This window comes from Solanum verrucosum, unplaced genomic scaffold (genome assembly GCF_900185275.1).
Source record: "Solanum verrucosum unplaced genomic scaffold, falcon-dt-bn FXZP01000049.1, whole genome shotgun sequence".
Taxonomy (NCBI): domain Eukaryota; kingdom Viridiplantae; phylum Streptophyta; class Magnoliopsida; order Solanales; family Solanaceae; genus Solanum; species Solanum verrucosum.
The window spans coordinates 6,361,827-6,433,915 of record NW_026020221.1 but is presented as its reverse complement, the minus strand read 5'-3'; the positions used below and the strand labels follow the sequence as shown (position 1 = coordinate 6,433,915).

At 37.3% G+C, this 72,089-nt stretch overlaps 4 protein-coding genes and 3 pseudogenes across 4 annotated transcripts; 3 read left to right on the top strand and 4 right to left on the bottom strand.

The window, feature by feature from the left end:
• The first annotated feature begins 3,983 nt into the window (after nt 1-3,983).
• On the top strand, nt 3,984-5,536 carry LOC125831064 (uncharacterized). Its single transcript, XM_049510255.1, has 4 exons — nt 3,984-4,073; nt 4,148-4,255; nt 4,539-4,728; nt 5,487-5,536. The coding sequence occupies exons 1-4, from the start codon at nt 3,984-3,986 to the stop codon at nt 5,534-5,536; spliced, it is 438 nt and encodes a 145-aa protein (XP_049366212.1).
• Nucleotides 5,537-13,028: 7,492 nt separating this feature from the next.
• LOC125831441 (uncharacterized) lies at nt 13,029-14,596 on the bottom strand. The gene is made up of 3 exons (XM_049510637.1): nt 14,209-14,596; nt 13,414-14,163; nt 13,029-13,063 (listed from the first exon to the last, which is right to left on the bottom strand). Exons 1-3 carry the CDS (start codon nt 14,594-14,596, stop codon nt 13,029-13,031), a joined length of 1,173 nt encoding a protein of 390 aa, XP_049366594.1.
• A 2,283-nt stretch (nt 14,597-16,879) lies between these two features.
• LOC125831440 (F-box protein At5g07610-like) lies at nt 16,880-24,571 on the bottom strand (annotated as a pseudogene).
• Nucleotides 24,572-32,812: 8,241 nt separating this feature from the next.
• On the top strand, nt 32,813-41,363 carry LOC125831439 (U-box domain-containing protein 35-like; annotated as a pseudogene).
• Nucleotides 41,364-42,414: 1,051 nt separating this feature from the next.
• On the bottom strand, nt 42,415-43,524 carry LOC125831438 (F-box protein At5g07610-like). The gene has a single exon (XM_049510636.1). It carries the CDS (start codon nt 43,522-43,524, stop codon nt 42,415-42,417), a length of 1,110 nt encoding a protein of 369 aa, XP_049366593.1.
• A 606-nt stretch (nt 43,525-44,130) lies between these two features.
• On the top strand, nt 44,131-45,886 carry LOC125831437 (F-box protein At5g07610-like; annotated as a pseudogene).
• A 17,359-nt stretch (nt 45,887-63,245) lies between these two features.
• LOC125831436 (uncharacterized) lies at nt 63,246-65,040 on the bottom strand. Its single transcript, XM_049510635.1, has 4 exons — nt 64,887-65,040; nt 64,592-64,656; nt 64,191-64,496; nt 63,246-63,290 (listed from the first exon to the last, which is right to left on the bottom strand). Exons 1-4 carry the CDS (start codon nt 65,038-65,040, stop codon nt 63,246-63,248), a joined length of 570 nt encoding a protein of 189 aa, XP_049366592.1.
• Between the last annotated feature and the right edge of the window lie 7,049 nt (nt 65,041-72,089).

Here is a 72,089-nt window from a genome sequence, read left to right as displayed (position 1 = left end):
ATAACCACTGGTTGTTACTGTTTCTTTGTTCGATTTCTATCTTTCTTGTTCTGATTCAGAAATTGGGTTAGTGTCGCTTGTCTATATTTACAATTTTCCTAGTGTGACTTGCTAACTATGCGATATATCTATAGAAAACGCAGTCAAGTTCTCTGTATAGTCAGCAAAAATATCATTATTGATTGTAAGTAGAAGATTTCATTTAACTGATGTCCAATCTAAGTAAATCAATAGGTGAAAACTCAATTTTATTGTATTTTTGATGGTGAAATTTGTGGCTAGCTTTTATTTATTAAATTCTGAGTTCACCCTTGATACAGATGAGACATCAAATTGCCGGAATTTAAAAATAAGGCACCTAATACTTCTAAGTAAGAAATTATTGAATCTATTATTGACAATCTCTAGCCCTCTTAGAGCTTCTTATTATTACTATTCTTTCTTTTACTTTTTTCTATATTTATGTAAGGACTAAACTAGTAAATATATATTTATGTGCTGAAAATTTAGAGAGATTTTGCCTTGACTTTGTGAAAGAACTCTTTGTCATTGAAAAATGATTTAAGTTGTTAGCTTTCTTGGCCCATAAATGACCTTATTATAGCTCAAGCACAAATGATTCTTCAATAATACAACAAATTCATGTACTAACTTCACTGTTAAGTTTTCCAATTTTGTCAAATTAAAGGTAGATGGCAAAAACATAGTTGAAATGACGGTTCTTGTTGAGATACTCTAAATTATTTGTTTAACATTTTATATTTAGGGATCTTTTGAGAGTTTGATGCTAAACCTTTGAGTTTCAGATCTGTTTTTTTGTAAAGTGATTAGGAAATTCTAACTTTGTACTTGCAAGTCCTTGTGATGTATTAATTTTTATCTTATAGATTTTGATTTACCTTATCCACCTACAAGTGACTCATGTCATTTGGATGTCCATTAACATGAAAAATTTTGTTGTATAAAGATAGTAGACTGAGTTTTGTAGTTGATGTGGGATCAGTTTATGAAAGAGGAAACTAGAACGAGCTGTTGAAGTTGAGCATTAGGAAAGATTATGAACAATCATTGACAAATAAAGTTAGGTCTGGACAGTAGAAATAACCGTATTTGTTTTAATAAATCCAAAAAATATTGATTCCCCTGTTGCATTAAATTTTCAGCTTGTGACCAAGTATGAATTTGTTAGGAAATGACTGGTGAACTGCTCTAATTTTAAGAAAATCAATCAGCATTCTGATTTTTTCAACAAAATACTAAAAAACTTGAATCCATGAATCATTTAACTACAGTAAATATCTACAGCTTAAGTTCTCTGTAGAAAATCCTTTCAATTGGGGTTGTCTTTGTGTTGTGCTATTTAGATGTGATTGGTTTCATAATGAAGTTGATGAATATGGATTGGCTCGGGTATACTTCAACAGAAAATGTAGCACAAATGATCCTTTTGTACTAGCATCTCAAGTCCATCAAGGTTTTTACGTGGAGGACCCAATTGAGAAAAATGTTTATTATGCAAAAAATAAAGTTCCTATTGACTTGTATGATTTGGAGGAAGAGAATTGTCCTAATATTGAAGAAACATTTTGGAGGGAGACTAATCATGATGACATTGGTTCATCAGAAATATTACTCGATGTTGATGTTAGATGGTCAAGAGAAGATCTCCCTGTTATTATCATTGAAGTGTCTTCCCTTGCACAACATTCTGAAGATGTAGGTTGATGATAAAGTTGATGATACTGATTGGGGATTGGATGAAGGTTGATGATTCACAAAGGATCTTTTTAACTAGTTCAAATATATACTATTTTTTTGTAGTGAGTAATAAATTCCCTTTGAGTTACATCATATCAATTATGAATGTCGATTGTCTCTTCTTCTGTTTCTATTAATGTGCTTATTTTATAAGTTTGTCTCTGGATATATACTTCTTTTGAGATTAATACGTTTGTTAAGTCTTTTTTCTCTATTATTCATTTTTCAGTATTCCTGTTTCTACGTTCTCTGAGGAATCTTCAACTTCACAGTTGACCAATAAGAATTCAGGTTCTAATATCTATCTTTATTTCTCATATTCTGAAATTTTGCTGATTTACTGGTGTTAAGTACTAGATGCTTGTTTTTCTTTAAAGAAGTATTAGATGTAGCTGAAGTCTGGCATATCAACTTCTGCTAGTCCATCGCTTGCTGGAGTTAGGATGCTTGTTCAGAAAAAATGTTCCACCTCTATTTAGTGCCTCATGGTTGTTGTTGTTCCATCTGAAAGTTTGATTTATGAAGTTTTACTGATAAAAAATGTGATTTGTAAGATCTTTGTGATTATTTGTTCAGATTTGAATAGTCATGAGTCAACAAGAGCCTTCAAAAAAAAGAAAACAAAAAAGCAAAAAAGAACTTCACTAAATCTGGATCGTTATCATTCTTGGCAAATAAAAAAAGACAGTTATTTACAACAAAGCTATAGAGTTAGAGAAATGACCTCTTCTAAAATTAATTGAAGAACAACAACCAGTAGCACCACAATCTGAAGCAAATAGACAATATGTAGATGAGCAACCTCCAGAGGAGCAGCCTCTAAAGGAGCAAGTGCAAATGATTTCTACCATTCCTCCAACAAATGAACAATCTGAAGAATAAGGTAACATATATGCTTAGAAACTTATTGCATTCATCCATGATTTCTAATTTCTTGTATTTTCTTATTGTTGAAGGCCTTGCCACTCAAAATACAAGAGGCAGAACACAAATGCATAATGTACATAGCCGACACGAGCATAAATTGATCACACTAAATAGGTTAAATCAACTTGTTGGTCCTACTGATGAAGTTGTAACAGAGTTAAGTAGCTTCCTAGGCACATTGGCAAGAACTGCGACACTTTGCCCATTTGATATATTTGATTGGAGGAGCATGGACACCAAAAAGGATTTATGGGATTACACCAAGGTCTGAAATTTTCAATATTTAAATATTTGTAAAAGTGTTTTATATCTGTTTGTTAACTGAATGACATGAAAGTGTAGGAGAAATACATTATTCCTGAAGCTGTGAAAGGTTGGACTTTGGTAACAATTCGAGAAGCTTGGAGAAGGCACATAACTGATTTGAAGATCAATTATTACGACCCGTACAACAATGATGAAATTCAAATGGCCAAAAAGCCTGGTCATATTCTAGAATGTCAGTTTAGAGAGCTCCTCAAATATTGAAAGTCTGAGAAATTCAAGGTAAAATGTATTTCAGAGTCTCAAGTTGACAATTTTTTTATTTTTCTATTCTCTTCTGTGTAGTGTAGTTTCTTTTGCCAGGGTGGTGATTGGTCTGATTTTTTTTGTTTTAAATTGCTAGTTGATATCTTAAAAGTTTCTTCAAACAACTTGTTCTTCAGGCCATACTCAGGGTTGAAACATACTTTGATAACTCAATCACTTTATCTTTTATTGAAGCCATAAGCGATTCACATATAAGTAGAGAGATGACATGTATGGATCAGTATGTATCCTCCACTCTCAGATGATGTTCCATTGAGTGGTAGTGATGATATGTCTAGCTCATTGTTAAGTGAAAAAGAATAACCAGATGTATCACCTAAGTAAATTTCTTGTTCATTATCAATTACTAAGAATGAGAGACTGAATTTTTAGTCTTCCAATAAGATACATTCTATAAACAAGAAGCAACTTGAATGGAGGACCACCAGAAATGCATTTGTGCAGACTTTTAGTTAGAGTCTAAACATGTAGCTTTAAATTAAGTTACAATGACTTGTTTGGACGTAGGAACATTCTAATACAAGTGTGAGTAATTGGCCAGTATGGAGGCATGAACTATATATTTTTACTACTGTTTGTTACATTGGGATAAATCTAAATTTTACCTTTTGATATTAGTTAGAAAATAAGGAGCATTGACCTTTTATAGTACATTATGTAGCACCATTGCTTTTGATTTACATTATTCATTTATTTATTTGCAGAAAATGTCTGAAACAAATACTAAGAATCGAAAAAAGCTGACGAATCCACACACTGCAGGCAAAAAGAGTTTTTTTTTAATCTGTAACAAATTGGTGCATTCTATTATTTATTAATGATTCTTAACCGTTATTTAAGAAATTTTTTATATTTATTTTTGTTTGACTAGGAAAATGAAACGGAAACTGTATCAACTAAGGAGATCTTCGTGGTCACAAGAACAAGGAAACCTGGGCGTTTATACAAGACCTCAAATGAAAACACAAATAGTAAAATTGTATGACTGTTGTCTATTTGCAAGTTCTTATTGAGATCAAATATGTGTTCTAAATTTTAATTTACATGACTACTTATTGGATATGCTTTGTTAGGCTGAAATGGAGGAAATTGAAACACAAATGGACACAAACGATCAGTCTGTTGATGCATTTTCAGCCGTCATTGGTCCTGAACATCCAGGATGTCTAAGACTATATGGAGTGGGGGTTACAAAGGCGACATTGAAAAGAAAAGCTGGAAATTCTGAACAATCTTTAAATGACACAAATGATGTAGTGCAGCAAATGCAAGAAAGAATTCAAAAGATAGAGAAACAAATGGAGGAACAAAAGAAAACTGTGCGACAAGAAGTTATTACGGATGTAATTTCACAACTTCAACATGCAGGTTTAATTGATCGTAATATACTAGCAGCATTGTCCATTCCTTCTCCAAGAGAAACTTGTACTTCTGCACAAGCGGCTGATCAAGGTTAGTGTCGCTAATTTTCTTTTTCAATTTCTTCCTCTTCTTCTTCTTCTTCTTCTTATTCTTGTTTGTCGTTATCGTTCATTAAAAGTGAGCTTAAGTACTCTATTTTCTTTCAGATTTACAATGTTGAGTTACAAGAAAATGATGTGAAATTTATTACTATTTAGTAGGATATAAGGAAATAATGAACTGATTCTATGAATTTGATCTTTGTGAAACTTGATGGAAGAAAATTGAGATTTATGCAATAATGATTTGAGTGTATTATTCAATTTTTTTTTATGTATTTGTGGTATTGATCATACGTTTGACAACCCTAAATATAGGCTCTTGTTGGTTAAGTATTTTATGATTTTAGTGGTTCTTTATTGCTTTTTCACCTAGGAGTGCTCTCCGCGGATGGTAGAATGTCTTCTGGCAGTTACCTATTGTAAGTTTTGCACCTTGTAGAAACTATTTGTCATGCTATTTCCTTCAAGAAATAGTTTAATTGGTTGAGAACAATTCTGCTAGTATGGTTGAGTACAATTCTACTAGTATGGTTGAGCTTAATTGGTTGTGCTTTATTTAGTGTGTGGCTGAAACATTGTTGATCAATTTGACTAAATTATGTGTCTTGTTTGTTAAGTAAGTCTTGGTTGTTCAAATGACAATCAACAAAGGCACAACCATTGTGAATGCATGACTTTTAACTTTCACATCTTTCACTATCATAACTTAATGTAAACATTGCTAAATTATTTTGTATTTTATTGTAGGTGATGAAATTGAAGAAGGAGATGAAAGCAGTATTAAAGACTTGACATAGGAGCTGACTGGATTGATGTTAATTAACTTTAATCATCTACGTTCTACAAATCTTTTTATTTTGATGAAGATTGAAAATTGTGGTGTGTTTCACCATTTTTGAATAGTCAAATAATATTTGTATTTTGCTATTATATGTTGATATTACTATCTTGGATTGAAATCTTGGTAATGAAGAGTTCATTTTTGTGATCAAATAGTGTATTTTATGTTTTATGGTAATATTGTTGTAGTAGCTTTGTAATATTAGTGGCAGTAGATCAATAGTTACTGTTGTAAAAGCCTAATAATAAATGTAGCAAAAGCCTAATAGTAACTATTGCAATAAGAAAAGAATTGGTGCATTACCCTATAATAACTGTAGCAATAGCCATGGAGTAATAGTCATAGCAGCTTAGAACTGTTGCATTCTCAAATAAAAACCGTGGTAATTGACTGAAATGGTTGTTGATTAAAAAGAGAAAATTGTAGCCATAGCATTTAAATAATCGTTGCATAAATGTCTAATGCGATGGTTAATAACTGTCCCAATAGAGAACTAATCATGGTGTAATACTTAAGGTGTAAACCGACGCAATAAGGGTTCCTATTGCCACAGTTATATAAACCGTCGGACAAAACCGTGGCTATAGAGCTAATGCTACACGATCTGTTGTAGCGTTTGCCTAAACCGTAGCATTAGAGCTAATGCAATGGTATAGTAGCCTATTGCAATGGTAACTCAACTGTTGCTGTATATCAAATTTCTAGTAGTGGGAAGCTTACAATTGCAAATAATATGATTGATAAATTAGATGACAAAAACTTATACTAAAAATTAATATTATATATTATATGAAAACTAATATAAAGAAAAATAATATTAAAACTGTTGAGAGATTAAATCTCCCCATAAACAAGACTCTTAAACAACTACATTGTGGATGTTATTGTGTTTTGCTATGATAATAGGGATCTTCAATTTATAGATCGATCTCCAAATTATTCCTCTAAGGAAAGAATAAACCAAATATGGAAGAAAATTATATTTTTCTTTCAGAAAAAGTTCAAGTATTTATGATAATACTTGATTTTTCTTTAAGGAAATAAATAAACTTCAAATAAGGAAAGAAAATTAGGGAAAAACCCTAACAAATCTACCATTTTGGCTGGATTTTCTTGACAAAACTTGATCCATCTTCTTCACTTGCATGATATCTTCGTTCTTCACATAATCTTCATCACTTTTGCTTGCCATAGTTAAAAATAAAGTTTAAAATATATGGGTTAAAAATGGTTTTAAAATATTTTATTTTTATTTTCAAAGATGCAGCAACAGGAATGTTGAAAATATGGTTTTAATCTATTCTCCAGATGTAGCTGGACAAAAATCTTCTTTATCATCAAATTAGTTACAAATTGATTTGAAACCACTTGAGCTTGTCTTCGACCTCATTCAAGCATTAGATCAATGAATCATGTGCTCTTGTTGGGTTATGAAGTTGAATAGGGCATCATGCGGAAGCTTACAATTGCAAATAATATGATTGATAAATTAGATGACAAAAACTTATACTAAAAACTAATATTATATATTATATGAAAACTAATATAAAGAAAAAAAATATTAAAACTATTGAGAGATTAAATCTCCCATAGACAAGACTCTTAAACGACTATATTGTGGATATTATTGTGTTTTGTTATGAGAATAGAGATCTTCAATTTATAGATCTCCAAATTATTCCTCTAAGGAAAGAATAAACCAAATATGAAAGAAAATTATATTTTCCTTTCAGAAAAAATTCAAGTATTTATGGTAATACTTGACTTTTCTTTTAAGAAAATAAATAAACTTCAAATAAAGAAAGAAAATCAGGGCAAAACCCTAACACTGCTTTCCTCTTGGAAAATTAAGTATCACAGCTGATAGTGATATTTATGAGTAGACTATTTGTTGGTAGTGTTGCAATCTTCATATTCCCAACACAATAAACATTAATGGCCAAAGTTGGAAAATAAAATAAAGAGAGCAATATGGACTCTTCGTTTTCTGTAATTTTGACAAGTAGGATAAAAAAATATACTGAAGTTACCTTTTGGATATCCTTGTTATTACATTCATTTTAAAACAAAATCTAGGGCTTCTATTAGATTCTTTAATTTTATAATCAAAGATGATACCTTTGATGATATTGTAAGTTTGAATTGCTGTGGTGGTTTAATTCCTTGTCGTAAGAGGCTATTTGATGAGTACATTGTGTGTAATCCAACTAAAAAGGAATTCCATACTCTTTCAAGTCCAAATGTGGAGTCAGTAAACATGAGTTTGGCTTTTGATCATTCGATATCGCCTCATTACAGAGTTATAAATGTTGGGTTCCATTTCTTGATTCAAAAAATAAATAAATTGGCATTGTTTCCCTATTGAAATATACTCTTCAGATACCAACTCATGGAGGCGATCACGAGTCCAGTTTCCAAAAGCATTTTTGAGCTATTTGGGACTGTAAGGGAGTTTTCTTCAATGGAGCTATCTTTTGGATCTTTAAAGGGGTAAACAGTATTACTGTGGATGCGTTCGTGGGAATTTACATCTGGTTGGCTCTTCAGTCAGTAATCCACATTATATTAATGTCTGTGTATTGGAAAATGACTACTCCTCTTGGAGCCTAAAGTATTTCATTGATTGACGTGAACCAACTTCATGTGCAATTCGAGAAATGATTTACACTTCACCGGGACTTAGTTCTCTTGAGTTTACATTTAGTGTGCTTTCTCTTATGACAAGTGAAGGGAATAACAAGCTACCATATTTGATTCTTTACATGCCTTGTAAAGCTAAGTTAACGGTAAAAGGTAGGACTTGTGAGAAGTTGCCATTACCGTCAGTTGATCATTTGTTTGACAATCCACTCTGGATAGGTTGTAAAATTTGAGTAACATAGGCCAGTAAATAACTAGATATACAGGGAATGTGTCTATCACTTCAGTCGCTCAATCTTAGTGGTAATCAATCAAAATGTGGCACTTCAGGCATAAAAATCTTTGTTTTGGAGTCTGTTTTTCACTCTTCCTCTACCAAATATTAGCTTTAACTCAAATTAATTTCCATTAGTTGGCTGTTGCCTTTTTTTTATCTTCTTGAGGATAAGTTGGTCAGGATTATTTACTTTGAATCATTCTGGGGGTCCTGCCTACTTTCCTAGCTACTTTATCTAGATAATTTTCTGGTTTGTTATTTTTGTTAATGACTATAGTTGATGATAGTTGATACCTGATGAACGATATGTTTGCTATGTATCACTGTTTCTGCTTATTTCATTGATAAGATTCTATTTTCTGCAAAAAGTGATATTTATCAGAACGGATACTAGTGCACTCTTCGTTGATAAGGTGTTGCAGTCTTAGTCCTAGTGCTGTATTCTGCACTTTTACAACTCAAAATTGGTGTGTCCAAAAGGAAAAATCTTCATATTCTCGAACAATGCACCTCGCTAGTAGTATACTTTGGAATTTCTGTAGAGAAAACTTTGGCTTGTCAATATCCCATCCCCCTTAAGTTTGGCTCCTTAGCTGCTACGTGGTTTCTCACTAAGAGTAACACTTTGATTGTACAAGTCATTTTATACCTATTGCATAGCTCGAGTTGCTTGTTAACTTAAATGAATTGTGTTTTGTGCACATTAATGATTCTGCTGGAAACACAACATGGACTCTTCATTTTCTGTAATCCATTAAATGTTGTGATGAGAATATTGAAAGTCTCTTGTTGGAGACTGAACTCATCCTTCCCATTTCATTATATATATGTAAGTGTTTGAATAGATATGTTCTTCATACAAACATATCAACATGTCTTATAGTGCTGAAAAAATTTAAGGTAGTGATGATCTTTTAACCAAGATTTTACTACTCCTTCCTTCAAGGCCTCTTTTCAGGTTCAAACTTGTTTCGAAATGTTGGAGTTCTCTCGTCTCCAATCCCCATTTTTCTTCTCTTTGGAAGCGTCAATCTTTCCCAACTCTACTCATTCTACAGTCGCCTTTTATCGATTACCCTTGTTATTACATTCTTGATAAAACTGAGAAAATCAACACATTGTGATGCCAAACAATCAAATTCCTCCATTGATGAACATCAAGTTCATATGAGAAAGGAGGAAGAAAGTTCTGGAAGAGCTAAATGGAAAAGAAACTGTTTCATTGAATGAAAAATTAAGTGGTGATTGTTACATGTGACTCTGTATATATAGATACACGAATTGTAAGCTAGCTAACCAACTTATACAAAATCTGACTTTCAGTAACCAACTCTAACTAACTAACTCTGTGAAGCAGTAACAATGCTAACTAACTCTGTGAACTTTAACTAACTAACTTATATTTCATCACTCCCTCGCAAGTTGGAAGTAAGTGAGTTTATAGACAACTTAGTTAATAGTGTAGTATGTTTAACTCCAGTTAAAGCCTTTGTAAAAATGTCTGCCAACTGTGAATCAATGGAGATGTGGTGAAGTGTGATCAGGCGTTGTTGAAGTTTGTCCCTAACAAAATGGCAATCGATCTCTATATGTTTTGTCCTTTAATGAAAAACTTGATTCTTGGCAATGTGTACTGCAACTTGACTATCACAGAAAACCTGTATTTGCAAGGAGCAATGCACACACAATTCATTCAGTAACCTTTCAAACCATACTAGCTCTCCTATGACCTATCTCACAGCTCTGTATTCTGCTTCTGCAGAGGATAAAGAAACTATGGCTTGTTTCTTAGACTTCCAACTGATAGGACTATCACCCATAAGCACTAGATAACCACTAACTGACTTCCTTGAATCAGGACAAGCAGCCCAGTCTGAGTCACAATAGGCACTAACAGTAAGGTCAGGTTTGTTTGAAATGAAGATTCCCATTGTAGGATCTTGTCTCAAATATCGAAGAACGTGATAACCTGCTTTCAAGTGTGGTTCTCTGGGTGTTTGCATAAATTGGTTGAGACTCTGCACACTATAGGCTATATCTATCCTAGTATTTGTAAGAAAGTTAAGTTTTCCTATCAACTTCCTGTAATAGGTAGGATCAGACAATGGCTTCCTATCTGTGGCTTTCAACTTTTCAGTACAATCAAGGGGTGAGGCTGCAACTTTACAGTTGAAAGAATCAAACTCCTTCAAGAGGTCAGTGGTAAACTTCCTTTGTGAAATGAGAACTCCATCAGGCCTGTACAATATTTCTAACCCCAAAAAATAGTGTAGTCTACCTAGATCCTTTATTTTGAACTGATCATGCAAAAAGGATTTCAAAGAATTGATTTCCTCCAAATCAGTTCCAGTCAAGATCATATCATCTACATATATGGCAACAAACACCAAAGAAGCTCCCTTTCTCTTATAAAATAGTGAATAGTCACTATCTGAATGTATGTATCCTTTTGAACAAAGACTGCTGGCCAATTTTTCATACCATTGTCTACTAGCTTGTTTCAAACCATACAATGATTTCTTCAGTCTGCACACCATATGTGGACTGTCCACTGCAAGACCTTGTGGGAATGTCATATATACTTTCTCATTCAAGTCACCATGAAGGAAAGCATTATTAACATCCAATTGATACAGATTCCATCCCCTCTTGACAGCCAAGGTGATAAGGGTCCTAATAGTAGTCATCTTAACCACAGGAGAAAAAGTCTCATTATAGTATATACCAGCTTGTTGAGTATACCCTTTAACTACTAGCCTAGCCTTGAACCTCTCCACACTACCATCTGCCTTGTGTTTGATTTTGTATACCCATTTACAGGCAATAGCATTCTTCCCTTTGGGTAGGAGGACCAGTTCCCAAGTATTATTTGCATACAATGCTTCAAATTCTTGTGTCATTGCCTTCTGCCAGGCAGGATACAAGATTGCTTCTTCATAGGAAGAAGGTTCACAGTCATGTGATATATTTTCAATAAACTGCTGACTATCAGAACATAAAGAGGTGAAACAAACACTATCATGGTTGGACACAAAAGAAGTGAGGGAGTGATGTGGGCTGGAGGTACGTGTAGTGGAATGTAGGTTAGGTAGGGTGTAATTATATTCTTTCAAGTAAGTGGGAGTATGAAGTGGTCTAGTTGTTCTTCTAAGGGTAGGTACAACATCACAAGATGGAACAGGTGCAGACATGGATTGTGTGGTGGTTAATGGTGAATGGGTATTTTGTCCTGCAGGTGAGGTTGTGTTTTCAGCAATATCATTGATTACTTGATTAGTGGGGACTTCATGGGATGTGTTAAAGTCCAGTAATTCATCATTAGGAAACATGCTTGTTGAATATGGAGTGTAAGTAGAAGTGTTGGAGTGATGAATTAAAAGCTTTAAAATAGAAGGAAAACTAGAACCATCAGGAGCAAGTACAAAAGGAAACACAGACTCATGGAAAATAACATCTCTAGATACATGGACTCTTTTGGTAGCTAAATCTAAGACCTTGTAACCTTTTGTATTGAAAGGATAACCAACAAAAATATGTGGTGTTGCCCTTGGTTCAAACTTGTCCTTGTGAGCTTTTAAAGTAGTGGGAAAACATAGGCATCCAAAACTTCTAAGATGAGAGTATGTAGGTGGTGTATGGTACAGTAGTTCATAGGGAGTTTTATTCTGTAAAGTTAATAAGGTATGTGGCTGTTAATACACACTCTCCCCAGTACCTCATGGGCAATTTAGACTGAAATAAGAGGGCTCTTGCTGTCTCAAGGAGGTATTTGTGTTTTCTTTCAACTATGCCATTTTGTTGAGGTGTATATGGACAAGATTTCTGGTGTATTATTCCCTTTTCTTAGAAAAAATGAGTGGCCTCAGTAGAGGTGAATTCCAGACCATTATCAGACCTGATGGTCTTCAATTTGGTCTGGAATTGATTTTCCACAAGACATATGAAAGCCTTGATTGTTTGTAGAGCATTACTTTTACACCTCAGCAGTTGTGTCCAAGTTGATCTAGTGAAATCATCTACCATGGTTAAGAAATAGTGATAACCATCATGAGTAGGAATGTGATATGGTCCCCATAGGTCAACGTGAAGTAACTCAAAAACTTTACTAGTGATAGTTGTGCTGTCTGGGAATGGCATTCTAGGTTGTCTAGCCATGGGGCATATTGCACAAGTGAAAGGTTGTTTGGTAGAGAAAGGAACAGGTATAGTTGGAATTCTTTTCATTTTTACAAAAGGTACATGACCTAGTCTAGCATGCCATATGAGTTCATCTGTATGAGAGTTATCAGACTTAGCAATAAAAGAAGAACAATCAGTAAGATGACATGAAGAAGAACCAGGTTTGGGACAATCATCTTTATTATCAACAGGACAATTTCTTACAGTAGATGATGTTGAAAACTCATTACATTTTACTAAAGAGGGAACAAAAGTACAATGATTGGAAATGACATGAGGTCCTTTGCTCTTAGTAGAAGATGAACAACAGTTGTGGCACTTTGAACACAGGAAATATAGGCCATTCTTGGCTCTACCAAGTTCTAGAGGGCTCTTCAGAGAAGGGCCCTGCAGTAAACAAGAAAAACTGTTAAAGCTTACCATACCTTTGAGTTGAAATGCTAGACAATGAATTGATATTAGATTAAACTTGAAACTAGGAACAAAAAGCACTTTCTGTAGAGTTAAAACTGGACTTAAACAGACATCACCAATCTCAGTCACTTTAACTTTGTAACCATTAGGTAGGCTGATAAGGAAAGGATATGGTAATGGTCTAATGTTTGGGAGAGTGTTTTTATTGTAGGTCATATGATGTGATGCTCCCGAGTCTATGATCCAAGAGTCAGCAGTTAATTTTATACATCTACAAGAAAGATCACCTATCTCAGTAATGGAAGAGTAACAAGCAAGTATACCTGCCAGATTCACAGCTCCACTTAGCATGTTGTCTGAGTTAGGAGCTCCATGTCCAACCTGCAGGAATCCCAAAAGATTGAGCAGTTGTTCATACTGATCTTTGGACAAGTTCAAAGGCATTTGTTTCCTCAACTCAGGGTCTTCTTCACAGTGGTTCCTATCATTCTCAGAGGTGCACATATTTGCTGCAGAACCAACACTCTTCCCCTTGGAAAACTTTGAGTTGGATGGATATCCATGAAGTTTGTAGCATCTTTCTCTTGTGTGACCCGTTCTCCTGCAGAAATCACAAAACAAGGAACTCCTGCTGGTGCTAGAATTACCTCTAAACACATTTGTGTTATTCAAATTCCCAGAGACTCCTGTGCTCCCTTTAGAGGAATTGTAGTTTGTTCTGGGGCCTCCCTTAGATCCTGTACTACTGGCAAGAGCATTCAGTGAAGTTGAGTCCAAAGCTGTGTGGTTGTGAGGTCTTACTTCCCTCTGTTTTTCCTCTTGAGACAAAATGGCAAAAGCTTGTGCCATACTAGGCAGGGTACTCATCATGAGAATGTTTCCTCTGATGACAGTGTACATTTCATTCAGTCCCATCAAGAATTGTATAAGTCTTCTATCTTGTTCAGCTTTGACCAACCTTATCTTACCACCACAAGTGCAAACACAACTACATTGAGAGCTTACATCGACAGTGCTCATCTCTTCCCAAAGTTTCTTCATCTTTGTGTAGTATCCAGTAACATCCAAGGTGCCTTGGACAAGATCATTTATCTTCTTTTGAAGCTAGTACAGCTTACAGCCATTAGTCTGATCATACCTTTCTTCCAATTCAGCCCATAATTCCTGTGCATTGTTAACGTACTGCAGACTATCCCTTAGATCTGGTGATAAGGAATTCAAAATCCAAGAGGTTACCATATCATCACACCTCTCCCACTGCTGGAAGCTAGGATCATCTGGATTTGGTTTTACAACTTCCCCATTGATAAAACCTATCTTGCTCTTAACTGACAAGGCCCTAAGAACAGCTCTCCTCCAGGATCTATAACCAGTACCATCAAAAACTCCAAGTAATAGAGATGAACCTGCATTCTCGGAAGGGTGTAGATAGAAAGGACTAGGAATCTCAATCCTAACTGTGGATGTAGAACCACTTGGAATTGGATCAACTTGTTGATCAACCATATCGAAAAGAGATCGAGTAACAAATTCAATTTGAGGAACAACAACTGAAACTCAAAATTGAAACAGCAAAAGAACCTCGAAGAAAAAAAACTTTGAGAATTGAAGCTCACAGACTGTTGTAGATGCGGAAAGGAAACAGGATCTATGCCCTGTGCTCTGATACCATGAGAAAATCAACACATTGTGATGCCAAACAATTAAATTCCTCCATTGATGAACATCAAGTTCATATGAGAAAGGAAGAAGAAAGTTCTGGAAGAGCTAAATGGAAAAGAAACTGTTTCATTGAATGAAAAATTAAGTGGTGATTGTTACATGTGACTCTGTATATATAGATACACGAATTGTAAGCTAGCTAACCAACTTATACAAAATCTGACTTTCTGTAACCAACTCTAACTAACTAACTCTGTGAAGCAGTAACAATGCTAACTAATTTTGTGAACTTTAACTAACTAACTTATATTTCATCAAAAACAAAATCTAAAGCTTCTATTAGATTCTTTGATTTTATAATGAAAGATGATCCCTTTGATGATGTTGTAATTTTAAATTGTTGTGGTGGTTTACTTCTTTGTCGTAAGAGGATATTCGATGAGTACATTATGTGTAATTCAACTACAAAGGAATTCCATACTCTTCCGAGTCCAAATGTGGGGTCACTAGACATGAGTTTGGCATTTTGATCATTCGATATCGCCTCATTACAAACTTATAAATGTTGGGATCCAATTCTCGAGTAATCCCAAAGATAGTTTATTTTATTGTCTCCCTATTGAAATATACTCTTCAGATACCAACTCATGGAGGCGATCACGAGTCCAGTTTCCAAAAGCATTTTTGAGCTATTTGGGACAACGTAAGGGAGTTTTCTTCAATGGAGCTATCTTTTGGATCTTTAAAGGGGTAAATAGCTTTTGTTATTTTGATATTGATAAGGAAATTTTCCACTCTTATCAATTGCCTGAAATGAATGAGCAGTATTACTGTGGATGCGTCTGCGGGAATTTACATCTGGTTGGCTCTTCAGTCAGTGATCCACATCATATTAATGTCTTTGTATTGGAAAATGAATACTCTTCTTGGAGCCTAAAATATTGCCTTGATCGACGTGAACCAACTTCATGTGCAATTCGAGAAATGATTTGTAGTTGTCAGGGACTTAGTTCTCTTGAGTTTACGTTTGCTGTGCTTTCTCTTATGACAAGTGAAGGGAATAATCAGTTACCATATTTGGTTCTTTACATGCCTTGTAAAGCTGAGTTAATGGTAAAAGGTAGGACTTCTGAGAAGTTGCCACTACCGTCAGTTGATCATTTGTTCGACAATCCATTCTGGATAGGAAGCAAATTAAAATGAGTAACATAGGCCAGTAGATATATAGGGATGTGTCTATCACTTTAGTTGCTCAATCTTGTTCGTAATCAATCAAAATGTAGCACTTCAGGCATAAAAATCTTTGTTTTGGGGTCTGTTTTTCACTCTTCTTCTACCGAATATTAGCTTTGACTCAAATTTCCATTAGATGGCTGTAGACATTTTTTATCTTCTTGAGGATAAGTCGGTCTAGGATTATTTACTTTGAATCATTCTGGGGGTCCTGCCTACTTTATCTAGATAATTTTCTGGTTTGTTATTTTTGTTGATGACTATAGTTGATGATAATTGATACCTGATGAACGATATGTTTGCTATGTATCACTGTTTCTGCTTATTTCATTGATAAGATTCTATTTTCTGCAAAAAGTGATATTTCTCAGAACGGATACTAGTAGACTTTTCATTGATAAGGTTTTGCAGTCTTAGTCCTAGTCCTAGTGCTGTATTCTGCACTTTTACAACTCAAAATTGGTGTGTCCAAAAGGAAAAATCTTCATATTCTCGAACAATGCACCTCTCTAGTAGTATACTTCGAAATTTCTGTAGAGAAAACTTTGGCTTGTCAATATCCCATACCCCTTAAGTTTGGCTCCTTAGCTGCTACGTGGTTTCTGACTAAGAGTAACACTTTGATTGTACAAGTCGTTTTATACCTATTGCATAGCTCGAGTTGCTTGTTAACTTAAATGTTGTCTGGCTTCATCTGTAAACAATCAAACTCCTCTCTCAAATTTAATTTAATTTTATAACTTTACTGATACAAGGGTAAAGTTCAGCAACCATACGCGAAACTATAGGCAACATGAAGACTCAATATACTCAAAAACCAAATATAACATATGAAAACAAACAATTTTATGAGTTTACTAATACAAGAGGAATGCAAATACAAATGCAAATGATTCAAACACAACACAAAGACTCAATATACTCAAAAGCACCAATTGTACTACAATAAAAAACTCGTTCATCGTCAACATCATAATCACAAAATTTCTCAAAGGTGTTGTTTATAAGATTGTACTTCATTCTTATCATCATAAACAGCTGCCAGAACCAGAAATGCATCCTCTTCTCGTTTACCTCGAACCAGAGATAATATCGTAAAATTACAATAATTCAACTCAAGAACAAGATGTTCAAAATCAACCTTGTAAACAAACCATTTAGAATCATCCCTTTTCATCTCGTATACATCAAATCGAATTGTGTTGAATGAAATTTTTGTGAGGTGCAAATGGCCACAAGATTCACCAAAATATGTTATAGTTGTTCCTTGATCATCTGGAAAATGTGGCATTGGCATTACCCCTAACCTCTCAAAATCAAGATTGTAATATAAACAAGTCAAGTTTCCAATAGTACTAATCCAGTAAATTGATCCATTCCAATAAACCCCTTTGGAGAAATTAACATCAGCAATGAATGGATCACCTGATAGTCTCCATGTCCCTGTTTCGAGTTAATTTCACGTGTAGTCATTAAACTTTATCCACTATAACAAAAAAAATAACACAACTACTTTTTGTCATATGCTTCGCTTAATTAAATATTAAATTAGTAAAAACACATCTTTCATTCTAGTCTATGACAAATAGGTAGAGTTTAGTAAGTTACTTTACTGTGACAAAAATAATTTTGTAACTTTTTTATATTTTAGAGAATACTTATGAAATTCACAAACCTGTTTGAGATGAGTAGATTTCAATCTGATAATGTTGAGGAGACGAAACAAAATCGTGAACACATATTACTTTGTAATGAGGAGACTTGGCAGGATCAAAAGCTAAGCTTATACCATGAATTTTAGAATTTTCAGTTTCAAGAACTGATTTTGGAAGTGCTGTGTAATGTTTCGTAGTGGGGTTGCAAACATAGTAATTTGTTTTAGCTAGACGCAAAGGGGAGTTGGAACAGAGCATTAATCCATTGCAAGATTGCAGAGCACTAATACCAGAAGAGTCTTTAATGAATTTGAGATTCTTAAATGGTGGTTTTGGGGGATTTTTCTTATCAAAATGAACATAATCGAACTGGGGTTTTGCTGGAAGAGAATAAGGACAGGTCAAGAAAAGGCCTATTGCGCGATTTGGATTGGGTTGACAGAGGACAGAAAAATGTGGATGAGTAATGATTGAAAGCCAACATTTGGATACGGTTTTGAAACAAAGAAGGGATCTTATAGGTACGCGTAAAAGAATTTCCATTAATAGATCATCAATTGAAAGAACTATTCGAACTGATGATGGCTGCACTAAATCTGAAAATTTCGGGATCTTGAGTTTAATGCCTTGCATTTTTAGTAGTAAATTCTAAATGGGTAATTTATATGGGTATCCATTCAAATTATCCATCTTAAATGAGTTGGGTACCCAACTCATTTAAAAATGGTTAAAAACCAGTCATACTCATATTACACATTTAAAAGTGGGTACTTAAATGGGTAAACGAGACTCATTTATCAAAGAAATAAAAGTGACATTAATATTTTTTTAAGGTGTAGGAGGTCGAGGTAGGAATGGGTGGGATAAAGGAAAAAAACCAACTTTATTTTTGAAAAACAATCTATTTTTTTGGGGAATGGGCTGGCTGGGTGGGGTTGGAAGGGTGGGGGTGATCAAAGTAGTAAAAAATAAATTTAATTTCTTTTAGAAAACAAATAAAAAAAGTAATTTAATTTTTTAGGGGCTGGGGTGGGGGTGGGGGGTGATCAAAGTAATAAACAATAAATTTAATTTCTTTTTGAAAAACAAAAAAAAAATATTATTTTTTTAGGCATTGGGGTGAGTGGGTGTGGGGGGGACTAGAAGGGGGTAGTGGTGGTGGGGTGATCAAAGTAGTAAAAAATAAATTTAATTTCTTTGAAAAAAATAAATTTATTTTTTTATGCGTTGGAGTTGGGGGTGGGGGTGGGCAAGTTAAATTTAAAAAGTACTAAGTATTTTTTTCATGGGGGTGGGTGGGGTGGGGTTGGGGTGGGGTTGAGGTTGAGGGTGAAGAGTATTTTTTGGTTTTGAAGCTTTTAATATGATCCCTATAATATTAATATGGGTAAATATGGATATCCATATTACTCATTGGGTAACTCATTTTTATCCATTTAAAATATGAGTCAATTCGAGTATTATACCCATTTTTATTTAACTCGTTTTCGATCGACTCATATTCGACAAGCTCTTTTGACACTCCTAGTCGCAATCTTCATATTCCCAACACGAAAAATTAATGGCCAAAGTTGGAAAATAAAATAAAGAGAGCAATATTATGGACTCTTCGTTTTATGTAATCTTGACAAGTGGGATCAGAAAATATACTTGAGATTAAATGAGAATTTTGAAAGTCTTTTGATGGCCTCTCAATTCATTATACGGAAAAGGGTCAAAAATACCCCTATACTTTGAGAAATGATTCATAAATACGCTCCTTCCACCTTTGGGTCCAAAAATACCCTTAATGTTTATTTTTTGGATTAGACTTACCCCTCAAACTAACAGAACTAACATCAATGTTGACTCTTTTTAAAAAAAGAGCCACATGGCATTTCCTAATTGGTCCATTTGGCCTGCATCGTTGTTATGATGTAGATACAGGTAACCATGATCAGCATCTAGCGCATCGTTGATTCTAGTTGAGCTTCAGAGTTTGTTGGTAACCCTCCTTGCTTTCGGAGGATCCCCTTTTATTGCTTTTTAGTATTTTAGTTCATTACGATGTCGTGGGTCTTGTCCCGACATCCATCTCATTTATTACAGGCTTCATAGATAGTTAGTTAGTTCATTTGTCACTATCTTGTTATTGGCTTATGTTGAATCTTGAGTTGCCACTTTGGCTAAGTTCAATGTTATTTAATACATTCTAAGTTATCTATTGAGCAGTTCAGTTTACTTTTTAACGTATTTTATCATGAGTAAGTCTTCCTCTAAGAGTTAATCCATGCCAAGGGTTCGCTTGGGGCCATCAATGGTTCTCAAGTGCCCTGTCCCGTCCAGGGTGTAAGCTCGGGGAGTGACATTGTTGGTGTGCCTCGCTTCCGAAGGATCCCCTTTTTATTACTATCATTTTAGTTCATTAGGATGTCGTGGGTCTTGTCCTGACATCCATCTGAGTTGTTAGAGGCTTCATAGACAGTTAGTGATTGTTAGTTTATGAGTCTTTTCCATTTTAGTATTGATGTTGAGACTTGAGTTGCCATTTTGGCTAGTTGAATGTTTCTTTCAAGACATTTGCATGAGTTTATCTTTTGAGATTGTTTTCTTGTCATTTAAGCCTTCCGCTAAGAGTTAAGCCAGCTAAGGGTTCTCTTTGGGCCATCAATATTTCTCGAGTGCCAATCACGCCCAGGGTGTAGGCTTGGGGTGTGACAACTGATACAACATGAACATGTTGATCTTGTTGAGACACTCTGGAATTCAAGAAAGTGAGGTGAGGTATGAACTATACAAAAGTGATGGAATTGTTGTTGGTCAAAATATTGGTTTTGTGAATTTTAAATCAGCCATTATAGCTGAATTAGAGATCGATAAGTTGAGAAAAAATTTGGAGATCTGATACATCGTTGAGGTGAAGAAACAAGAGTCTGGATTTTCAATGTATCAGTTATGCATTGATACAACATACAAAATGGTTAAAGAGATGCATAGTTTTTGAGGGATCATTCATACCTTTTATAATGTTGTGTAATCATTTTTTGAATTTTGTTTCTGAGATGGATAGATTTATCAATACATTACTATTTATGTATCTTGTTTAGATTAATAAGTGTTGTATTTCTACTAGATAGATTAAATTAGTAATTGTTGCATATAAGATGTTAGGTTTGGGATCAATACATTAGTGTGTGGTAGTTACTATGTATCAAATACACTTAGTATAAATTCGAAATTACGTATGATGCCTAAAAAAATATGTATTTGTTCATGAAAGAATATAATGTTGTGTATCCGATATATTCTATCATGTATCATCTATATGATTTAGTAGATGTAATATTGTGTTCCATTTATTGTGTATCTAACACACAATTTGTGCAGTTGTGTTTGATAAAAAGCTTTATTTGATATTACACTGTTTGAAAGACAGAATGATGTGTACATGATTCTTTATGTTGTGTATCTAATACATTATTTAATATATGTATTAATGTGCTCCATATTTATTGTATCAGATACATAGTTGCAAGATCTTCTTATTTTGCCTAAAACTAAACAAACTTTTGGTAATAACATTTATGTATACCATATATGAATCTAATACATACTTGTGTGACACTTTAATGTATCATGTAAGTTAATAAGTATCAGATGCGTTGTTGTATGTCAAGATTGCTATTATGTAGTCATGACATGTTGTTATGTATCATTTTCTTAGTTGTCTATTTATAATAGAAAAAGACAGTATTGACAGATTCATATATGAAATTTTTTAACCACATAGGTTTAGCTAAGAAAATAGTAAGGTTTATGTAGCACGAATATGATTTGGTACTGTGTACGGATACATATCCTTGTAAATTTGAATAAGGTAGAAGATACATAACAACACCTGATACATGATAAATGATACATTTGGTAGAATTTTTGTATCAAGTATCAAAACTAATGAAGTTATTCTTAACCCCGACGTTACTAATTTCATCATTTGTGCCCCTCAATTGGATGGAAAACCCCAAATCAATTAAAATTTGGAAAAACTTCTTTTAATACACAACTTAATTTATCATATTTTCCAAAATTTCCTACCATTTAAAAAATTACAAAAATCTCTATTTTCCTCACTCTCTCTCTCTCCTAATCTCCGATAGATTCCTCAAACTCTCCACCCACATCTCTTAATTTCCCCAAAATCAACTCATTTTCGCCGAAATAATGCTTAACTTCATCAATTTCAAACTCTAAATAAGGTAGAAAAAATTGAAATCAGACCTATCAGTAATCTTCACAAACACGTCTTTATCGGTAGGAATGGACAAAGATTCAGTGGCGGTTCTACCCTCATGAATAACCAGGAATTCAAACCACTATTTGATGCCGGTATGGACACAATTTATTTCACATTCGAAGCCAAGAACAACTAGAGTTTGATAATTTTATTGGCCCAGAGGGAAAAATACAGTTCTTGAGATGGACTAATTCTACCAATTGCTAGGAGGAACTGAAGACACTGAATAAGGACATATGTGATCAATATAGCACTTGTGGACCTTATGGAGTTTGTAATGATGGAGATCTTTCTTGTAAGTGTCCTGATGGTTTCATAGTTGCATCACCAGATGATTGGGACAAGATTGATGACTTTTTTTTCGATTTTGTGTTGTTCATCTTTTCTGATTTGTTCATCTTTTCTGATACATTAAAATTTTAGAAAAACAGTAAACAATCTTGTCCCAATCATTTGGTGATGTAGCTATGAAACCATCAGGACACTTACATGGAAGATCTCTATCATTATAAACTCCACAAGGTCCACAAGTGCTATACTGGTCACATATGTCCTTATTTTAGTGTCTTCAGTTCCTCCCAGCAATTGGTAGAATTAGTCCATCTAAAGAACTGCATTTTTCTCTCTGGTCAATAAAATTATCAAACTCGAGTTGTTCTTGGCTTCAAATGTGAAATAAATTGCGTCTATACTGGCATTAAATATTGGTTTGAATTCCTGGTTATTCATGAGGGCAAAACCACTACTAAATCTTTGTCCATTCCCACTGATAAAGACGTGTTTGTGAAGAATACTGATAGGTATGAATACAATTTTTTTCTACCTTATTTAGAATTTGAAATTGATAAAGTTAATCATGATTTTGGGGAAGTTGGGCTGATTTTGGGGAAATTAAGCGATGTGGGTGGAGAGTTTGAGGAGTGTATCAGAGATTAGGAGAGAAAGTGAGGAAAATAAGGATTTTTTTAAAATGGTAAGGAATTTTGGAAAATATGATAAATTAAGTTGTGTATTTAAGTAATTTTTCCTTATTTATCCGTATGTTAGGTTACATATTTTTGTATGTAAATAAACCATAAACATAAAACATAATATGTTTATGGTGGAGAATTTTAAGTTTTCTGCTTTAACAGTAAACTTGATAACTGATTGGGCGCGTATCATTTTTCCATAATATGTAAAAAAATTCATTTTTTTTAATTTCGGGAAATGAAAAATTTTACATCATAGAAAAATTAATAAGATAAATTTGAAGAAAAGATGGAGCAATTGGTACCAAATTGATGAAAGGGAAACAAATTGATATATTAAAACTTACAGAAAAGTCGTGTGAAGAGATATAAAATTCCTTTACTATTAACTAGAGATCTCGAATTCGAGTGACAAGGATGAAGAACTTCTTGTAGATCCACTTTATCTCCGTTAGTGAATATGTCCAACATGAATCTATGTAGATCAATTTTGAATAGTGAATACCTAAAAGAAGAGAGAGTTATAACTTAAATTCTAATAAAAAAGTTTTTTTATTAGGAAGATTCAAACTTTCATAACAAATAAAAATAAATAAAAAGAGGTGGATGATTATCTTATCTGATTTCCCAAGTTTATTTTTATAAGAAATATTAGACCTTTAATAAAGTTAACATTGATACTCTCGCCATTTTATTTTATTTGACCTTTATTTTAAAAATATTTTTTCATTTTATGTGTTCGTTTAAGCAAAAAAAAATTCAAAACATCATAAATAAGATTAGTTTAGTAAAATATGTCTTTACTTGAATATTTTTTTTAAAAAGTGTGACAGATCAATATATGCCAAATAATATGATATGAATAGAACATATGAATAGAGAAACAAATATTTAATTACTTTAAGAAAAAGAAAAAGAAAGAAATCAAATCAAAGGGTTTATAAATAAATAATTTATCCTTCATATACATAGATCTGTAATTTAATCAAGTTCTACAATTAATTATTTTACCATTGAAAAAGTTTAGAGTTTTAATATCTTATTTAATTTGTCGTTTGAACATTTAACTTGTAATTAAAGTCATAAATTGAAATAAAAGAAGAGATTTGTATGATTTATTATTATTATGTTGTTATTATTATTATTATTGTAGTAACAAGAAAATACAATTAGCTCATATAACAATTAAAAATAGATGTAAAAGGAATGAGTAGATTTTAACATTATAATGAAAATTATTAAATTTGTAATAGAAAATTGAAGGTAGAATCTCACCTTCGACTAATGGAGTTCCAAGAATAACTACATCTTTGCTCATAAGATATAGATCGTTGCTCCAAGGATTTCCTACTTATACTTAATTTTTGAGGATCAAAATATATATGAATCTCTTTATATCTCTTTCCTTTTCTTTTAGAAATATCATTCCTTTTATAATGGTGTAGTGCATGCTTATTGTGTAAATTATTCTCGAGGACTCCGTAGTCATGAGAAAACTCATTCTATAATTTCTCCCACGAAATTTCACGCCTCAGTTTTTGTTTTGTTTGGTGAGCCACACCAGACATCTTTGTCGTGTTCTCGAGGACCCCACACTCACGAGAAACTCATCCTATAATCCCCTCACAAAATTTCATACCTTGAGTTTTTGTTTTGTTTTGTGAGCCACGCCAAACATCCTTGTCATGTTCTCGAGGACCCCACACTCACGAGAGAATGTATCCTATAATTTTCCCCTAGGAATTCACACCTTGAGCTTTTGTTTTGTTTGGTGAGCCATGCCAAACATCCTTGTCGTGTCCTTGAGGACCCCGCTCTCACGAGAAAACTCATCATATAATTTCCCCTAAGGAATTTCACACATTGAGTTTTTGTTTGGTGAGTCATGCTGATGTACCGTAGATTTACGGTACTTATCATGCTTTAAACTTGGAGTTTTGCATGTGTCTTAAGCATTTGTTAGTACATTTGATGGTATTTTACTTATGTTTTGTAGGAAAACAGGTTTTTCATAAATCGGGATGAAACAGGTTGAAGCATCAGCTTTTTGAGGTTGGACGACGTCACCTACGAGCCGTAGAACTCTCTATGAGCTGTAGGAATGAATCGTAGAATGCAATGATGGTTTTTAGAGCTAAGTGTTGGGAGACGAGACTGAACTACGTACCATAGGTCGAAGTCGTAGGAAAGATCAAAGATTTTGAGCTCCAGTACTTGGACGACGAGAATTTAGGACGAGTTGTGCAAAGTTCTACGGGTCGTAGAACACACCCATAGAAAAGATAAGAGATTTTACCAAGAAGGTTGTTTTGACGAACGGTTTCTACGAGCAGTATGACCAATCCGTAGAAGAACTATCAACTCCTATTTTTCCTATGTTTCCTTTTCTGAGTTAGTTTAGGATTATATATTTTTAAATAGTTTTTTAATTCTCAATTAACTGTTAGACAACTTGTATTTTGAGTTTTGGATTTGAGAATTATTTTGGCAAACACTTTTCCATTTAATTCTTGAATCATTGGTTTATAATACATCTTTTATTCATCAATTCTAGATTCTTGATTTCAACTACTCTAACTTAATATGAATTGTGATAATTCAAGCATGAGTAGTTAAATTCCACAACTAGGGTTGTGGGAACCATGAGAAATTAACAATATAGACCTAATAATTAGTAATTTTTGAATAAGCGTTTATGCATGTATTGTTAATCTCTCCGCTTTAATTGATTTTTAATAAGGGCCCGCGTTAGAACCCCCCTTATTCCTACTTGCCCGATTAAGGAAGTAACGAATGGGAAATGAGATTAAACAATCGAGATTTGGTGACTACAACCGACATCTAATAGCTTGAACCACTTCTGTCATAGCTAATCTAGGGTCAAGGGTAAGGCTTAGTAAAGCACACACCCATAGACCGACCAAGTTGCGTGGTGAAATTTCGTATCACCTGATTTGGAGTTAACATGCTACGAGTCAAAAATAAGTTTTTCAAATGTCTGATCTTGAAAGTGTAGTTTGTTACCTGCCTTGTAATTAGTCTAAACTTGCAAGTTGCTGCATTTTCTTTTGTTCTAGTGGGGAACTTGATTCCTATTGCACAAGTAAGAGAAGACGTAGCGGATACTTTCAGGAAGGAAGTTGAGTTGCAAGCAAGTGAAAAACTTCTTCCTTACAAGACAATGTGTAGTCGGAGACAGGTTCGAGTTATATCCAATGTGTGCCTGAAATACTTGAGGAATTACATCTTGGTTAATAATGTTCATTTTCTCTTAACTAAATGTAGGTACAAGTAGGAGTTGTTCAACTTGAATCAAATGATGTTATAAATGCAATTGCAGGGGTAGTATCTAAATGTTCTATCAACACGCTTGTTATTGGAACCTCAACCCCTAGCCTATTTTCTGTTAGACAATTGGCATTTTTTCCAGCTTATTATTTTTACTGTTTTTTACTTATTTCAGTTTAGTGCTTCCTATTTTCTAGCTAGACTTAGTCAACTTTAGTTGCTCAACTTTCTGAAGTTAGTGGCCCCTTTAATGGTTGTTAGTGGCACATGTTCTTATTTAGTTTTAACATCCACTTTGTAAGTGGCTACTAGATAGGAAATGGTTAGGTTTTTCCTTGTATAAATTCAGATCTTAAGCAAATTAATACATAGTTGAAATTTCATAAGTTCACTCTATTTTTATTCTTCAAATCAGTTTCTTGAGTATTTTTGTTCTAACATTGGCATCAGAGCCTCTAGTTGATCTTACAGGACCAAAAAGTTTTAACCTACAACACAAATGGCATCCAACAACCTACCTTTAAATCCACCATTCACTTTCACCGGTGAAAATTACCAAATTTGGTCTGTGAAGATGCAAGCTTTTCTGGAAGCATATGAACTTTGGGAAACTGTGACGGAAGATAAACCACTTGCTGCTCTACCAGCAAATCCTACCTTGGCTCAAATCAAATCCAACAACGACGAGAAGGCAAAGAAATCTAAAGCCAAGTCGCTTATGCAAAATGCTGTGGCAGATTCTGTGTTTTAGAGATTCATGGCTTGCAAAACAGCAAAAGAGGCTTGGGATAGGTTGAAAGAAGAATATCAAAGCAGCGATAGAACACGTCAAATGCAAGTGTTGAATCTGAAAAGAGAGTTCGAGTGCTTGAATATGCAAGACGATGAAACAATCAGTAAGTATACTGATCGAATCTCCTTAATTGTTAATAACATTAGACTTCTTGGTGAAGAATTTACAGACAAACGAATTGTGGAGAAAGTTCTTGTGACTCTTCCTGAGAGGTTTGAATTTAAGATTCCTCTCTTGAAGAATCCAAGGACCTGGGCAAACTTTCATGAGGTGAACTAATGAGTGCTCTTCAAGCACAAGAGCAAAAGAGGACTATGAGATGGGATAAGTTCACTGAAGGAGCTTTCTCTGTACAAAAACAAATATTTGGTAAAGGAAAACAACAAGTCAACCAAAAGAATAAGGGCAAGCATGATGAAGGAAATAATAGTGGAGATGTAAAACAGAAGTTCCCTCCGTGCAAACATTGTAAAAGAACTACACATCTGGAGAAGTACTGTTGGTGGAGGGTTAATGCTATATGCGGCAACTGTAAGCAGACGGGGCATATATCCAAGGTCTGCAAATCAAGAGCAAAGGCCTCTGGTGCTTTGCAAACACAAGTAGCAGAAGCTGCAGATGCACATGAGGAGCAACTCTTTGCAGTTTCATACTTTTCAATCAATGAATCCTCTGATTCATGGCTTCTTGATAGTGGTTGCACACATCACTTGTGCAATGATGCTGAAATGTTCAAATTCCTCGATGATACATACAAATCTAAAGTAAAAGTGGGAAACGGTGAGGCAGTAGAAGTCAAAGGCAGAGGTACAATGTCTATCTCAACAATATCAGGTATCAAAACTATTCCTGATGTTTTGTACACACCTGATATGAGTCAAAATTTGTTGAGTGTTGGACAAATGCTTGAAAATAATTATTCTCTGCATTTTAAGAATCGTGAATGCGTTGTTTATGACCCTTTTGGAGTAGAATTATTTTATGTCAAGATGACCAACAAAATGTTTTTAGTTGATTGGGAGAACATAACTGAGCAGACATACACTATTACTTCACAAACATGTACAAACCTATGGCACAAAAGGTTTGGTCACTTCAATCTGAGAAGCATCGCAGAGATGAAAAAGAAGGAGCTAGTGGAAAATATGCCTAAATTTCTTTCTAATGCTCAAGTTTGTGAAACTTGCCAATAGGGAAAGCAAACAAAATTGCCATTTCAAGCAAATCAAATACGGATAGCTAACCAGAAACTTCAGCTCATTCATACTGATGTTTGCGGCCCAATGAAATCAAAATCATTGAGTGGTAACAAATACTTTCTCCTCTTTATTGATGACTACACCAGAATGTGTTGGGTTTATTTCATTAGACTGAAGAGTGAAGTCTTTGATGTTTTAAAACAATTTAAAGCTTTAGTAGAAAATCAATGTAATCTTAGTATTAAGGCTTTAAGGTCTGACAATAGAGGAGAATATACTTCTTCTCAGTTTGTGGAGTTTTGTAATAGCACAGGTATTGAACGCCAATTGACATTACCATACACTCCACAACAAAATGGCGTGCCTGAAAGGAATAACAAGATAATAATGGAGATGACCAGATGTCTTTTGCTCGAAAGAAAGATCCCAAATCAATTTTGGGCGGAGGTAGTCAATACCTTTGTATATTTGCTGAACAGATTGCCTACTAAGGCCTTGCAGGACATGACTCCATATGAAGCTTGGTGTGGGAACAAACCATCAGTACACCATCTCAGAATCTTTGGGTGTATATGTTATTATCAAGTTCCAGAAACAAAGAGGACTAAGCTGGACAACAAGGCTCATAAAGGCATATTTATGGGCTATAGTTCATCCAAAGGTTACATGATTTTCTATTTGAAATCAGAAAAACTAATTCTCAGCCGAGAAGTGAAGTTTGATGAAGTAGCTGGTTGGGATTGGAAAAATCAGAGGACCTCTTATTCTGATTTATTTTCAAAAGAGCAGCCTCAACTTTCAAAAGATGAACTAGTGGATGATGTACCAGTGAGGGGAACTCGATCCTTAACAGATGTCTATCAGCGGTGTAACTTGGTTACCTCTGAACCAACAAACTATGCTGAAGCACAAGACTCTCAGGCATGGAGGAGAGCTATGCAAGATGAACTAGACATGATCGAGAAGAACGGAACCTGGCAGCTTGTTGACAGACCTAGAAATCGCAAGGTGATTGGTGTAAAATGGGTTTTCAAGACAAAACTCAATCCTGATGGAACAATTTGCAAACATAAGGCTAGATTGGTGGTGAAGGGATACACACAACAATATGGTATGGATTACCAGGAAACATTTGCTCCTGTAGCAAGGTATGATACAATCAAGCTTATTCTTGCATTTGCATCTCATAGTTCCTGGCAAATTCATCTACTTTATGTCAAATCGGCTTTTCTGAATAGTTTGCTTGCTGAAGAGATCTATGTAGAGCAACCTGATGGTTTCTCAATTCCTGGAAAAGAGGATCAAGTTTATCTCTTAACGAAGGCCTTGTATGGCCTAAAACAAGCCCCAAGGGCATGGTATGAGAGGATGGACAATCATCTCATCCAACTTGGCTTTAGTAGAAGTCAAAGTGAAGCTACTCTGTATGTGAAAGTGTAACATCCGGTAAGTTGAAATAACTATGAAGAGGCTTAAAAATCGGAAATAGTCATTTTTGGAAGGAATTCAAAAATCTGGAAAATTGGTCAAGTGTAGAAATCAGTGAGTTTTGGCCAACTTTGAGCAGTTATAACTCCTATATAAGGATGAGTTAGGAGTAGTTCCAGTTATGATTGCGAAGCTTGAGGAATGATCTTTCCAACACCACCGAGTTTGCTCGATTCCGAGTTTGTATGAGCGAGTTATGCCCTTTGAAAGTTGGGCAGTTGGCAGGGAATCCGTCCGGAAATTTTAAGGGCATTTTGGTCTTTTCCCTAGCTATTTCTTTTGGAGTTATATGGTTGTGTTAGGCTGGTTTTTGGATCATTTTGTCCCATTTTAAAAGAGTGAGAGTGTGGGTTTTGAGTGAAGAAGAGAAGAAGAGGAGAAGAAGAGGAGATCAAGCAAGTGTCCGTCGTGGATATCGTCGGGGGTGATCCCTACTAGGTATGTGAGTTCATAGTGTTGGTTTGATCTTTTCCCCCACACACCAAACTCATTTTATTTCCGAGAAAGCTTGGTTGGGTTGTTGAAATTGTTGGTTTGTGTTGTTGAAGTTGTTGGTTGTGTTGTTGGAAGTTCTTGTTGGTTTAGTACATGATTTGATTGTGTTTTGAGTTGAATATCTTGTATGTTGAGGGATTTTATGATCCTTAGTGTTTGGAGTTGAAACCCTTGAAGTTAGGGTGGTTTAGAGTTGGAAAAAGGAAAGAGAAAAGTCAAGTTTTCTAGGGAAAGAGGTGGCGCGTCGTGCCTGCCAACGCGCCCCAAGAGAGCTTCTGGGCTTTCTCCCTTGGGGCGCCGTGCCTAGGAGAGCGCCAATAGGTCCCTTCTGAGCTTCAAGAGCTGGCGCTCCGCGCCTTGCAAAGCGCCAAGGACGCCAAGTTCCCCCATTCTTTTCATACTTTCTCATGCATGTTCCTAGGTATTGTACCTATGCTTCCTAGTTGTTTCCAACACTCTAAGGTACTTCTAAACGTCAAGAACTCATCCAAAAACGTGTGATCATACACCTTGAATCCATAATCCAATTCAAGGCGAGTTAGTATCAAGTTAAAGTGAAGTTAGAGTCAAGTCAAACAAAGTTAAGAGATAAGTTCAAGCAAGTCTCTAAAGCTTTTCAAGAGCCGTTATTAAACGTTTTACCTTCGTCTTAAGGTTCAAGTTTCAAGTCGAGTAAAGAGTATAGAGTTCAAGCCAAGTGAAGAGTCTCAAGTTTCAAGTAAAGTCAAGAGCATAAAGTCGAGTCCATTTCTCAAAAGTATTAGGGAACTATGTATTTCCCGAAGAAGTTTCTAAATGTTTTTACATTTGAGTAAGAAAGGAACATCGATTCCAAGTGAGCCTTTGGGCTAGATTTTGAGCAATTATCTCAAACTAAAGAAAGATGTGTTTTAAACACTTCTGAGCTAAAGTATATTTTTGGGAGTAGTCTTGAGCACGGAGTTGGGGACACGAGTTCATATTAACTCAACTCTCCATAAGAACCATGCGGCCAACATGGGATTTTCTTGGGTCATACTTTTTAGATGATCACGAAAGTTAAGCTAGTGGATCCACTTAGTAAAGATAGCTTCCTATATCACGGTCAGGTATAGGATGGTCCTTGGGCAACGTGAGGTAAAATGTTGTACCACCACTAGGGCTCATAGTGGTGGTTGTCGGTTAAAGAATCTCCCACTAAAGTTATATTACTTTTATATAAGTAAAGTTGAGTTTGCTATTGTTTTATCATTAACGAGCTAAGTTGTTTACACTATTTTGAAAGCTTTATACATTGCATGTGTCTTAGTGCTTTATATATTGAGTTCAGTTATTCATAAGTCGAACAGAGCCAAGGTAAGTGTTCTCTTGTACTCTTTTCAAGCTTAAGTTGCGGCTTAGCTTTCCATCTCGCATACTCGTACATTCAATGTACTGATGCCAGTTGGCCTGCATCTTATGACAATGCAGATACAGGTACCCCGGATCAGCATCCTGCACGTCGTTGATCCAGCTGAGCACTCCAGAGTCAGTGGTGAGCCTCCTTGCATTCCGGAGGACTCAATTATTTTGTGTTCTTAGTTTTGTTTTATTAGGGTGTTGCGGGGTCTGTCCCAACATCCATCTCAGTATTTTAGAGGCTTGATAGACAGTCAGTCAGTTAGTTTTTGAGTCTCTTATCTATGTATATATGTAAATATCCTATTTTGAGATTCGAGTTGCCTTTGTGGCCAGATTTTATAAGTTAAGTTGTTTGTAACCTTGCATTTGCATTGAGTTATTCTGTTGAGTTAGGTTTCCGCTAAGTTAAGAAAGCCAGGCCAAGGGTTCGCTTGGGGCCAGAAATGGTCTCCGGGTGCCGGTCCCGCCCAGGGTGTAGGTTCGGGGCGTGACAAACTTGGTATCAAAGCCCAGAGTTCAAGAGTCCTAGGGAGTTTATGAAGCCGTATCCGTAGAGTCCACATTATCGGTGTGAAGCGCGCCACTTCTATAATTGGGAGGCTACAACATTTAGGAAGATTTCTCATTTCTTTCACACTTAACTCGTGCGTTAGAGTTTATCTCTAAAGAGTTTCTGTTTAATCCATGCTTGCGCGTGTTTCAGATAGTCATGCCTCAACGAAGAGTTAGCAGAGGGCGTCTTTCTAGACGTTATGTGGATGAGCAAGAGTTACCTTATGTCCCGGGAGTGCAAGATCAAGGGGAAGTTTCTAATGCCGAGTTCAGAGAGGCAATTAGAATCCTGAGTCAAGCTGTAACTAATCAGATTGGTCAGCAAAGGGGAGCTCGACATGAAGGAGCTGACACTTCTAGGATTCAAGAGTTCTTGGGGATGAATCCTTTGAGTTTCATGGGTTCGAGTACTACTGAGAATCTATAGAACTTCATTGAGGAGTTGAAGAAGATTTTTGATGTGATGCATGTGTCGGACACTGAGCGAGTTGAACTAGTTGCGTATCATTTGAAGGATGTTGCTAGAACTTGGTTTGACCAGTGGAAAGGAAGTAGAGCTGAAGATGCACCACCTGCGAGTCGGGCTTATTTTGAGGAAGATTTTTTGGGGCATTTCTTTCCTCGAGAATTGAGAGAGGCCAAGGTACGTGAGTTCCTCACACTTAAGCAGGAGTCCTTGAGTGTTCATGAGTACAGTATGAAGTTCACCCAACTATCCCGCTATGCTCCGGAGATGGTGGCGGACATGAGAAATGGAATGAGCTTGTTTGTTACTGGGCTATCTTGTTTGTCAAGTAAGGAAAGTAGGGCTGCAATGCTTATCGGGGACATGGACATATCCAGGTTAATGGTCTATGTACAACAGGTTGAGGAAGAGAAGCTGAGGGACAGGGAAGAGTTCAGAAGTAAGAGAGCCAAGACCGGTAATGAGTCCGGGCAGCAGATAGGTAATTTGAATCGTCTGTCCTTCCAACAAAGGCAAAAGGGACCTGCTCCATCATCTGCTAGAGCACCTGCACCCCGATACACAAGGGAATTTAATGGCCAGAATTCGAAGGACTTCAAGGCTAGACCAGCACAGTCTTCAGGTAGTGTGGCACAAGGAGGTAGTTTGTTTCCTGCATGTGCTAGGTGTGGTAGAGTCCATCTAGGGAAGTGTCGTCAGGGTCAGACATGTTGCTTTAAGTGTGGACAAGAGGGTCACTTCATGAAAGAGTGCCCTAAGAATAAGCAAGGTAATGGAAATCTGGGCAGTAGGGCCCAATCTTCTTCAGTTGCTCCCCCAGACAGGACGGCACCTAAAGGAACTACTTCTACTACCGGCGGAGGGGCAAATTGCCTCTATGCAATCACCAGTCGCCATGAGCAAGAGAATTCTCCAAATGTTATCACTGGTATGATCAGAGTCTTTGCTTTTGATGTGTATGCTTTGCTAGACCCAGAAGCAAGTTTATCTTTTGTAACTCCTTATGTTGCAAATAAGTTTGATGTTCTTCCTGAAAGACTTTGTGAACCCTTTTGTGTTTCTACACCTGATGGGGAGTCTATTCTAGCAGAAAGAGTCTATCGTGATTATCCTGTTACTGAGCACCATGGCTGATTTGGTTGAGTTAGACATGGTAGATTTTGATGTCATTCTAGGTATGGATTGGCTTCATGCTTGTTATGCATTGATAGATTGTAGAACTCGAGCAGTCAAGTTTCAGTTTCCGAGTGAGCCAGTCATAGAGTGGAGTAGCAATTCAGCAGTGCCTAAGGGTCGTTTCATTTCGTACCTTCGGGCAAGAAAGTTAGTTTCAAAGGGTTGTATCTATCATTTAGTCCGAGTTAATGACTCTAGTGTTGAGATACCTCATTTTCAGTCAGTTCCTATAGTAAGAGAGTTTCCAGAAGTTTTTCCTAATGATCTACCCGGAATTCCTCCTGAGAGAGAAATAGATTTCGGCATAGATCTCATTCCAAATACTCGTCATATCTCTATTCCGCCATATAGAATGGCACCAATAGAGTTGAAAGAGTTGAAAAAGCAGTTGAAAGATCTCCTAGAAAAGGGTTTCATTCGACCGAGTGTCTCACCTTGGGGTGCTCCGGTCTTGTTTGTGAGAAAGAAAGATGGTTCCTTTAGGATGTGTATAGATTACCGCCAGTTGAATAAGGTTACCATCAAGAACAAGTACCCTCTTCCGAGGATTGATGATCTTTTCGATCAGCTTTAGGGTGCTACCTGTTTTTCAAATATTGACCTCAGATCAGGCTATCACCAGTTAAGAGTAAGGGAATGTGATATTCCAAAGACAGCTTTCAGGACCAGGTACGGTCATTATGAGTTTTTAGTCATGTCTTTTGGTTTGACCAATGCACCGGCAACTTTCATGGACTTGATGAATAGAGTCTTTAAACCTTATTTAGATATGTTTGTTATCGTCTTTATTGATGACATACTAATCTATTCAAGGAATGAAGAAGATCATGCTAGTCATCTCAGAATAGTTCTTCAGACTTTGAAAGATAAGGAGTTGTATGCCAAGTTCTCTAAGTGTGAGTTTTGGCTTAAGTCTGTGGCGTTCCTAGGCCACATTGTGTCCGGTGATGGAATTAAAATTGATACTCGAAAAATTGAGGTCTCCAACTGATATTAGGAGTTTCTTGGGTTTAGCTGGCTATTATAAAAGGTTTGTTGAGGGGTTCTCGTCTTTTGCATCTCCTTTGACCATAGTTTCGTGAATTGCTACTAAAGTCTTTGTATATGTGCAGGTTAACATCAATTATGACCTAGAAAAACTGAGAATTGAGCTCAGACATATTCAAGGAATGTATGCAATAGCCCAAACTGAGGCGATAGATACTTCTCGGAAGGTAATTTTCATTTAAAACTAAATTTGTGGCAAATAGTACTCCCAAATACTATTACTCTTTTTATTAGAAGGATGAAATCAATAAGCATTCTTGCCTCTTTCATGCACATATTGGATAATTTGCTTATACTGTGCTCTCTCTTAGTTGAATGAATTTCAGAAGCTTCGAGTAGAGGAAGCAAATAAACTTAAGCAGATAAACCTTAAAGAGGAGGAAGCGAAAGAATTGGCAGAGCAAGAGAAGTTAAAATGTGAAGCAGCACGGAAGAAAGCTGACTATGCAATGGAATGCGTTGAAAGAGAAGCTGAGCAAAGAAGAGCAGCAGAGAGCATTGCCAACCGGGAGGCTAGAACAAAAGAAAAGCTAGAGAAATCATTGGCACTACCCATCACTACCAGTAATTCACGTGGGAAGAGATTGTGATGGCTAGGTCATCATTCTCCGAGGATCTTAAGATAGCAAATGGGATCATATGGAATGGTCTACAAGTGCTATTTGCATCATACACCTGCAGCAGTGAAAGTTCTTTATTCAGCTGAGGCTCATAGAACTAAGCAATTTCCACAAGAGGTACGTAAAATCTCTGAGCAGAGAAAGAAGTTAACAGGAATAACTAAAATAAGCTTTGAGTAACATACATGGCGTATTAGCTTCAGCCAACTGTAGTTGTGATTCCACTGCTGACACTTAAATTTGGCTTTGAGTTAAACTAATTATATCCTTTTTCTGGCTATTTCCACAGCTTGAAGTATTGAGCAAAATTCATCATCCTCACTTGTTATTTCTTCTCGGTGCATGCCCTGAACGCGGTTGCCTAGTATATGAGTACATGGAGAATGGAAGTTTGGAGGATAGGTTGACCAGGAAAAACAACACACCTCCACTTACATGGTTTGACAGGGTTCGCATAGTGTGGGAATTTGCTTAAGCTCTTGTTTTCCTTCATAACACGAAGCCAAAACCGATCATACACCGTGATTTAAAGCCAGCTAACATACTCCTTGATCACAACTTAGTGAGCAAAATTGGAGATGTTGGTCTTTCAACAATGGTTCAGTCAGACTCTTCCTCAGCAATGACCGCATATAAAGACACGAGTCCAGTTGGCATACTTTGCTAGATAGATCCTGAGTATCAAAGGACAAGATTAGTCTCTACAAAATCTGATGTTTATGCTTTTGGGATGGTCATATTGCAGTTGCTTACTGCAAAATGAGCCATAGCTTTAGCTCACATGGTAGAAATGGCTACCGAAGAAGATAACCTGTTGGAGTTGTTGGATCAAGAAGCCGGTGAATGGCCTCTTGAAGAGACAAAGGAACTGGCTGTACTTGCTCTAAACTGCACTGAACTTCGACGTAGAGACAGACCTGACTTGAAAGATGAAGTTCTCCCTATTTTGGAGAGAGTGAAAGAGGTTGCTGATAGAGCTCGACATTTGAAACATAATCAAACTCCACCTCCTAGCTGTTAGGATATGAAACTTTTTGAGAAGAAAATAAGGTTCAGCAACAGAAACTTTCATTCATATACAGCTTTTAAAAAACATACACACATATATCAACATAAGCTTTTCCAAAGTTAGTAGAGGACCATACATATCCAACCACTATTGACTTTCTTACAAAACATATTCCAATAAACAAGGACTACCTTTCCTTTACATACTTAACATAATATTTAAGAAAATAACAATTAAACAAAAGACATCTAGAAATATCTCATTTTCTAACACTCCTCCTTGAGATTTTTCTTGGAAACTCCCAACTTAGCCCTTAGAACTTCAAATTTCCCCTTAGGAAGAGCCTTGGTCATGATGTCTGCAATCTGCTGATCTGAGCTGCAATGAACAAGTTGAACTTCGCCATCCTTCTCTGCTTGCCTGATAGCGTGAAACTTCACATTTATATGCTTGCTACGACTATGTTGCACTGGATTTTTGGCCATAGATATTGCTGACTTGTTGTCAACCTTAATGACAGTAGCTTCAATGTCATTTTGCTCCAGATCACGTAGAATCTTTCTTAACCATAAAGCCTAATTTATTGCACCAGCAGCTGCAATGTATTCTGCTTCTGCAGAAGATTGAGCTACCACCTCTTGCTTCTTTGAATTCCATGAGAACATGCCTGAACCAAGTGTAAAAGCATATCCAGAAGTTCTTTTCATATCATCAATGCTTCCTGCCCAATCACTATCTGAATAACCCATCAGTTGCCCTTGCTCTTCCATTTTAAACCAAATACCATAATCAGCAGTTCCTTTGATATATCTCAACATTCGTTTAGCAACACCAAGATGAACTTGACTTGGAGATTGCATAAACCTCGACAGTAGACTTGCCGCGAACATGAGATCGGGTCTTGTTGCTGTCAAATACAGCAAACTACCAATCAGACTTCTATAAACTCTTGGATCAGCCCTATCACCTCCTTCAAACTTCAAAATTTTTTCATTGTGAAGCTGTGGAGTTGGTACAGACTTGCATCTCTCCATCTTGAACCTTTTAAGAATATCCCATGCATATTTTCTCTGAGAAATAAAGGTTCCAGCAGTAGCTTGATGAATCTCCATTCCCAGAAAGTAACTCATTTCACCTAAATCTGGCATTTCAAACTTGGTCTCCATTTCTTGCATGAACTGATTCACCATTGCTTTATTGCTTCATGTTACCAGAAGATCATCAACATAGAGTGACACCACAAACACATCTCATCCTTTAGCCTTCTTCACATATAAAGTGACTTCATTTTCACTTCTCTTGAAGCCACAATGAATGAGATGATCATCAATCTTACTGTACCATGCTCGAGGAGCCTGCTTTAATCCATACAATGCCTTATGAAGTCGGTAGACTTTATCCTCCATTCCTGCAACTTGAAAGCCTTCTGGTTGATCAACATATATCTCCTCCTGCAACAGTCCATTTAAGAATGCAGATTTCACATCCAAATGATACAGCTTCCAATTTGATTGAGCTGCCAAAGCAAATAGCAGCCTTATTGTATCATGTCGTGCAACAGGTGCAAACGTGTCCCCATAATCCAGACCTGCAACTTGCGCATAACCTTTCACAACAAGCCTTGCTTTGTATTTATAAACTGAGCTATCTGGATTAAGTTTGGTTCTATAAACCCACTTCACCCCGATCACATTTCTGTTTTTGGGTTTATCAACCAACTTCCAAGTATCATTCTTTTCTATCATACCAATCTCCTCCTTCATGGCTTCAATCAAAACTTCATGTCTTGATGCTTCTTGATAGCTATTTGGTTCTGAGATTGCAACATTACATCTTTCATATATCTCGGAAAGAGATCTTGTCTTCAAAATTAGTGAATCAAGTGAGGATTCCCCGTCTGATTCTTCGTCTTCTTCCAGAGTTTCAGACCCAAATGATTTGATTTCAGGTAGCGGGCTCAAGTTCTGAAAAACTGCATTATCTTTCTCAATTTGCTCCTTATCCCAATTCCAATAAGCATGCTCATCCATGACTACATCTCTTCGGATTGAAATATTTTTTGTTTGCAAGTTGAAAACTCTATAACCCTTGGCCTGTGATGAATAACCAATAAAGATCCCCAATTCACCTTTTGGTTCAAGTTTGCTTATTTTGATAGAAGGAACATGAGAATAGCATATCGAACCAAAAACTTTTAGATGCTTGGCAGATGGCTGTATTCCACTCCATGCCTCAGTAGGAGTCTTTTCATCCACAGCTTTTGTTGGCAGCCTATTTAACAAATACACTGAAGTATGAACAGCTTCTGCCTAAAAGCTTTGTGGCAGTTTCTTTTCCAGCAACAAACACCTAGCCATTTCAACTACTGTTCTGTTCTTCCTCTCCGAGACTCCATTTTGTTCAGGCGAATAGCTTACTGTCAACTTGTGATCAATCCCCATATCTTCACAATACTTGTTGAACTCATTTGAAGTGTATTCGCCACTATTGTCCGACCTCAAAGCCTTTAGCTTACAACCACTTTGTCTTTCCGCAAAAGCTCTAAATTTCTTGAAAACTGAAAATACTTGAGACTTGTTACTCAGAAAATACACCCAAGTCATCCTTGTTAAGTCATCAATAAAGAGCACAAAATATTTATTGTGTCCCAAAGATGATGCCTGCATAGGTCCACACACATCAGTGTGAACTAGTTCAAGTTTTTCAGTTGCCCTCCAGGTAGCACTTTTAGGAAATGATTTCCTGTGTACCTTACCCATCTGACATGACTCACAAACTTCTTTAGACAGTGAAATCTCAGGTAAATCCTTAGTCAAGCCCTTTTCATACATAGACTTTAAAGTATCATAGTTAAAATGACCATATCTTTTGTGCCACAACCATGACTCATCCTTACTTGCACAATTTGCACTATCAAACCTCCCATCTAAAGGAAAAGTTTTATCCACCATTCTTACTTTAACAATCAAACTATCTTCGGAGTTAAAAATCAAACAATGTTTGTCCTTAAAAAATAAGGAATAGCCTTTAGACATCATTTGAGCCACACTTAACAAGTTACATGCTAAAAAAGGAACATACAACACATCATGTATAAGCTTTGTACCTTGTGTAGTCTGAAAGGAAACTGAACCCTTTCCATGTGCATCAACCATTTCACCATTTCCCATCCTAACTTTAGCTTTGAATGACTTGTCAAGTGTGTGAAACAAGAGCTCATTGTGTGACATATGACTCGTACATCCACTATCTATGAACCATGAGGATTTGTTGGTTGTGTTTTCTTCATGAGAAGCCATAAACAAGTTTTCTTCTTCATTTTCAGACTTTTCAACAAAATTTGCCTGCTGCACATGGTTTTGTTGTGGTTGATTCTGCCTGGCCCTACAATTTTTCTCAATATGACCCATCTTTCTAAAGAATCTACACTGAATCGGTGGCTTTCCTTTGAACCAGCAGTCTTTTTCTTGATGATTGGTTCTTTTACAGTGGCTGCAAGGTGGAAACTTCCCTCTCTTTGAAGATTCCATCCTTGGTTTCCCCTTTTCTAATTTATCTCCTTCCATCCTTCTATTGTCCTTCATAAGCTGTTTGCCTTTATGTTGTGCTTGAAATGCCGCTTCTGCTACTTCTTCATCTCTTATACTTGATCTTTGTTCTTGGGCTTGCAACTTGCTGATCAGTTCTTCCACAGATAAAGTCTTCAAATCACAAGATTCTTCTATTGCTGAAATCTTGGACTCAAACCTTGCTGGTAAGCTTATCATCATCTTCTCCACCACCCTTGAATCTGGAAAGGTTTCACCAAACAGCCTTACTTTGTTTACAATCTCCATAAGTTTGGCAGAATACTCTTTCACAGTATCACCTTCTTTCATCCTTAACATCTCAAATTCTCTTTTGAGAGTTAACAGTTTGACAGCCTTCACTCTGTCACTTCCATCGAACTCCTCTTTTAGTTTCTCCCATACTTCTTTAGGTGTTTCACAAGCCATTATTCTTGTGAAAATCACATCTGAAAGTGCTGAATGAAGACATGTGAGAGCCTTGGGTTTCCTTGACTTTGCATCTTCATAATTCTTCATTTGTGCAACAGTTGGATTTGGTCCAAGTGGAAGAGGATCATCTTCAGTTTCAATTGTTTCCCATAGACTAAGAGCTTTGAGATAAGCCTTCATCTTTATCACCCATATGTGATAATTTTCTCCTGTAAACATAGGAGGGCCTGCACCCAAGAAGCTGTTGGATGCCATGTTACTGCTGCTCAACTCTCACCTTAGAAGGAGAAAAAAAACTTTAGCCTTCTTGCCTTCACAGATCCCTCAAGAAGAAGGGCTCTTGATACCACTGTTAGGATTTGAAACTTTTGAGAAGAAAATAAGGTTCAGCAGCAGAAACTTTCATTCATATACAGCTTTTAAAAAACATACACACATATATCTACATAAGCTTTTCCAAAGTTAGTAGAGGACCATACATATCCAACCACTATTGACTTTCTTACAAAACATATTCCATAAAACAAGGACTACCTTTCCTTTACATACTTAACATAATATTTAAGAAAATAACAATTAAACAAAAGACATCTAGAAATATCTCATTTTCTAACACTAGCCACTTCAAATGCCCCCTACTCAAGGTACACTTCGTTGATTGTGTAAATTGCTTAGTAGTAATTTACATTATGCTATTATGCATGTTACAAAGCCTACTTCCTGCTCTTTGCTTCATTTACTAAAGGAAAATTCTACTACAGGAAGTGATTCAAGACCCCTGTGTTGCGGCTGATGGATACACTTATGACCGGAAGGCAATAAAGTCATGGCTCGCGAACAATGATAATTCACCAGTTACAAATTTACCATTACCACATAAGCACCTGCTTCCAAATTATTCACTTCTCTCATCTATCAAAGAGTGGAAGTCAGGGAAACATTGCCACAACTTTCAGCTACATTCTTGAGCTTCTTCGAGACAGGAGCCTCTATGCTTGTACATGCAATTACTAGTGTTAGTTGATAGATTAGTCTCCCAGATACATTCGTTTAGCTTTGCATTCCCACAAGAAGCCCTCTACAGACTTTGAAACAACTGATTTGAAATTAAAGAATCGAGGCAAATTCAGCTCACTGATGAGCTACAATGTAAAAAAGTTTTCAAGAAGTGGAGCCTAAAAATTTCATTCATTATACATATAACTGAAAGGGCGCATTGTGAGCTAAACGAATCAGAGAAGGTAATACCAGGAGGGGCAAAGTGCTCAAAAGAAAAGGTAGAATATTATTGCAGCTTGTTTCAGATGAAGCCAGACAACATTTAAGTTAACAAGCAACTCGAGCTATGCGATAGGTATAAAACGACTTGTTCAATCAAAATGTTACTCTTAGTCAGAAACCACGTAGCAGCTAAGGAGCCAAACTTAAGGGGAATCTGATATTGACAAGCAGAAGTTCTCTCTACAGAAATTCCAAAGTATTCTACTAGAGGTGCATTGTTTGAGAATATGAAGATTTTTCCTTTTGGACACACCAATTTTAAGTTGTAAAAGTGCAGAATACAGCACTAGGACTAATGAAGAGTCCACTAGTATCCGTTCTCATAAATATCACTTTTTGCAGAAAATAGAATCTTCTCAATGAAATAAGCAGAAACAGTGATACATAGCAAACATATCGTTCATCCGGTATCAGTTTTCATCAACTATAGTCATCAACAAAAATAACAAACCAGAAAATTATCTAGATAAAGTAGCTAGGAAAGAAGGCAGGACCCCCAGAATGATTCAAAGTAAATAATCCTAGACCAACTTATCCTCAAGAAGATAAAAAATGCCTACAGCCATCTAATGGAAATTAATTTGAGTCAAAGCTAATATTCGGTAGAAGAATAGTGAAAAAAACAGACCCCAAAACAAAGATTTTTATGCCTGAAGTGCTACATTTTGATTGATTACCACTAAGATTGAGCAACTAAAGTGATAGACACATCCTTATACATCTACTGGCCTACATTACTCAGTTCAATTTGCTTCCTATCCAGAATGGATTGTCGAAGAAATGATCAACTGACGGTAATGGCAACTTCTCACAACTCCTACCTTTTACTGTTAACTCAACTTTGCAAGGCATGTAAATAATCAAATATGGTAGCTTGTTATTTCCTTCACTTGTCATAAGAGAAAGCACACTAAATGTAAACTCAAGAGAAGTAAGTCCCGGTGAACTACAAATCATTTCTCGAATTGCACATGAAGTTAGTTCATGTCGATCAATGCAATACTTTGCGCTCCAAGAAGAGTAGTCATTTTCCAATACAAAGACATCAATATGATGTGGATCACTGACTGAAGAACCAACCAGATGTAAATTCCCGCGGACGCATCCACAGTAATACTGTTCATTCATTTTAGGTAATTGATAAGAGTGGATAATTTCCTTATCAATATCAAAATAACAAAAGCTATTTACCCCTCTAAAGATCCAAAAGATAGCTCCATTGAAGAAAACTCCCTTACATTGTCCCAAATAGCTCAAAAATGCTTTTGGGAACTGGACTCGTGATCGCCTCCATGAGTTGGTATCTGAAGAGTATATTTCAATAGGGAGACAATAAAATAAACTATATTTGGGATTACTCGAGAATTGGATCCCAACATTTATAACTTTGTAATAAGGCGATATCGAATGATCAAAGACCAAACTCATGTCTAGTGACCCCACATTTGGACTCGGAAGAGTATGGAATTCCCTTGTAGTTGGATTATACACAATGTACTCATCGAATAGCCTCTTACGACAAAGAAGTAAACCACCACAACAATTCAAAATTACAACATCATCAAAGGGATCATCTTTCATTATAAAATCAAAGAATCTAATAGAAGCTTTAGATTTTGTTTTATCAGGAATGTAATAACAAGGGTAATCGAGAAAAGGCGACTGTAGAATGAGTAGAATTGGGAAAGATTGAGGCTTCCAGAGAGAAGAAAAATGGGGATTGGAGACGAGAGACCTCCAACATTTCGAAACAAGTTTGAACCTGAAAAGAGGCCTTGCAGGAAGGAGTAGTAAAATCTTGGTTACAAGATCATCACTACCTTCAATTTTTTCAGCACTATAAGACATGTTGATATGTTTGTATAAAGAACATATCTATTCAAACACTTACATATATATAATGAAATGGGAAGGATGAGTTCAGTCTCCAACAAGAGACTTTCAATATTCTCATCACAACATTTGACGGATTACAAAAAATGAAGAGTCCATGTTGTGTTTCAAGAAGAATCATTAATGTGCACAAAACACAATTCATTTTGTCATTACTTTTTCAAGTTGCGACAAAACAATGTAGAGCGCTTTTTTAATGCATCCAATACCCTAAAAATACAGAGTTGTTTTATGAAGATTCACAAACAACAATAAGGCCAGTGACGGAGCCAAAATTTTCAATAAGAGGTTCAAAATTTGAAGAAGTAATCACACGAACAGGTTGAAGGGGGTTCGACATCTACTATATATACATTAAAAAATACTCCCTCTGTCCCTAATTACTTGTCCACTTTTGAATTGGCACACCTATTAAGAAAATAATTAATGACATAGTGAGTTTACCATTTTACCCCTATTAATCATGAAGTGGATGAAAAGTTCTACATTTTTCAAAATATTTAGTCATTTAATTGAGGATATAATAGGTAAAATTTTTTGGTCCTTTCTTAACCTGTCAAAATGGACAAGTAATTAGGGACACCTATAAAAGGAAAAGTGGGCAAGTAATTAGGGACAGAGGGAGTAACTTTAACCATGTATAAATAGTAATATTTTCCACCAAACCCCCTAACAATATGCTGGTTCCGTCCCCGACAACAACAACAAACTCAGTGTAATCCCACAGGCAGACCCAAAGTTAAAGGTGGAATAGTAGCCCTTCTGAATTCTGATCATCTGTTCACATCATTGACCTTGTCAACCTAATCAAATAATGAAACTTCCTAAGCAACCTTTACCTATATGTTGACATATTAAATATGCATCCATCATCTGCAATTCTTGCACAACACAAAGAAAACTTACTACTAAAAATGCAAGGCATTAAACTCAAGATCCCAAAATTTTCAGATTTAGAGCAGCCATCATCAACTCGAATAGTTGTTTCGATTGATGATCTATTGATTGAAATTCTTTTACACGTACCTATAAGATCCCTTCTCTGTTTCAAAACCGTATCCAAACGTTGGCTTTCAATCATTACTCATCCACATTTTTCTGTCCTCTGTCAACCCAATCCAAATCGCGCAATAGGCCTTTTCCTGACCTGTCCTTATTCTCTTCCAGCAAAACCCCAGTTCGATTATGTTCATTTTGATAAGAAAAATCCCCCAAAACCACCATTTAAGAATCTCAAATTCATTAAAGACTCTTCTGGTATTAGTGTTCTGCAATCTTGCAATGGACTAATGCTCTGTTCCAACTCCCCTTCGCGTCTAGCTAAAACAAATTACTATGTTTGCAACCCCACTACGAAACATTACACAACACTTCCAAAATCAGTTCTTGAAACTGAAAATTCTAAAATTCATGGTATAAGCTTAGCTTTTGATCCTGCCAAGTCTCCTCATTACAAAGTAATATGTGTTCGCGATTCTGTTTCGTCTCCTCAACATTATCAGATTGAAATCTACTCATCTCAAACAAGTTTGTGAATTTCATAAGTATTCACTAAAATATAAAAAAAGTTGCAAAATTATTTTTGTCACAGTAAAGTAACTAACTAAACTCTACCTTTTTGTCACAAACTAGAATGTAAGATGTGTTTTTACTAATTTAATATTTAATTACGTGAAGCATATGACAAAAAGTAGTTGTGTTATTTTTTTTTGTTATAGTGGATAAAGTTTAATGACTACACGTGAAATTAACTCAGAACAGGGACATGGAGACTATCAGGTGATCCATTCATTGCTGATGTTAATTTCTCCAAAGGGGTTTTTATTGGAATGGATCAATTTACTGGATTAGTACTATTGGAAACTTGACTTGTTTATATTACAATCTTGATTTTGAGAGGTTAGGGGTAATGCCAATGCCACATTTTCCAGATAATCAAGGAACAACTATAACATATTTTGGTGAATCTTGTGGCCATTTGCACCTCACAAAAATTTCATTCTACACAATTCAATTTGATGTATACGAGATGAGAAGGGATGATTCTGAATGGTTTGTTAAGTACAAGGTTGATTTTGAACATCCTGATCATGAGTTGACTTATTGTAATTTTACAATATTATCTCTAGTTCGAGGTAAACGAGAAGAGGATGCATTTTTGGTTCTGGCAGTTGTTAATGATGATAAGGTAATGAAGTACAGTCTTATAAACAAGACCTTTGAGAAATTCTGTGATTATGATGTTGAAGATGAACAAGTTTTTTATTGTAGTACAATTGGTGCTTTTGAGTATATTGAGTCTTTGTGTTGTGTTTGAATCATTTGCATTTGTATTTGCATTCCTCTTGTATTAGTGAACTCATAAAATTGTTTGTTTTCAGATGTTATATTTGGTTTTTGAGTATAGTGCATCTTCATGTTGCCTATAGTTTCGTGTATGGTTGCTAAACTTTACCCTTGTATCAGTAAAGTTATAAAAATAAATTAAATTTGAGTGAGGAGTTTGATTGTATACAGATGAAGCCAGACAACATTTAAGTTAACAAGCAACTCGAGTTATGCAATAGGTATAAAATGACTTGTACAATCAAAGTGTTACTCTTAGTCAGAAACCACGTAGCAACTAAGGCTCCAAACTTAAGGGGATGGGATATTGACAAGAAGAAGTTTTCTCTACAGAAATTCCAAAGTATACTACTAGAGGTGCATTGTTCGAGAATATGAAGATTTTTCCTTTTGGACACACCAATTTTGAGTTGTAAAAGTGCAGAATACAGTACTAGGACTAACGAAAAGTCTACTAGTATCCGTTCTGATATATCACTTTTTTGCAGAAAATAGAATCTTATCAATGAAATAAGCAGAAACAGTGATACATAGCAAACATATCGTTCATCGGGTATCAACTATCATCAACAAAGTAATTAATCCTATCCAACTTATCCTCAAGATGATAAAAAAAGGCAACAACCAACTAATGGAAGTTAATTTGAGTCAAAGCTAATATTATGTAGAAGAAGAATGAAAAACAGACTCCAAAACAAAGATTTTTATGCCTATGTTACTCAGTTTAATTTGCTTCCGATCCAGAATGGATTGTCAAACATATGATCAACTGACGGTACAAGTCCTACTTTTTACCGTTAACTTAGCTTTACAAGGCATGTAAAGAACCAAATATGGTAACTGATTATTCCCTTCACTTGTCATAAGAGAAAGCACAGTAAACCTAAACTCAAGAGAACCAACTCCCGGACAACTATATCATTTCCCAAATTGCACATGAAGTTGGTTCACGTCGATCAATGCAATACTTTAGGCTCCAAGAGGAGTAGTCATTTTCCAATACAAAGACATTAATATGATGTGGATTACTGACTGAAGAGCCAACCAGATGTAAATTCCCGCGTGTACACATCCACAGTAATACTGTTCATCTATTTTAGGCAATTGATAAGAGTGGATAATTTCCTTATCAGTATCACAATAACAAAAGCTATTTATCCCTTTAAACATCTAAAAGATAGCTCCATTGAAGAAAACTCCTTTACATTGTCCCAAATAGTTCAAAAATTCTTTTGGAAACTGGACTCATGATCGCCCCATGAGTTGGTATCTGAAGAGTATATTTCAATAGAGAGACAATGCCAAACACTATCTTTATGAATCAAGAAATGTAACCCAACATTTATAACTCTGTAATGAGGCGATATCGAATGATCAAAAGCCAAACTCATGTTTAATGACTTCACATTTGGTCTTAAAAGAGTATGGAATTCCTTTGTAGTTGGATTACACACAATGTAATCGAAGAACCTCTTACGACAAAGAAGAAGTAAACCACCACAACAATTCAAAATTACAACATTGTCAAAGGGATCATCTTTCATTATAAAATCAAAGAATGTAATAGAAGCGTTAGATTTTGTTTTATGAGGAATGTAATAACAAGGGTAATTGAGAGAACGTGACTGTAGAATGAGTGCAGTTGGGAAAGATTCAGGCTTCCAGAGGTAAGACAAATGGGGATCGGAGACGAGAGACATCCAACGTTTCGAAACAAGTTTGAACCTGAAAAGAGGCCTTGCAGGAAGGAGTAGTAAAATCGTGGCTAAAAAATCATCACTACCTTCAATTTTTGCAGCACTATAAGACATGTTAATATGTTTGTGTGATGGTCATAGCTATTCAAACACTTGTCTATATAATGAACGGAAAAGGGCCAAAAATACCCCTATCCTTTGAGAAATGGTTCATAAATACCGTCGCTCAAGGTGCCAGAGGCACCTAATGTATAGTACGAAGAAAATTTGTGGGAGATGGATCTGGGAAGGCTGAAGGATACAATAGTTGAGGCTTGGCGTCAGGGCCGAGTTTACTGGGCTACTACTAAGGCCATCACCAGTATTAACTGGTCACCAGATGCTAAGGGGTGGCTGCACTTGGTTTCCAGGAGGATCCACTTGTCAAGAAACCGTACTGACCTGGTTTTGTTAAACCTTTCCCAAGTCGAATTTCAGCTGCTTGAGAGTCGAAAGCAGGCAGATGTTGAGACCGGACCCATCGTCGACCAAGACACGATTTATAATCTTGTCTCGGCATTTGATGGGGACATGCAGAGCTATGTTGTGCATCATGCCTTCAAATGGAAGCTCTTCGTCACAAAAACTGATTTGGTGTCCTCGAATGACCTGGTTTATCATGGCTGCTAGACTGTCACTGCTTGTACCCACGGGCTCATAAGTATCATCCAGAGCCTTCATCAACGTTTGCCTATGCAGTTGTGAACTCATCAACAAAGCCCATACAGAAATCTGAGCTGGCGTTTCTCCAAATGCTTCACAATTAAATAATCTTTCGGCTGCATTTTTCTCCAGAACTCCTCGGCCTTGGCTTCACTGATCGGCCTTTTTGTTTGGTCCTTCTTCTGCCCTCCTTGAGCCAACTCTTCCGGTGTGTAGCACCTGCCTGATCTGGTCATACCCTGGGTAGCAGCCGTTTCAATCACAAACTTTGGCCGGGTAAGAATTTCTCATGGCACCAAGGCAACAGCCTTCTCAGGTGTCAGAATCATAAAGTTTTTCTTCTCTCTAATGCTCAACGAGGCTACAGCCCTTTCCAGTTCATCAAGAACAATTGGAACTATTGCCTTTGTCATGCACCAATCATCATCCGTCTCTATCATATTGATAGTGACGCCTCCATGATTTGGCAAAGGATTACTATTGACATTGGGCGCGACCGTCTGAAGAGAGACCACGTTCTGGTCAATCAGGTCTTGAATCTTATGTTTCAGGTTGATACAGTCCTCGGTATCATGTCCAACACTGTTGGAGTGATATACGCACCTCTGGTCAAGTTTGTAAAACTTTGAGCTAGTGTCAACCGGTTTGGGCCCTACTGGGTGAATATATCTTGCAGCAGTTAATCGCTCCAATAACTTTGTTCGACTTTCAATGAGCGATGTGAAATTTCTAGCAGGCTTCTTCTCAAATCTAGGACGGGAGTGATCGTAATTGCCTTATTAAGGAGGAGGCATTTGACGATAATTTAGAGCATTTGGACGGGGGGTTTGATATTTGGGATATGAGTTGGTTTGGTAGTTTGGTTGTGGAGCTTGGTAGTTCGAGGGGGTATTTTGGTAAAGTGGAGCTGGGGTTTGGTAAATTGGGGGAGGAGTTTGGTAATTTGCTTGAACGTTAGCACAATTAGGGGTGACATTCCGGTAGTGATGAGGTGGAGTTTGGTAAACTGGAGGGGACGTTTGGTAGATATGAGGGAAAGTTTGGTAGACAGGAGGGGGAGTATTTTGATAATTGGGGGGAGGGGTATTTTTATAACTAGGGGGAGGGGTGTTTTGGTAATCAGCCTGGGTATGACAAGCCGAGTACAAACTCTGTGAAGGTCGAGAGCGACCTTGGTATGACGATGATTTCCTTGGGGTCTTCTTACCCTCATAAGAGATAGAAGACACATCTTCTCTTTTCTTCTTCAACAAACCCAAGGATCTGGGCGAGACAGCAACACGGACAATCTTCCCGGTTCTCAATCCATCTTCGATAGTCCCACCTACCTTGACTATCTCAGCAAACTTTGCTCCAACGAGTAACATGATTCTGTCATAATATTCGGGATCTTGAACCCGCACAAATACTTCAACAATTTCCTTCTCATACATAGGAGGCCGAACTCTTGTTGCCTCCTTTCTCCATCTGTATGCAAATTCTCTGTAACTTTCATTGGATTTCTGCTTCATTTTTTCCAAGGAGTAACGATCAGGAACGATCTCTACATTGTAGGAGAATCGTTCGATAAAGTCCTTAGCCAGAGCATTCCAACTAGGCCACTGCCTTGTTTCATGCGATGTAAACCATTCCAGAGCTTCTGTAACATCCGGCAATTTGAAATAACTATGAAGAGGCTTAGAATTGGAAATTGTCATTTTGGAAGGAATTTTAAAAATCTGGAAATTTAGCTAAGTATGGAAAAAGTGAGTTTTTGGCCAACTCTGAATAGTTATAACTCCCAGCTCAGGATGATTTAGGTGTAGTTCCTATTATGGTTGCGAAGCTTGTGGAATGGTCTTTCCAACACCGCCAAGTTTGCTCGATTCCGAGTTCATATGAGTGAGTTATGCCCTTTGGAAGTTGGGTTGTTGGCACAGGACAGTTCACCCGAAATTGTAAGGGTATTTTGGTCTTTTCCCTAACCAATTCTTTTGGTTATATTAGGGATTTAGACTGATTTTTAGATCAGTTTTCCCTTTTTAAAAGAGTGAGAGTGAGGGTTTGTGAGTGAAGAGGAGAAGAAGAGGAGAAGAAGAGGAGAAAGGGAAGATCAAGCAAGGATTCGTCAAAGATAGTTGTGGATATCATCGGGGGTGATCCCTACTAGGTATGTGAGATAATAGTGTTGGGTTGGTTCTTTCCCCCACACGCCAAACTCATTTTAATGTTGATAAAAAGATTGGTTATGTTGTTGAAATTGTTGGTTGTGTTGTTGAAGTTCCTTGTTGTCTTGGTAAGTGTTTTCGGTTGTGATTTCGAGTTGAATCTAGTGTATGTTGAGGGGTTTGATGATTTTAAGTGTTTGGGGCTGGAAACTTTGAAGTTTAGAAGGTTTAGAGTTGGGAAAATGAAGGAGAAAATTCAAATTTTTGAGGAAAAGGGCTGGGGAGCATTGCACCAGCCAGCGCGCCCCAAAAGGGACTCTGACGTCCAGCTCTTGGGGCGGCGCGCCTAGCAGAGCGCCAAGGATGCCAAACTTTCCCATTCCTTTCCCACTTTTTCATACATGTTCCTTGGTAATGTACCTATGTTTTATAGTTGTTTTCAACTCTCTAAGATACATCTAAACATCAAGAACTCATCCATAAACATGAGATCATTACCCTTGAATTCATAATCCAATTCGAGGAAGGTTCGGATCAAAGTCAAATGAAGTTAGAGTCAAGTCTAGAAGTTAAAAAGTAAGCCAAAGCAAGTCTTAAAAGTTTTTCAAGAGTCTTTGTTGAACATTTTAACTTCATTTTAAGGCTCAAGTTTCAAGTTGAGTAAAGAGTATAGAGTTCCAAGTTAAGCCAAGAGTATAGAGTTGAGTTCATTTCTCAAAAGTATTAGGGAACTAAGTATTCCCAAAGAAGTTTATAAATGTTTTCACATTTGAATAAGAGAGGAACTATGATTCCGAAAGAGCCTTTGGGCTAGTTTTTAAGAAAAGGGAACATCGATTCCAAGTGAGCCTTTAGGCTAGATTTTGAGCAATTATCTCAAACAAAAGAATGATGTGTTTAAAACACTTATGAGACAAAGTATTTTTGGGAGTAGTATTGAGCACCGAATTGGGGAAGCAAGTTTATATTAACTCAACTCTCCATAAGAACCATGTAGCCAAACATGGGAATTAACGGGTCATTCTTTTTAGATGATCACGTAAGATTAAGCTAGTGGATTCACTAAGTTAAAGTAAGGTCCTATATCACGGCAAGGTATAGGATGGTCCTTAGGCAACGTGAGGTAAAACGTTTTATTATCACTAGGGCTCATAGTGATGGTTGTCGGTTAAAGAATCTCCCACTAAAGTTATATTACTTTTATATAAGTAAAGTTGAGTTTGTTATTGCTTTATCTTTAACAAACTAAGTTGTTTACACTTTTTTACAAGCTTTATATATTGCATGTGTCTTACTGCTTTATATTTTGAGATCAGTTATTCATGAGTCGAACAGAGCCAAGGTAAGAGTTCCTTTGTACTCCTTCAAGCTTAAGTTGTTGTTTAGCTTTCCAGCTCGCATACTCGTACATTCAATGTACTGATGCTAGTTGGCCTGCATCTTATGATGATGCAGACACAGGTACCCAGGATCATCATCCAGCACGCCGTTGATCCAGCTGAGCATTCCAGAGTTAGTGGTGAGCCTCCTTTCTTTCCGGAGGACTCTGTTATTTTGTGTTCCTAGTTTTGTTTTATTAGGATGTTGAGGGGTCTGTCCCAACATCCATCTCAGTGGTATAGAGGCTTCATAGATAGTCATTCGGTTAGTATTGAGTCTCTCATCTATGTATATATAAATATTCTATTTTGAGATTCGAGTTGCCTTTATGGCCAGATTTTATCAGTTGAGTTATTTTATGAACTTTCATTGTATTGAGTTATTCTGATGAGTTAGGTTTTCGCTGAGTTAAGAAAGCCAGGCCAAGGGTTCGCTTGAGGCCAGTAATGGTCTCCGAATGCTGGTCTCGCCCTGGGTGTAGGCTCGGGGCGTGACAGTTTCTCCACTCAAACTTCGGCTAAAAAGCCATATCAGTAGGGCTTCATCCCTTCCAACTCCCACGAGTTGGTCACAGTAGGCCCTTAGGTGCGCTAAAGGGTTCCCTATTCCTCTGAAAATGTTGAAATTCGGGACCTTGAACCCTTCTTGGAGGTCCAAATTTGGGTGAATGCATAGATCCTCATAACTCAAATCGGCGACTTCAGGAATACACTGCAACTCTTTCATGGCTTTTCGGATCTCTTCCTTCATATCCAGCTTGGTGGCCTCTTCCTTCGACCTCCACTCTCTTTCTCGCTCTTCGTAGTGGTCGAGCTCAGAACCATTGGCGGCATGCTCATGGGGGATCAGGATTTGGAAAGTGGCTTTATGAGGTAGGGGTGGAGCAATGGAGGGACTTTGGGCATTTTGAGTGGCTTGGTAGTTTTGCAGGAAAGTCTGGGGGTTGGTATGCTGATGCTGGTGACGAAGGGAAGTTTGTGGGTTGTTAACGTGTTGGTTTTGAGGGGGTGGGACAGTTTGGAGGTTGGCATTTTGGGGAGGAAGTGGCACTTGGATGTTGGTATTTTGAGGAGGAGGTGGTGTCTGATAAGAGGCGAAGGCATAATGGGGATTTTGGTTGGTTAGGTCGATGATTGAAGGGTTTTGAGCGGGACTGGAGGGTGGGTTTTGATACTGTTCTGCACCTGAAGAAGGAAAGTTGAGTGGAGGTCATCCATCTGCCGGAGCAAAAACCGGATTAGGCAGATCCTACCTTCTCTGCATTTCAACCCGCATCTCAATGATCTGTTGCATCAATTGTATAATTAACTAGTTCTGATTGGCGACAATGGGCTGAGCCACAACAACATCGGTAAGGTCAATCTCTTTATTATTATCACTCATTGTTGACTTGCCCTTCCGAGAACTTTGACTGGGGAAGGAATCTGTAGGCCCTTTTGATCTTGTAAAATAGGGGTGTTCAGCCAGCTTATCAACACAGATCAGTTCTAACTACATGTAGAGGAAAGCAACTCAAAGGCGAATCTGTTAGTTTTGATTCAGGACAAATAATACAAAATATCACATAGAAAGCATGTAAACACATAAAAGTTGCTTCGTTTGAGAACATGTTAACCCAAGAATAACGGGGACTTATTTTGAACAAACAGGAATTTGCTCGTAATATTTTGGGATCATTGACTTAGAAAGGTTAAATTGCTCTGAGCTAAGGCCTTCTTGCTGCATCTTCTGGCATCTGTTGATCTGAACTCAATGTTTCCTTGTAAAATAAAAGGGGGAAAATAATTTTTTTTAAAAGATAGAGGTCGGGACTTGAAAGGCTGCCTACGTATCTCCCTAGGAGAATTCAGGCCCTAAGTAGTTTGAATACAAAAGGAAATTCTCATTTTTATTCATTCATTTGATTGATTACAAGGAAAGTGAAAAAACATGCGATAAAGCTCTTAAACAAAGGTTATGCCTTCAGAAAGACTTCTTCTTCTAACTGCTGCATTAATCACGGAGGGTAAACTCAACTTGAATCTTTCCCATGTTGATGAGGGATTCCACGTCATAGCAAAACCCGAGGCACCTTCCAATGTTATGATCTATGGAGTCATGATAAGGGCAGGGCTTCTAGATTTCAATCCCAATGGGATCGACCATTTCATCATCCTTTCTGATAAAGGCCAACACTCCCTTTCAAACCAACAGACTATAGATACCCAACAACATTTTCTTAAAAGGCGTGAAGTAGTGACAATAAAACAAGGTGTGCTCAGTGACCGGCATACTGGGCTTCGATTGGTCACTGGTAAGGACAGTGTTCTCACCCCACATATACGGGATTTCCCCTAACGTTGATCAGGTTGCGGATTGCTGCCTTAAGCTCCACTCATTCTTCTATAGTGTATCCTCTTTGGTTCGGGTGGTAGGCACACGTCTTTCTAGAGCTTTCATGCCCAAACCCAAAAGTGGTTCCTTCGAGAGGCTTTAGTATGTGTGAAGCCTTAAGGTGCTTGTAAATGAGAGCACAAGGCACGACTCTTACCCCTATGCTATGTGTCCATTCATAAGCTGGGAGAGTGATCTTTTTGTCTCCTTCTTTCAGACGTCCCAGGAAGGGAGGTATATAGATGATTTCCTCATTAGTATCTTCTTCAGTGGCTCCAGGGTGAGAGTGTTCGGGACCACTATTGGCTTCTTGATTGAACAAAGAGAATTTTCCGCGTATCTTTTGAAGCCTCATGTTTATATCATTGTTGAAGACAACATGTTCCTTCCGTATAACAATCGTCTCCTCGTTCATGATAGCATATCTTGCCATCGTAGCCGCTAACTCCGCGTCTAGTGCTGCACTTTTGGGTTGCGCAGCTGCGGTGGCTAGTTCTACTTTCATTCTTCTTTCTCCCATTTCTCGAATCTCTTGTTTGAATCGGCACAACTTCATCCTTAAATTCTCCTCAGTCGTTCCACCTCGAGATCTTGGCCTTTTCCATCTTAGCAGCAATTTTACCTTTCCTGAGATGACAGAGTAACATTTTAGGATTTGGTAGTAGGATTTTATTTCAGGCTGAGAAACTCAAGACTCGTGGAATTTTGGTAGTGACTTGTATTTGGCATTGTAGAGATTTTATTTTTCAGAAATTTTTTGACAAGGAGTGGGCTAAAATGTCTTCATTCAAAGCAACGTACCACATAAATAGTTAAAGCACACAAGTAAATAGACAAAATCGCATCCTAGACATGCATGTGACCCTTTTGTGCCAAGGGTAGGCCTAGTGAATTGAAGGATGCATATGTTTTTTTAAGCCAATTCATTATCCCCAAAATATTTCATTAATAACATTCAAAAATGTTTGACAAACATAAAATCAGGGGAAAGAGTTCGGAAAATAAATTACAAAGCAAAGTACAAATAAAGCAATCCCACGCAGGGGATAATAACAAACTCCACGCTCATCCTGATCCTTCACCAAGTCTAGTCCTCTTGGCTAAGTTGATTTCTTTCCACATAGCATGTTGTTCACCCATAGGTGATCTCTTGCCAACCGAGCCCTCTCTTGATGTCTGAACCTCTTGACCGACTGAATCTGCTGTTCCATGCTATCATCTAGTTTTGACTTGCATTGCCTGGATTTTTGTAGCTCTTGCTTCAACTGAGCTATGACTTTAGCGTCTTCTGAATGTTGGCGCTGATGATCCAACTCATTTTTGTCATACTTCTCTTGGAGTCGATGAAGTCAATTTGATGCTTGGCCCCAACATCTGCAATAACATGGGGAATATTTGGACCAGGCTCGATAGTTCTGGCGAGGCTCTTCTTTAACCATTCCTTGTAATCCTTAGAACATTCGGGATGGAACCTATTTGGTACCGGTTCACCCAACACCCTTCGAGTCCTCCATGTTCTACGTATGTCTTCAGCATAAGAGATTCATCCATTTTAATGATCGGTTGCAAATTTCCTCATGTCCGCGATTTGGGGAATGTCCTGTTTCCCTCCTAGTAGTCTAAGGACTCGATCGGGAGCATATGGTCTTGTCCCTCTTAATTAGACAAATATCAAGTAAGGGACCTTTTCCGCTCGAACAACCATTTGTTTCGTCACCACCAGACTTTCTATTGACCATGCACATTTTCTTCTATTAGCCCTCGGAGTCGTGGATACCAGAATTTTAGACCTCCAGTTTTGTTGCAATAATTATGGTACATCCACCAATCGTGACCTGCAAGTTCGTCTGATCGTCTTAACGGATCTGGTTCTTCTGGATTGTGGGCTTTGATCAAGTGTCTCATCATCCACCACTGAAGTATCAGGTTGCATCCCTAAAAGAAACGTTCTCCGCTTTGACACTTGTCCAATGCCCTATAAATGTCCGCCAAAATAATGGGCGCCAAAGTGTAGTACTTGGTTGCCAACCCATAGCCTACTCCATAAAAGATAGCATGAGCGACTATTACTGCAGTTGAATGTATAGTGTAGTGTGGTCCCTGTGGGAATACCATTGTCCCAAGTAGACATATTGCAAAGGCAAGAGGCCGTGTCTCCTTCCATTTTTCTACTGAGACAAACTCTTCTTTAAATTTCTCATAAGCTCTTGCACGTCTAAATCGATAATAAAGCTTTCTAAGTGGAATGTTTGGTCTGGGAAACCTGTCCATCCATTCGGCTTTGACGAGTGACAGTTTTTCTTTAATTTTGGTGAAATCCCATGTTTTGGGGAGAAGAAGATCTGTATGGGTTGGCGCTTCCTCTTGTTACACATGTCGACACTCTCATAACTTGCAAGGACTTCTTCAATAGTCGGCGTCATTTCCACTTCCCCGAACCGAAATACCATATTGTCGTTGTCCCAAAACTTTACCATCGTTCCAATTAAATCGAGCCAAGCCACCATTTCCATCAGTGACGGGAGATTGTCTATATGTCTTTGAACTTTCATCTTGTCTCCATTGTTCATGAATTTCCACCAAACTTGGAGGTAAGTATCAGGTATGGTCACCATTCGGGTTCTTAGAGGCTCATGTGTTGGATTCATTCTACAAGAAAGACAAACAAAGGTAAGTTACTCCTGCCCCCATAGATAATTGATTTGTTTTAAAATACATATACATCCTTCAATTATACACAAAAGCATGATTGTCATTTTATTGGAAAATGGGTCTAATAGACACAAGGTGGTCTTCTAATGGGCCCAACACGCCTTGGGTGTTGGGTCAACTTAATTCAAAATGCGCTAAATTAGGGATTTGTTTCGCTCTACGCTAGTTGACTAAGAGTGGCTTTTGAAAGACCGGGAACCCAAGTAGACAACTTAGGCTGGAATTCACGACAATATTGGACGCATGACGAACCAATAAATTGCCGATCATTCCGAAAAAGGGTTGAGTATAAAAAATCCGGTTGCGATTCTGTAAAACCGTTCTTTAATATACAATTCATACAAGAGAAGATGCCATGAAATGCAATGACAGTTACAACACTTTAAACCCGTTAAGCACAAATAAACAATTTCAACAATTAATCAAATAAGTCAAATCTTATGGTTAGAACTTAATTAAGTCCCCCGCAGAATCGTCATTTCTGTTTTATTAGGAAAATATAGATAAAAGAAAAATGATTGAGTTTTCAAAAAATTGATTAAACTTATGGTTAAGAGAAATCGAATTTCCAGAAGAATAGAGTCGCCACTTAATTTTTAGTAAAAATCAAGAAAAAACTGAGGCTTTCAAAGACTAAACAGATAAATCAATGAAAAAGGTTCGTATTCAATGCACATTCCTAAATGTGTTAGGCCTCAAATGCCTGCTAACTGCGATTGACCGGCGATTTGACTAAAATGACTTTGACTAGTTTTAGGAAATATTACCTAAGTAAAAAGAATTTTTTATTTTATTTGATTATTCATCACTCTTTTTTTTAATTATTATTTTAATTAATGATTTAAGGGGAAATAAAAAAAGGGGGTCATTCTAAAGGGAAATAGCTTATAAAGTGCAAGTCAATTAAAAAAGTATAAGTAAAACAAAGTGGTAAGTAAAAAATATAAATATATTTAAACTAAGTATAAGAAAAGAAGAAATGACTTTTCTCGGGGAATTTAATTAAATAATAACCAAACAAAAAGAGTTAGTCGACAAAAATATAAATAAATATAAGGAAGACGAAAAATCAAATTCGGGATTTTGACCCAAATTCATGAACCTGTCCTAATACTAAAAATACCCAATCAAGGGTTTGGGCCTATTTAAATCCCAATTATTCTGCTGGACTTTCCCTTTGACCTCTTGGCCCATTTTCACTGTTGGACTTGTTGACAATTTCCTTGGGCCTATTTTTTAAAACCTTAAGAAAGCCATATACACTAAGTGTATACCAATGTATACGGAATGAATTGGAGCCTGAATCCTTCATTTGTTCACGTATATCCGTATTTAAACCTGTACGCCTGCATTTTTGCGTGTTTCAGCCTGTGACTCCGAATTTAACCAGTATATCACTTGTATTTTTATTGTATGCCACTGTATACATCAGGTATATCAGTGTATACAGCCCCTTTTAAGGTTTTTGGAGCTTGAAAATTTGAATTTCAGCCTCTATCTGTTGCTTTCAACCTGTACACCAACTGTTTGGACTCGATAGAAATAAGTGGATGCGGGCCTTTATGGCCCATCCGGAATATGGGGTAGAAGATAGGAGTCCGAGAGGACTCGGATAGTATCACATGAAACAAAAGAAAAAAATGATTAGAACTCAAAAAGAATCACATTACAAACCATAGCTCCAAATGATAACAAGATTTACCAATTTAGGGAAAAACAATAATGTATCCAAAGGAAACCAACTAAACACATTTTGAGCAAGCAAAACCAATCAATTGAGATTAAACAAAGTAGCGAACAGTTGGCAACATATAGTTTACAAATAAAAGGAGTCATTGCACCTTGATTAATAAACAAACACATTGTATTAAATATAGTGCATCTATACGACAACTTGACAGTAAAGACAAACAAACAAAAAAAGATCAGACAAAAAAACAAAATTTAGCAAAAAAATCATATAAAACTAAAATCAACTAGGTATATTATATCATGAATTATACTAGACGAAACATGATAGTCCATATGTAAGCACGACAGGAAACTCATAACAAAATAAAGTAATTAACTTAGACAAAGCTAACTACGATAGAAAGCTTAAAAAAAACAAGGGAAAGGGTGGGATGCACCACTATACACTAAGACTTGCATATTCTCGCAATCTATTGGAACTGATTAACGATGGGCATGGAACTCATAGAAATCTTAGATAGTAAAGAAGGTGGACTCGACCAAACTCAAAGAACAAATATGCCAAATAAGCTAATGACCATACTCATGAAAACAAGAAGCAAAAGAAAAGTTAATAAACTAGAGTGATTAACTAAAAAGTAAAAGAAAAATGCAAACAAACCGCATTAGTTGGCAAGCTTCATGTAAAAAAAATCATTTATAAGCAGACATGAAGAGGGAGCTAAACAACCCATGGATTTATGCTAAATCGGAATAAGCAAGGAATGGGAACAAGTTGTGTATCAGATTACGAAAGCTGAAATCACTCATAGAAGGTGGTTTCGAACTTCACAACTAAATCTCCCACTATCTCAATCATCCGAAACGAGACAATCGGTAAAGAGAAAAGGAATCGCGAACAAATGGAGTCATCAAATCTTCCAAGCAGACTAAATCAACCACAACAAAACAAATAACAAAACGAGTTACAACATTGATTTGCAGCCGACGATGAGTCAAACATGCTCTCAAACTTTAATATTTCAAACACTATATGCAGTCCAAGATCCAAACAGTTGTCACGTTAAAATAAAAGAGACATAAATCAAAATGAGTATCACTTTTTCGAGGGCAGCGGCACCGACACAGAACAAGCAGAGGAATGACAACTTCGCTACCACAACGAGATTTCGATGAGCTTTGCAAGCGGCGAGTACAGAAGAATTTTTTTTATCGATTCTCGCTTGAGTCTAGCTACTGATTTTCTCTTATTATGTGTGTATTCTTGTATTTATATTTCTTTCAAAAAAAACTTTTCTTCAATCTCTTTCCCCCCTCCCTTAACAGTGAATAATATGCCACATATATAGAAGGAAAATTAGGGTTTCGAAATGGGGGGAAACGGACGAAATTCCATAGGAGTGAGCCCAATTCCAAATTCAAAATCAAAATCTTTCACCATTTTGGACAAACACCCTCTTTCTGCGATTTTGACCCATTCCAAAAATGGAAGGGGTGAATCGATGCTTGGGATCGACTCCCTTGTACCCACTGCTCGTCGTGTCTTCATCTCGCGCTAGCAAGGACAAACGCGGGCTGGCAGGTGCTGCTGCAACAGTATTATGGAGAGAGACGTTGAGGAAGAAGATGAAATTCGCAGTGTACTCTCTGTTCCTTGTTGCTTTTCGTGTATTCTCCATGTTCACGCTGTGTATTGCTCTGTGAACTCGCTTCACTGTTAACGTTGAAGGAGATGTTAATGGGTTTTTTCTACTGATCGAAATTGGACCGGGTCAGTGTATGAATTGGACTGCTAAAAATAGAAGGGGAATTGGGAAATGGGCCGCTGGGAATGATTGTAGGCTGATGGAAAAATGGGCTTGGGATCGGTTGGTATATGTTGTTGTTATTATTTTACTGGGTTATTTGCGGAAATGGGTCGGCTGAGGTGGGGTTTTGGGCTGCTGGTGGAGTAGAGTATGTATTGTAATTGTATGGGTATGGTATTAATTGAAAAAAAATAAATAGGGGTGGGGTCGGTTGAAAGGGAATTAGAAGAACTTAGCCAATTCAATTTAGTTAAGATAGATTCGGCTAGTAATTAAACAAGACAAATTGATATTAATTAATTAATGAGCTTCTTAATCTTAACAAAATAAAATAATTAACTTAATTATAAACTAATTAATTTAACAATATAAACGACTAAATAACCAAATATTTAAATAAAGCTAAAATCTTCTTGAGATAATTTTTGAACATTCGTAAAATATACTAATGAGACACATAATTATAAAATAATTAACTTAATTATAAGCTAATTAACTCAAAATATAAGCTATTAATTAATTTAAACTAAATAACCAAATATTTAAATAAAACTAAAATCCTTTTGAGACAATTTTCGAACATCTCATAAAATATACCAACTAGACACATAATTAAATAAAATATCATATCTATTATCTTAAAATTTATAAAAATGACAAAACTACTTAAAATGACTTGAAAATTATTTTGAGTTTTATAAAGCCAATTATATTAAATCATTTAGAATTTAGGAAGCTCGATGATTAATCTCTATCGGGGAGTGTCAAAATTGGGTGTCAACAACTGTCCCTCATTTTACTTGTATTGATGCAAGAAATTCGAGGAAAATGAAATTGACAAATCCTATTTTGACCGACCATATCTTCATCTTTTCTGTAAAGGGATTTTGGTACGGACTTTAGGAATTATGGACGAACCCCGGAAGTAGGTTTTCTACATATCTCGAGCTATATGAAAATTCAGGCCACGTGTAGCTCAATGCGCTTGATTTAACGCACGATTTTGAAAGAATTCAAAAGCGATCTGATATCAAATTATGAAGAAATCAGAATGCTCGAAAATAAGATTTAAGAGCGAATGTTGGAATACAACCGAGTTTTCAACATTGAGCCCACCTACATATCCCTCAACTTAAGGAATCAGTCTTCTTGTAGTTCGACTCTATTGGTTAAAAAGGAAATCTATTATGTTAGATCACCTTTGGTTTTGGAAAAGCGACAAGGTAAGGCTAGTATGAAAAGGAGGCTTGCAACCTCTTAGCCATGAACGTGGCATGCTTCACACCCATAAATAAGAACTTACACGGACATAATTTCCAAAGCTCTTAGAGCATTGTCACTCTGATTTGGAAAGTTGCTTCCGGTGGACCAAAAATTTCCCGGATGCAAAATTGAAACCAGGAAACCTAAAGAAAAACTCACATGCCTTCTGATAGGGATGTGGTTTGATTGTGGTGGAAGTCGCTCCTCTGCTCGCGTCCTAAGAGTTTGGCACTCCTCTTTGGACTATGTCCCAGTTCGCTGCTAAGAAAAAGTTCCACCTTATACTGCATCCTTTTTTATGTCGTCTGCACCTGTGGTTTGTTTTTGGAGAATTCATCCTTTCGGATGCTCTCGACAAAGACTGAGATAAAACTCATTAGCATAAAAATGTGATTCGAAAGAGAGACAGTGTCTTTACCGTGTTGACACTTAATTGCTCTCCTTGAACATTTGATGTCAACTCCATTGGGCTTGATGCAAAGCAAATAAAGCTTGTGTCTCATATTTGCAATATAATCTTCAATGCACTCTTTCTTTGATGTCAAAGTAATAAAATAGGCTGATGTAATGTGTTGACAGTTCTCTTGATGTCGTTTTTGCAAAGGAAAAATGATGCAGTCGATGTTGATCTTCTTGTGATGGGTAAATTTTTTTCTTGTGATGCATAACTCATTTCTCTTGCGATGAATGACTCTTTTCCGCGATTCATGACTTCTTTTCCGCGATGCATGAATCCTTCTCTTGCTATGAATGACTCTCTTTCCCACAATGCATGACTTTTTCCCTTGCTATGCATGGTTTCTTCTTCTCGCTATGCGTAAATCTCTTTCCCGCGATGCATGACTTCTCTTCCGCGATGCATGAATCCTTCTCTTGTTATGCATGAATTTCTTTCCCACGATGCCTGACTCATTTTCTCTTGCAATGCATGATCTTTTCCCGCGATGCATGAATTCTTTTCCGCGATGCATGAATTCACTTGCAATGATGAATATTCTCTTGCGATGCATGAATCTTCTTTTGCAATGTATGAATCTTCTTTTGCAATGCATGAATCTTTTTTCTCGCGATGCATGACATTTTTCTCGTAATGTATGAATCCTTTCTGATGGCGCCATCCCCGATACCGAACGAAGATAATGCTCCACCGAGCAACATAAGTGATCTTCTGGTAGTTTCTGGGTGGAGGTATCATCTCAGTTGACAATATAATAAAAATGACCCTCGGAGTAGTGGTATCATCTCATTTGACAATACAATGTAAATGACCCTCCGAGTAGGAAATATTATCATATTCGATAATATAATGCAAATAAACGTCTTCCAGATACCTTTAGTTGATGAAAAACAATAAAGTTTCTCTCTTCAAGGTTTTCATTTGTTCCATCTCCGAACATAATTGCATGTTCATTATGGACCTCTCCTTGTTGAGAATTGAATGAAATAGTGCTACTCATATTCCCAAATATTTGAAATAAGAAACATAAAATATTTCTTACATCCACAGAAAAATTATTAATTTTGGGGAGTTCCTCTCCGTTTCAACTTCTCCATATTTATTGAATGGAGGAAGATACTGATCCTGAGGTGAGCTTATAGACCTGCATCCATAGAAAAATTGTTAGTTTAAAAATGAACTGATCTGTGTCGATCTCTTCGATTGTCCGCTCCTTATTTTGCTATCTCCGATTGATTTCTCCGATCTCCCGCTTCTTGATAGATAAGACAAAATATTTTTATGCAAATTAATTGAGGCATGAAAGAAGGGTTTTAAGGAAAATAGGTCTAAAGTATTGTTTGGAAAAGGTCACTACCAAGTGTCATGTCACGTCGAGCTGAATGAACGTCTTTGAGGTGGATACCTCGAAGTCTATCTGATTATTTGCTGGGAAGTATTCAAAGTTGTTCCAAACTGTCGATGAACCTTGTTGAAATTTTAAGGCCATCCTCAAAATTTCTGTCCCAGTTAACTATCTTGACTTATATCAAACTGTTGGTGAGTAAATCACAGAATTTTTGAGATCCTCTCAAAAACTCTGTCCCAGTTGCAAATCTCAAAGTAACTTCAGTCTTGACTTTGTTGGAGAGATCTTTTACTTGAGAATTTTTGGGTCCCTCTCAAAAATTATGTCCCAGTTTCTATTGTAAAGAAAAAATAGAAATCTTATGGTATGACCGAGCCGTTATGGCGCCTACGTATCCTGTTGAAGCAGGATTCATGTCAAACTTAGTTCCCCTTATCGAGGATTAACAAAAATAAGAAATTTCCAAAGAAAATGATCGAGGCCGACATAGGCTGCCTACGTATATCATTCTTGAGAATTCAGGTCGAACGTAGTTCAAAACAAGGAAAAATATTAAAAAGGATAAAGGGGTGACCGAGGCTGACATAGGCCGCCTACATATCTCATTCTTGAGAATTCAGGTAAGACGTAGTTCGTTACAAAAGGGATAAAAGATCTAAACAAAGTGATTACAAAGAAGTAAGCAAAAATACAAACTGAGACTTCACGCGTGTATCTCTTGATAGAATCTGAGTTGATCGGTTTCGGCCATTCGGCGCCATCCATCTCCGACAGGACCAAGGCACCTCTAGATAATACTTTGTGAACCATGTAGGGTCCTTGCCAATTCGGTGAGAATTTCCCTTTGTACTCATCCTGATGAGGGAAAATACGTTTGAGGACCAACTGACCAACTTCAAACATTCTGGCTCTTACTTTCTTGTGGAAAGCACGAATCATTCTCTGTCGATACAGTTGACCATGACAAGCAACCACCATTCTTTTCTCGTTAATCAGTGTTAACTGATCAATCCATTTGCGAACCCATTCAGCATCACTAATTCCGCTTATTGGATGATTCTCAATGAAGGTATTTCAACTTCTGCAGGTATAACTACCTCTGTTCCATATACTAGCAAATATGGAGTAGCTCCAACTGATGTACTGATAGTCGTTCGATAACCTAACAAAGCATACGACAACATCTCATGCCAACCTCTGCGATTATCAATCATTTTCCTCAAAATCTTGTTTATGTTCTTGTTGGCGGCTTTTACGGCTCCATTCATTTGGGGACGATAAGCGGTTGAGTTCGGTGAGTAATTTTGAATTGTTCACATATCTCTCTCATTAAATGACTGTTGAGATTTGCCCCATTATCAATGATGATGGATTCTAGTACTCCAAACTTACATATCAGATTGTTGGGAACAAAATCGGCTACAACTTTCTTGGTCACTGACTTGTACGATGCTGCTTCTACCCACTTGGTGAAGTAATTAATGGCAACCAAAATGAATCTGTGTCCGTTAGAGGTGGCTGGCTCTATTGGACCAATGCCATCCATGCCCTAAGCTACAAACGGCCAAGGTGAACTCATAGCATTGAGTTCATGAGGTGGGACTCGAATCAGATAACCATACACTTGACATTTATGACATCTCTGCACAAACTTGCAACAATCATGTTCCATAGTCATCCAAAAATAACCAGCTCGAAGGATTTTTCTTGCCAAAGTGAGTCCATTCATGTGAGTACCACAAACTCTGGCATGTATCTGTTCCAGAAGCATCGCGGCTTCACTAGCATCAACACATCTGAGAAAACCTAAATCTGGAGTCCTCCTATAAAGGATTTCCCCACTTGCAAAGAAGTTGAGGGCCATACGTCGTATCGACTTCTTCTGATTGAACGTTGCATTCTCAGGATAGGTCCCGGTCTCTAAATACTTCTTGATGTCAAGATACCAAGGCAAACCATCTGGTTCTGCTTCAACATGTGAACAATGGACAGGCTGCTTATTTACCTTTATTCCACTGGATCAATATAACTTGTATCCCGATGTTTACCCGTTGATGTGATGGTGGCAAGGGCATCAGCTAACTCATTCTGCGTCCTGGGAGTGTGTCTGAATTCAACCTTGTGAAATGTCTTACACAACTTCTGTACATACTGTACATACGGTGTGATCTTCAAGTTTTTCACGGCCCATTCTCCTTGAACTTGGTAAATCAACAAGTCAGAATCTCCAATAACCAGGAGCTCATGAACGTTCAAATCAATTGCCATCTTCAGACCGATGATGCAAGCTTCATACTCAGCCATGTTGTTCGTGTAGTCAAATTAGAGTTTGGCCGCCATAGGATAGTGCTGACCAGATTCTGACACTAAGACTGCTTCGATACCTTTCCCTTGATGATTCGTCGCTCCATCAAAGAACACTCTCCAACTAGGATATGCTTCAGAAATATCTTCACCCACAAATGCTACTTCTTCACTGGGAAAATAAGTCTTGAGCGGTTCATACTCTTCATCAATCGGATTCTCCGCAAGATGATCAGCCAAGACTTGTGCTTTTATCGCCTTTTGAGTCACATACACAATATCAAACTCACTTAAAACATCTGCCATTTGGCCAATTTCCCAGTTGACATCGCTTTCTAAAAGATATACTTCAATGGATCCATTCTAGAAATAAGGTATGTGGTATAAGAAGACAAATAATGTCTCAACTTCTGAGCAATCCAAGTCAAAGCACAACATGTCCTCTCCAAAAGAGTGTAACGAGCCTCATATGGAGTGAATTTTTTGCTCAAGTAATAGATGGCTCGCTCCTTCTTCCCAGTTTCCTCATGTTGACCCAACACGCATCCAAATACATTATCCGAGACAAACAGCTACAATAACAATGGACTTCCTTCTCGTTGAGGCACCAATAGCGGCAGATTGGATAAATAATTCTTGATGGTATAAAAAACAGTTTGACATTCTCCGATCCACTTGGTCAATGCATCTTTTTTCAACAACTTGAAGATGGGCTCACACACCACGGTGGATTAAGCTATGAACCGGCTAATGTAGTTTAACCTTCCCAGAAAACTCATCACCTCTTTCTTGGTCTTCGGAGGAGGTAATTATTGAATCGCTTTGATCTTGGAAGGATCAAGTTCAATGCCTCTTCTACTGACTATAAACCCCAATAACTTACCAGCTGGCACTCCAAAAGCACATTTAGCGGATTTAACTTCAGATTGTATCGGCGTAGACGATCAAAGAATTTCCTCAAGTAACTCAAATGATCCGAACTCTCGCGGGACTTGATTATGACATCATCTACATATACCTCAATCTCCTTATGGATCATATCATGAAAAATAGTTGTCATAGCCCTCATATAAGTAGCACCAGTATTCTTGAGACCAAACGGCATCACCCGATAGTGATATACACCCTAAGGTGTAATGAAAGCTGTCTTTTCTGCGTCTTCTTCATCCATTAGGATCTGTGGTAACCTGCGTAACAATCCACAAATGACTGCATCTCATGCTTGGCACAATTATCAATGAGAATGTAAATTTTTGGTAATAGAAAATTATCTTTCGGGCTAGCTTTGTTGAGATCTTTGTAGTCAACGCAAATTCTGATCTTTTCGTCTTTCTTGGCCACCGGGACAACATTGGCTAACCACGTCGGATACTGCATCACTTCCACTATTTGAGACTCAATCTGTTTGGTAATCTCCTCTTTGATCTTTAAACTCAACACAGGCTTGAACTTTCGAGTCTTTTGTTTTACTAGACCAAAATCTGGATTAATCGGCAATTTGTGGAACACCATATTCGTACTCAATCCTGGAATGTCTCTGTAAGACCAGGCAAATACATCAATGTACTCTCTAAGTAAACGAACCAGGTCACTTCTTTGAGCGTCGGTCAGATGGACGTTGATTCTTACTTCTTTAACACATTCTTCGTCTCCGAGATTCACAGTTTTGGTTTCTTCCAAATTTGGCTTGTATTGATTATCAAATTGTCGAAACTCTTCGGCAACATGTTCGGGTACCTTATTTTCTTCTTCATATTCCCCGCACTCATCATCACCTACCTCATTTTGTTAACTCGGTTCATGACATGACATGACATTGGCAGGTTTTAAATTATTATTACTGAAATCATAAATAGACAAAGTTAGAAAAGTAAAATATAAATAGACAAGTAAAAATTTTTCGATAAGAGAGGCTTTCATTTAAATTGAAAAAACAAGCACAAACTTTAGCCATAGTCGAGGGCCATTTTTCTTTTTTAAACATCATAAGGGAATTTAAAGAACTTCAAACAAACAAAAACTTCATAAAGGGTGGGTCTCGGGCCTCTTCCGGACTACCACCAATTTTAAAAATAAACAAAGACACATGTCTTTTCTACCAAGCTGCACGGGAAATCAGGAGCGGTGTAGAGGTCCAATTCTGCAATTGCTCCTCAGGTTCTACATCACGGATGCCCGATGTCCCAACCTCATCCTCGATGACCGCATTAATCTCCTCAAAAAGGCCCCAGATTCCTTCCCCGAGACCATCATCACTAACGTGTCCTCGTACCGGAAATGACTGGTACAGATGAGGAATTGGCCTGGCCAAGGCTTAATCAACACTTTTGTTCTTCATCTCAGCTTCATCATCGGTGGGGACATACCCTAAACCAAACTTTGCTCCTCTGGCAATAATTTGAATGGGCTCGACAATTCCTTGGAAATGCTTCCCCAACCCGAAACCTATTTCGAAACCATTCTGGAGCATGACAGTAGCAATCATCTTGTATATGGCAGGCATGAGAGGTTGTGGACCCAAGTCATCACCGGTGGCATTTACCAGCTCCACCGTGTAAAAATCACAACCTCGAGAGACATCATCAACGATCGGTGCATACCCGTTGGAATGGTTCCCTTCACCATAAATGACCAATTCTTGGTCCTTCCAAACAAATTTTATCAGTTGGTGAAGGGTAGAAGGCACATCCCCAGCCATGTGGATAAATGGTCTTCGTAGAAGCAGATTATAACTGGTGTTGATATCCAACACCCGGAACTCCACGTTAAACTCTGCGAGACCCATCTCAATTGAAAAGTTCACTGCCCCTATTGTGTCTCTCTGCACTCCATCGAAAGCTTTCACATTGACCTGGTTTTGTTGAACCTTTCCCAAGTCGAATTTTAGCTGCTTGAGAGTCGAAAGCGGGCAGATGTTGAGACCCGACCCATCGTTGACCAACACATGATTTATAATTTTGTCTCGGCATTTGATAGTGACATGCAGAGCTTTGTTGTGCATCCTGCCTTGAAATGGAAGCTCTTCGTCACAAAAACTGATTCGGTGTCCTCGAATGACCTGGTTTATCATGGCTTCTAGACTGTCACTGTTTGTACCCACGGGCACATAAGTATCATCCAAAGCCTTCATCAACGCTTGCCTATGCAGTTGTGAACTCATCAACAAAGCCCATACAAAAATCTGAGCTGGCGTCTTCTCCAAATGTTTCACAATTGAATAATCTTTCAGCTGCATTTTTCTCCAGAACTACTCTGCCTCGGCTTCATTGATCGGCCTTTTTTTTTTGTCCTTCTTCTGCCCTCCTTGAGTCAACTCTTCCGGTGTGTAGCACCTGCCTGATCTGGTCATACCCTGGGTAGCAGCCATTTCAATCACAAACTTTGGCCGGGTAAAAATTTCTCGTGGCACCAAGGCAACAGCTTTCTCAGGTGTCAGAATCATAAATTTTTTCTTCTCTCTAATGCTCAACGAGGCTACAAGCCTTTCCAATTCATCAGGAACAATCAGAACTATTGTCTTTGTCACGCACCAATCATCATCCATCTCTATCATATTGATAGTGATGCCTCCATGATTTGGCAAAGGATTATTGTTGACATTGGGCGCGACCGTCTGAAGAGAGACCACGTTCTGGTCAATCAGGTCTTGAATCTTATGTTTCAAGTTGATACAGTCCTCGGTATCATGTCCAACACTGTTGGAGTTATATGCGCACCTTTGGTCAGGTCTGTAAAACTTTGAGCTAGTGTCAACCGATTTGGGCCCTACTGGATGAATATATCCTGTCGCAGTTAATCGCTCGAACAATTTGTTTGACTTTCAATGAGCGGAGTGAAATTTCTAGCAGGCTTCTAATCTAGGATGGGAGTGATCGTAATTGACTTGTTGAGTAGGAGAAATTTGACGATAATTTAGAGCATTTGGACGGGGGGTTTGATATCTGGGATATGAGTTGGTTTGGTAGTTTGGTTGTGGAGCTTGGTAGTTCGAGAGGGTATTTTGGTAAAGTGGAGCTGGGGTTATTTGCTTGAACGTTAGCACAGTTGGGGGTGACATTCCAGTAGTAATGAGGTGGATTTTGGTAAATTGGAGGGGAAGTTTGGTAGATATGAGAGAGAGTTTGGTAGACAGGAGGGGGAGTATTTTAATAATTGGGGGGAGCGGTATTTTGTAACTAGGGGGAGGGCTGTTTTGGTAATCAGCCTGGGTATGACAAGTCGAGTACGAACTCTGTGAAGGTCGAGAGCGACCTTGGTATGACGATGATTTCCTTGGGGTCTTCTTACCCTCATAAGAGATAGAAGACACATCTTCTCTTTTCTTCTTCAACAAACCTGAGGATTCGGGGGAGGCAGTAACACGGGCGATCTTCCCGATTCTCAATCCACCTTCGATAGTCTCACCTACCTTGACTATCTCAGCAAACTTCACTCCAATGAGCAATATGATTCTGTCATAATATTCGGGATCTTGAAGCCGTACAAATACTTCGACAATTTCCTTCTCAGACATAGGAGGTTGAACTCTTGGTGCCTCATTTCTCTATCTGTATGCAAATTCTCTGTAACTTTCGTTGGATTTCTGCTTCATTTTTTCATCCAAGGAGTAACGATCAAGAACGATCTCTACATTGTAGGCGAATCGTTCGATGATGTCCTTAGCCAGAGCATTCCAGCTAGGCCACTGCCTTATTTCATGTGATGTAAACTATTCCAGAGCTTCTCCACTCAAACTTCGGCTAAAAAGCCGCATCAGTAGGGCTCCAAGCCTTCCAACTCCCACGAGCTGGTGATAGTAAGCCCTTAGGTGCGCTAAGGCATTCCTTATTCCTCTGAAAATGTCAAATTTTGGGACCTTGAACCCTTCTTGGAGGTCCAAATTTGGGTGAATGCATAGATTCTCATAACTCAAACCGGCGACTTCAGGAATACACTGCAACTCTTTCATGGCTTTCCGGATGTCTTCTTTCATATCCAGCTTGGTGGCCCCTTCCTTCGACCTCAACTCTCTCTCTCTCGCTCTTCGTAGTGGTCGAGCTCAGAACCATTGACGTCATGCTCATGGGGGATCGGGATTTGGAAAGTGGCTTTCTGAGGTAGGGGTGGAGCAATGGAGGGACTTTGGGCATTTTGAGTGGCTTGGTAGTTTTGCGAGAAAGTCTGGGGGTTGGTATGTTGATGCTGGTGACGGAGGGAAGTTTGTGGGTTGTTAACGTGTTGGTTTTGAGGGGGTGGGACAGTTTGGAGGTTGGCATTTTGGGGAGTAAGTGGCACTTGGATGTTAGTATTTTGAGGATGGGTGGTGTTTGATAAGAGGCGGAGGCATAATGGGGATTTTTGTTGGTTAGGTCAATGATTGAAGGGTTTTGAGCAGGACTAGAGGGTGGGTTTTGAGCATGGTCTGCACCTGAAGGAGGAAAATTGAGTGGAGGTCTTCCATCTGCCGGAGCAAAAATTGGATTGGGCAGATCATGCCTTCTCTGCATTTCGACCCGCATCTCAGTGATCTGTTGCAGTAACTGTATAATTAACTTGTTCTGATCGGCGACAATGGGCTGAGCCACAACAACATCGGTAAGGTCAATCTCTTCATTGTTATCACCCATTGTTGACTTGCCCTTCCGAGAACTTTGACTGGGGAAGGAATTTGTAGGCCCTTTTGATCTTGTAAAATAGGGGCGTTCAGCCAGCTTATCAACACAGATCAGTTCTAACTACCTGTAGAGGAAAACAACTCAAAGGCGAATCTGTTAGTTTTGATTCAGGACAAATAATACAAAATATCACATTGAAAGCATGTAAACACATAAAAGTTGCTTCGTTTGAGAACATGTTAACCCAAGAATAACGGGGTCTGATTTTGAACAAGCGGGAATTTGCTCGTATTATTTTGGGCTCATTGACTCGGAAAGGTTAAATTGCTCTGAGCTAAGGCCTTCTTGCTGCGTCTTCTGGCATCTGTAGATCTGAACTCAATGTTTCCTTGTAAAATGAAAGGGGGAAAGAAATATTTTTAAAAGATAGGAACCGGGCCTTGAAAGGCAGCCTACGTATCTCCCAAGGAGAATTCAGGCCCTACGTAGTTCAAATACAAAAGGAAATTCTCATTTTCATTCATTCATTTGATTGATTACAAGGAAAGTTAAAAAACATGCGATAAAGCTCTTAACACAAAGGTTGTGCCTTCGGAAAGACTTCTTCTTCTGACTGCTGTAATAATCACGGGGGGTAAACTCAACTTGAATCTTTCCCATGTTGATGAGGGATTCCACGTCATAGCAAAACCCGAGG

Bases quoted from the DNA above. Each gene is read 5' to 3' on its own strand.
- LOC125831064 (XM_049510255.1), top strand. From the start codon at position 3,984: ATGTCTGAAACAAATACTAAGAATCGAAAAAAGCTGACGAATCCACAC. The intron at 4,256-4,538 runs GTATGACTGTTG...GATGTAGTGCAG, and splicing joins AAAACACAAATAGTAAAATT to CAAATGCAAGAAAGAATTCA. The intron at 4,729-5,486 runs GTTAGTGTCGCT...ATTTTATTGTAG, and splicing joins TGCACAAGCGGCTGATCAAG to GTGATGAAATTGAAGAAGGA.
- LOC125831441 (XM_049510637.1), bottom strand. From the start codon at position 14,596: ATGGTTGATCAACAAGTTGATCCAATTCCAAGTGGTTCTACATCCACA. The intron at 14,164-14,208 runs GTAAGCTGTACT...ATCTTGTCCAAG, and splicing joins GTATGATCAGACTAATGGCT to GCACCTTGGATGTTACTGGA. The intron at 13,064-13,413 runs GTATACTTGCTT...TGTTTACTGCAG, and splicing joins TGGAGCTGTGAATCTGGCAG to GGCCCTTCTCTGAAGAGCCC.
- LOC125831438 (XM_049510636.1), bottom strand. From the start codon at position 43,524: ATGTCTTATAGTGCTGAAAAAATTGAAGGTAGTGATGATCTTGTAACC.
- LOC125831436 (XM_049510635.1), bottom strand. From the start codon at position 65,040: ATGGATGGCATTGGTCCAATAGAGCCAGCCACCTCTAACGGACACAGA. The intron at 64,657-64,886 runs GTAAGTTTGGAG...ATGCTTTGTTAG, and splicing joins TGTTCCCAACAATCTGATAT to GTTATCGAACGACTATCAGT. The intron at 63,291-64,190 runs GTTTGTATTTTT...CTATGGATGCAG, and splicing joins GATACACGCGTGAAGTCTCA to GTCTATAAGCTCACCTCAGG.